Source organism: Syzygium oleosum, unplaced genomic scaffold, assembly GCF_021117445.2.
Source record: "Syzygium oleosum isolate NSW1041296 unplaced genomic scaffold, Sole_v2.1 Sole_v2.10, whole genome shotgun sequence".
In the NCBI taxonomy this organism is placed as follows: Eukaryota; Viridiplantae; Streptophyta; class Magnoliopsida; order Myrtales; family Myrtaceae; genus Syzygium; species Syzygium oleosum.
Window position 1 is genome coordinate 11,434,792 of NW_026607494.1, and position 70,873 is coordinate 11,505,664.

The 70,873-nt window shown below is 42.2% G+C and overlaps 4 protein-coding genes and 1 pseudogene across 5 annotated transcripts; 4 read left to right on the forward strand and 1 right to left on the reverse strand.

Annotated features, from left to right (window-relative positions):
- Positions 1-3,227: 3,227 nt before the first annotated feature.
- LOC130139129 (uncharacterized) lies at positions 3,228-3,807 on the forward strand (annotated as a pseudogene).
- Positions 3,808-7,805: 3,998 nt separating this feature from the next.
- On the forward strand, positions 7,806-9,942 carry LOC115679951 (autophagy-related protein 8A). Its single transcript, XM_030603677.2, has 5 exons — positions 7,806-7,966; positions 8,805-8,860; positions 8,943-8,995; positions 9,472-9,590; positions 9,675-9,942. The coding sequence occupies exons 1-5, from the start codon at positions 7,930-7,932 to the stop codon at positions 9,767-9,769; spliced, it is 360 nt and encodes a 119-aa protein (XP_030459537.1). The 5' UTR covers positions 7,806-7,929; the 3' UTR covers positions 9,770-9,942.
- Positions 9,943-12,890: 2,948 nt separating this feature from the next.
- On the forward strand, positions 12,891-16,729 carry LOC115679950 (2-alkenal reductase (NADP(+)-dependent)-like). The gene is made up of 6 exons (XM_030603676.2): positions 12,891-13,558; positions 13,683-13,866; positions 14,103-14,269; positions 15,119-15,201; positions 15,303-15,429; positions 16,263-16,729. The coding sequence occupies exons 1-6, from the start codon at positions 13,295-13,297 to the stop codon at positions 16,524-16,526; spliced, it is 1,089 nt and encodes a 362-aa protein (XP_030459536.1). The 5' UTR covers positions 12,891-13,294; the 3' UTR covers positions 16,527-16,729.
- A 115-nt stretch (positions 16,730-16,844) lies between these two features.
- On the reverse strand, positions 16,845-19,989 carry LOC115679952 (transcription factor MYB97-like). Its single transcript, XM_030603678.2, has 3 exons — positions 19,681-19,989; positions 17,320-17,872; positions 16,845-17,233 (listed from the first exon to the last, which is right to left on the reverse strand). The coding sequence occupies exons 1-3, from the start codon at positions 19,987-19,989 to the stop codon at positions 17,121-17,123; spliced, it is 975 nt and encodes a 324-aa protein (XP_030459538.2). The 3' UTR covers positions 16,845-17,120.
- A 5,007-nt stretch (positions 19,990-24,996) lies between these two features.
- On the forward strand, positions 24,997-34,289 carry LOC115679979 (ATP-dependent helicase rhp16). 2 transcript variants are annotated; one of them, XM_030603721.2, is made up of 16 exons: positions 24,997-25,157; positions 25,460-25,576; positions 25,943-26,982; positions 27,337-27,459; positions 27,542-27,615; positions 29,287-29,350; positions 29,454-29,600; positions 29,697-29,782; positions 30,577-30,646; positions 31,151-31,276; positions 32,038-32,268; positions 33,302-33,406; positions 33,482-33,634; positions 33,737-33,825; positions 33,912-33,992; positions 34,071-34,289. In XM_030603721.2, the coding sequence occupies exons 1-16, from the start codon at positions 25,100-25,102 to the stop codon at positions 34,141-34,143; spliced, it is 2,637 nt and encodes an 878-aa protein (XP_030459581.1). In that variant the 5' UTR covers positions 24,997-25,099; the 3' UTR covers positions 34,144-34,289. The 2 variants fall into 2 exon arrangements, 1 of the variants encoding a protein (XP_030459581.1); XR_008817316.1 differs by lacking the exons at positions 33,302-33,406; positions 33,912-33,992; positions 34,071-34,289 and having other exon boundaries at positions 33,451-33,634; positions 33,737-33,821.
- Positions 34,290-70,873: the final 36,584 nt, after the last annotated feature.

The window sequence follows — 70,873 nt, forward strand, 5'->3', positions numbered from 1 at the left end:
TAGCCATACTTTACCTATCAGCCACTCCCGTCACCGGTTACCTCATTTTCTTATAAACTCCGTCTAAATTGTAACATTCCATTTCAATCGTTCTACATTTACGAAGCCTTCATACATAAACTACTGAAATAGAACTTAAAAAAAACAACACCATCATGGGCATAACACCAAATCATCACATAACCTTGAATGAAGCATCATTCAAGTGCAATGAAGCATCATGGGGGGAAAATTACCAAAAAAGTCCTAAACCTTTTGCAATTGTGCCAATTCAGTCCTAAACCTTTTTTTTTTGTCAATTCAGTCCTAAACCTTTTGCAATTGTGCCAATTTAGTCCATCCGGCCACTTTTTGCCGACCAGCGCTGATGTGGCCGTCGGTCGGCTAATGTAGCACCGGCCGGCGTCCACGTGGTAATTTTTAATAATTTTTTTTATTATTTTTCGAATTTTTTTTTCTCTTTCTTTTTTTTTTGCCTATCTTCTTTCCTGATCTCCGGTCCGGCGACCGGCGAGAGGCTGAGGCCGGCGAGGTCCACCTCGCCGGCCATGGGCGAGGTTGGCCCTCGCCGTCGCCGGGCGAGGTGGACCTTGCCGGCACTGGCGAGGCCGCCCACGCCAGATCTGGGCAAGGCCTCGCTCGGCGACGGTGAGGCTGGCCCGACGACGGCGAGGCCGGCCGGCGCGGCGAGGTCTCGCCCGGATCTGGGCGGCCTCGCCGTCGCCGGCGAGGCCTCGCCGGTCATGGCAAGGTCGGCCTCGCCGTCGCCGGGCGAGGTCGACCTCGCCCGGCCATGGCGAGGTCGACCTCGCCCGGCCATGGCGAGGTCGACCCTAGCCGGCGATGGCAAGGCCTCGCCTAGATGCGGGCGAGGTCGACCTCGCCGGATCCGGGCGAGGCCTTACCCGGCGACGGCGAGACCGACCTCGCCCTGGCTATGGCGAGGTCGACCTCGCCCGGCGACGGCGAGACCGACCTCGCCCGGCGACGGCTAGACCGACCTCGCCCGGCAACGGCGAGGTCTCGCCAGATCTGGGCGGCCTCGCCGTCGCCGGGCGAGGCGTCGCCCGGTCATGGCGAGGTCAGCCTCGCCCAGATCTGGCGAGGCCTCACCGTCGCTGGGTGAGGTCCACCTCGCCGGCCTCAGCCTCTCGCCGGACCGGCGACCGGGGAAGAAAACAGGCGAAAAAAAAAAGAAAGAGAAAAAAATAAAAAAAATTCGAAAAATAATAAACAAATTATTTAAAATTGCCACGTGGACGCCGGCCGGCGCCACGTCAGCCGGCCACGTCAGCGCCGACTGGCCAAAAGTGGCCGGATGGACTAAATTAGCACAATTGCAAAAGTTTTAGGACTGAATTGGCCAAAAAAAGGTTTAGGACTGAATTGGCACAATTGCAAAAGGTTTAGGACTTTTTTTGTAATTTTCCCCATCATGGGCATTTAGGAAGAGCGTTAGACACCCACGCTCGAGTTCCCAAGCACGATCCTCCCCAAATCAAATGCAAGCCCTAATTTTATTCCCATTTTTCAATCGGAAATCGGCTTGAAAAGACTGAGTCACGGGGAAAATCACTGAAATCAAACCCCAAACCACACAAATCCAGCAATATTGTTTCTTCTATCGTAATACATGTTGAAGAGATTGGACGATTCAGAGACTTTCGCCTACGCAGCACACGGCTAGTCGTAGATCCGACAGGTCCCGTGGAAATGAAAGGCGAGACACGGAAAATGCAATGCAAAAAACATAGCATTACCTTGATGCAAAAGAGGAAACGAGAGCTGAGATGAGACCGCGAGAGGGACGCGTCGAGCTCGAGTGAAAAGGATGCGCCACCGTCTAAGGGTCGATCGAGAGGGACGAGAGGGAAAGAGGCAGATGCGGCGAGGCGTGATTGGAAGCCAAGAGGGAACGACTGAAGACAGTGAAGAGCGAGGCCGTGTCGTGAAACTGAAATCGCATAAGCTGAAATGAAGATAGGATAGGGGCCGAGCATTTGTAAATTAGGTTTACACTTTAAGAATTATTAAAATAATAAAACTATATATAAATTGATCCGATCCAGGCAGTCCTATTGGTCTAATTCCTACCCTGAAACCGGGAACCGGACCAGCAATCTTGGAAACCGCCTAGAACATGCCGGTCTAGGCAATTCCCAGTTCGGTTAGATCCCATTGCACACCCCTAATTGGGGGTTCCTTCAAGCGGAAGAGTTCGAGAGTTTAGGGAAGTAAAGCGAAATACCTAAAACATTTCGGGTTCAACATGTAAAGATGGTGATAGTTCAGGGGAGCAAAGCGAGATTTGCCCCAAAAAAAGAGAATAGCTTATCTCCTTTCATCAACGATGCGTTTAGTAACCATTCTGTTCTCGGAAATAATTTTTGCTCAGAAATAAATTTTTTTATTCTATTCCCAGAAACAATTTCTAAGCATTTGAAAGCGTTTGGTAACTGTCCAAAATTTCTATTCCTAGAACAGAAAAAAGAATAGAAATGCGTTTGTTAACAGCACAAATTTTTTTATTAATAATATTTTGAATTTTTTAATATTTATTTATTTCTTTCTTTTTTCCTTTTTATCTTTTTCCCCTTCCTTGGGCCATGGCCAGGGCCAACAAGGGCGTCGTGGCCCTCGTTGCTGCCCTCGCTGAATCTAGCGAGGCCTAGGCGGCAAGGGTCCAACCCTCACCGGCCATGGCCCTGGCCTATGGCCGGCGGCGGACGACCGGCCACAGGCCATGAAAAATGAAGAAGACCAATCAAGAAGAAGAAGAAAAAAAAAATTCCTTTCCATTTCTAATTCTTGTTCCCAGAATCAAGAATCAAAATTTTTTTTTATTCTTGATTATATTCTAAAACTGATTTTAGGAATAAATTTGTGCCCCGGAAATAAAAAAATTTACCAAATAAATTTTCGTTCTTTTTTTTATTTCGAGGAACAAAATAATAGAATTAGGTAATCTTTAGCAGGTAATCAAATACAACCCCCCCCCCCCCCAAGTGACACGCGGCGCCCCCACAGACCTCTAGGACGTCGGGAGCGTCAGGACTCCCGAAGAAAGGTCAAAGAACAAAAAACTCCCACAAAACAAAACCTCCCGCGCTTCGCCCCCCCCCCCCTTTCGAAAACCAAAAAGGCCTCCTCCCCCCTCTCTCTTTCCCGCCCCTCCCCCCCCCTCTCCTTTTTAACCCTAACCTCCGCCTCTCTCTCTCTCTCTCTACCCCTGCTCCCCCCCTCCGCCTCTCTCTCTCTCTCTAGACGCCATGAATCGCAGGACGCGCAGGCTCGTCGGCCGCAGATCCGAGCCCCACCACCTCAAGTACCTGAAGCCCGGCGCCCTCGCTCAGCTCCGGGACTCCCGCATCAGCAGCGCCCGCCTCCTCCACCGCGCCCACTCCCTCGTCCAGATCCGCCCCCGCCCCCGACGCCGGCGCAGCCGGGCCAGGACGGCCGGCCCCCTGCCGCCGCCGCTGCCGACGGCCCGCCCTGCTTCGCCGGGAGGGTCTACGGGCCGCGCTGCCCGCAGAGGAAGAGGCTCGTGGCCGCCGAGTGCGTTTGGTTCGTCGGATCCGGCCCCGGGAGCCCCGCTCGGAGCGAGCCGGATCCGGGGGTTGATTTTTTCGGCGGCGGCGGCGATGGCGTCGCCGCTCATTGAACAGCACAGATCAGCTTCTCTTTTTTCTTTTTCGTTTAGATTCGCCTTGTTGTAGAGCGATGAATTATCGGTAGATGTACTCCTCTCTTGAACAGAAAAAAAAAAAAAGAAATCGAATAACGGCCTCCATTTGTGGCTTTTTGTGCCGATTCAAAGCGTTTTGGCTTGTTATTGATTGGCAATTTTTTGGCTGACGATCCGTGAGTACGTTCGCTTTCAATTGATTATTGACAGGCTCAGAAGCTCTTCAATCTGGTTCAGATACCCTGCTGCATCCCGCCTGGGAGCAACTCTTGTCGATTGTGCTCAGGAGCACCAGCAAATCCAGCAAATATCGCAGCTGCCGGTAATTTGATTTGGCTGCGATTTGAACTCGGGACCCCGAGTGCTCTTGGTTTCCACCATCCCCTTGTTTCTGTTACCTGGTATTGGTGCCGGCAGGGATGAATCGATGCGTGGTTGCTTACCCTGCAGTGGTTTCGTAAATTGTAATCGAAAAGTGAATTGAGAAGTTATTTTGATTTCAATGACGATTGGAGAATGCTAAATTATAAGGATTTTGGTAAATAGTGCTTTTAAGGCACTTGATAAGATAAGGTCCAATAAGATTTAAGTGTAATTACATAAAGACGGGATTTCTAATATCTTATTTAGTATTTGGTAAATATATGGATATCCAAGCCGAATAGAACGCCGAATGACTCGCTCCCACCTCACTCTCCTTGTCGTCCTCTACCTCCTCCTCTCTGCTCATGCCGAATTAAATGTTGAGCATTCAGATCCCTGAGCTCTCGTGGATGTCCAAGCTACCTTGGCATCACCATTGTGCAAATCTTCAGCAACAACCAATACCTCCTCCATCTTCATCGCCGTCTTGCAATCTTCAATAACCACCGGTCCGGTCTCCACCCCGACCCTTGCGGCTGACACCAAGGTCAGAGCCACAATTGTGAAGCGGATGAAGGTGCGATTGCTCGTGCTACAAAGATGCACGAGACAAAGGAAGACGATGGCTATTGCTCCAAAACTTGCCATGGAGGGGGACGACGGCTGGTGCTCCAGATTTGGCCATGGAGCTCCTTCGTGGCTAAGGTCGAGTGGAGCTCATTCATGGAGGAGCTCTAGATTTTGCCCTAGAGCTCCTCTATGGCGCAGATCAAGTCTAGCTCGTCACCACAACGAGCCTCGTCGGTGGCAAAGAGATAAAGCTAGGTGGGAGGCTTGGGTTAACGGTGGTGGCGAGGACATGGACGAGAGTTGAGGGTGAGATATATTTTTATCAACCTACCTCATATGGGATTACTTTATTATATCCACCCTTTTTCTATCTTAGACAACAATCAAACAATATGACTTTGGAATAGATAAAGATGATCTCTTACCTTACATAGATATTTCATTTAATGGTTTTTGGCTCACTCCTTTAATTTGTAGGAGTATTGGCATATATAGAGAGGGCATATCAATACGTATTTGTACTGGGATTGAAGATAGTGTATATTAATCGAATTTTCGTACCAAACGATGGAAAATATATCCTAGTTCATTTTCAAGTTTTAGCTTAACACCGAAAAATATTGTTTCTTGGATAACATTTTCCAGGAATATCATATTTTTCGCGAAACAAATGGAGATTAAAGGCCCGTGCATTTTTCAAAAGCCTTTCTCCAAAAGCTAAACCAAATGCACCCAAAACTTGAGAAACTCAAAGCTTCCTTCACTGCTTTTATTGTGTGAAAAGCTTTTGGTTCTCTCCGAAGTATCAATTAGTTAAGCCTTTGATGAAAAGCTTTGCATTGTATATATGGGAAGAAGTGCCGGCTTCAAATGTAAATTCTTTGCATCCCGTTATCTTTGGTGTCTCACTCTTTTACTTAATGTTCCTTTAATTTTACATTTTGGTCAATGGCATCTATTAGACTTGGATCATTTTATCTAAGTGTGCAGGGGTTTGGTTGAGCCGATTGTCATTTGAATAATGAAAAGATCGCTAGGACACAAATTTTTTTTATAAACTACATGGCAAACTCTGAAGGAGTTGTTTAAGTATGTTCGCATTCAATGTTTGACATGTCATTGAGAAAGCTGATTTGGTAAACCTAGTCACTAACCCTAAAATTACTCTCGTTTTAAGTGTCAATATCGACTTATCCATATAAGGGCCCATTTGGTTTAATTTTATAAATGAGCCTTGCGAGAATGCAAATACCTTTAGGTTAAAACTCCTTGGGGAAATGCAAATGGCGTTTGATAAAAAATTCTTTGTGAAGCTATTTTGGTCCAAATAGTATTTGGCTATTTTTTTTTTTGTAAAGGGCTTTAGGATTTTCTTTTTCATTAAAGAAAAAAGGGTTACCCTTTGCCGGAACCGGCGAAGGGCTACTGCCGTCGGCGAGCTAGATTTGGCACCGGCAGCCATTGCCCGAGGTCGGGCGATCGTCGGCGAGCCAGATTTGGCGCCGGCGTTCGTTGCTTGAGGTCGGGCGACCCCCGGTGAGGGTCGCATGACCAAGGCGGCCCTCGTTGGTGGTCGCTCGACCCAGGCCGTCGTTGCCTGAGGCCGCGCGACCTAGGTCGACGGCACCTGGTGGGCGGTCGCGCGACCTAGGCCGATGGCACTCGGGCGGTCGTGCGACCTCAAGCGGCCGTCGCCTGGGGTCACCGAGGACCGCCGTCGCTTGGGGTCGCTAAGGATGTGCGATGCGAGGTCGCACGAACGTGGTCGGCTAGATCCGGTCTCCCTCGCGTCGGCCAGATCTGGGTCACTTGACCCTCCATCTTGACCTTGACCCACAGCAGCTCCGTCGAAGATAGCGCCTCCAGTGAAGATAGCGGCTCGACGGCATGTGCGACAACGAGCTTGAGGAAGAAGATGAACAATGTTTTTTTAGGGCAAAAGTGACATACATAATTATCAGTGAAGACAATATTGGACAGAAAAAAAATTCGTTAAATCGCTACTGTAGCATTCCGAGAATGCGAAAAGCCCAAAGCAAGTAGAGATGTGCTTTGGGCTTTCGGCGTTTTCAATGCTAGCATTTGGCTAATGGGGTCCCAAAAATGCTTGCCAAATACCTTATATTTTTCTCAAGGGGTTTTAGGGGCTCAAAACCCCTTGGAAAAGCTAAACCAAACGGGGCCTAACTATGCTACTGTTTAAGTTAGAGTGTGCTTTCTATTTGGTGGACGGTTTTTCCTACCCGAATCTTGAAACACAAGCAAGATAAGAAAGGCAGGCGCATTGGGAAAGCTCGAAGCTTCCTTCTCTGGTTTTATTTTGTGAAAAGCTTTTGCTTCTCTCTGAAGCATTACTTAGTTAAGCTTTTGATGAAATGCTTTGCATTAGTATATATGGGAAGAAGTGCCGGCTTCAAATGTAAATTCTTTGCATCCCCTTATCTTTAATGTCTCACTCTTTTACTTGATATACCTTTAATATTACATTCTGGTCAATGGCATCAATGGGACTTGGATAATTTTGTCCGCCCCCCCACCAACTCTCTCTTCTAAATGTGCAGAGGTTTGAGATGATTGTCATTTGAATAATAAAAGGATTGTTAGAACACAAATTTTTTTTTATCAAACTACGTGGCAAACTCTGAATGAGTTTCGACCCCAAAAAATAAAAAAGCTTTCAATGAGTTGTTTAAGTATATTCACATTTGATGCTCGTCATGTCATTGAGAAAGCTGATTTGATAAACTTAATTATTAACCCTATAATTACTCTTGTTTTTAGTGCCAATCTCGACTCATCGGATTTATCCATATAACCGCGCTACTGTTTAAGTAAGAACATGCCTTCTATGCGATGGATTGTTTTTTCCTAACCCGAATCTTGAAACACGAGCAAGATATGCAAAGGCAGGTGAGTTGGGAAGTTGCCCCGTATCTTCAATTTCGAATGTATTTGAGTTCAAAAGAGAATTCATCGTTAATTCCCCGTTGTTACGGATGAGGCCAAGGATCGGTATGAAAATGTCCCCAAATTTATCGAACAAGAAAAGGGAGAGAAAAAAGAAAAAGAAAAGAGAGAGAAAGAAAATATTGAGTGCGGGACTGCCTATCGTACAGATTTACGCCTCCGCTTGCGTGGAGCCCAATCCGTCCTTTCCTTCATCTCTCTCTCTCTCTCTCCTTATTTCTATATCTCCCTCTGGATCGCCTCGCAGCCGACAAGCCAAGGAAAAAAAAAAAAAAACCCTAGAAAGTCCTGCTGCTTCGTCGATCGTTTCGAGATTTTTCTCCTTCGTTCGGAGGGTTTTCGCCATGGCCAGAAGCTCGTTCAAGATGGAGCATCCCCTCGGTCAGTCCTCCTCCCCTCCGATCTCCGCTCGATCGCTCGTCCCTCTTCGTGTCCGTGCGTGCGCGTGTTGCTTCTTTTCGCGATCGTCGGGAGCGATCTTCGTGGGAATTCCCGATCGGAATCGATGCGGACCCGTCTCGATCGTCCGCTGTAGGGCGGATCGGTGTGCGGACGATATTGATGGATTTTGGGTTTGTCCGATTTTGTTGATTCTTTGCTTTTTGGTACGAGACGAGATGTGATTGGACGAGGGCTTTGGTTTTTCTTTGCTTTTGGGGATTCGGATCTGCGTAGAGAAGGAACGGATCCTTAGGGCTATGGCTGTGCTTGGTCGGATTTGTCTGGTTTTGTTGTTGCTTGACGGAGAGATCTGTCTTTTTGCGCGATGTATGATTCGACCGGTTCTACTCTAATAATCTGGAGACGGAGAAAAGAGGAGGAATTTACTTGAATTGAAATTCTTGGGGTCCTTGCTTGGAGAAGGGAAAAGAGGTGAAAGTTGACGATGGGGTTACAGATTATGAGTGGTGGAGAAGTTGTAGCATCTTGATGTTTGTCAACTGGTTTGAGTGAAATTCAGTCTCTCTTTGTATGGCTGATTGTCATGAAATGCAAAATTATTTTGCGCCCCCTTTTCCTCGGGATTTACTTTGGTTGGGTTTTGATTTTTTTTCGTTGAGACTGTGTCTAGTGGTGGCGTTGTGAATGTAATTGTTTTGATCATGCTTCGTTTCCTGATGTTTTATGCTTGTTTAGCTTGTGGAAAGAAGTTGCTCGGTTTTTACTTTTTTCTGCACTTGTTCTTCTCACACCTTCTGACCTTGCGCGTATGTGACAGAGAGGAGACAAGCGGAATCTGCACGGATCAGGGAGAAGTATCCCGATAGAATTCCGGTATGGTCGAAAATTTGTCCTGCTCATTTTTGTGTCCTTCCCCTTGGTTCTCAATTGCAACTCTCTGAAATGTGCGGTGCAGGTGATTGTCGAGAGGGCTGAGAAGACTGAGGTACCCGACATTGATAAGAAAAAGTCAGTTTCCATCATTGAAAATTTTGTAACTTTTCATGTTTAAATTCATTCATTGGCCGTTGTTTCTTGTGAATACTAATCCATCCAGTGATGAGCATTTTTCCCTTGGATAGATTTGTGACTTCAGCAATTTGAAGGTTTTGTTGATCAGTTGCTCTGCTAAAACGTAGGAAAGAAAGATGTCTAGATTGTGGTAGTTCTCACTGTTAAAATGCTGCGCCTGTATTATGGAAGGCAAGGAGAGTTATTTGACTAATTTGGCCTACTGAGTAAGGAAACCTGAGTGAAAATTCTAAATCACAATGCATGTAATGGATCTTTCATCTTTCAAAGGTCATTTATTTAGTTGAAGGCTTGCATAAGGCTTTATCACGTGTACGTTCACTCTGAGTATGTTTTGCAGTTTGCACTCATCCATGAAATGGTATTCTTCATGATTGTTGTTTAGGTCTGATCTTTTGTCGTGCCAAATTCAGGTATCTGGTTCCTGCTGACCTTACTGTTGGCCAGTTTGTGTACGTCGTTCGAAAGAGGATCAAGCTAAGTCCAGAGAAAGCTATTTTCGTCTTTGTTAAGAACATTTTGCCACCCACTGGTGAGAAAAGATCTTTAATTAGGGTCCTACAGTCGTCATGGACTACTGACTTTACTGATTTGCGATGTCTCTGTGTTGTCGTAGCTGCTATGATGTCTGCAATTTATGAGGAAAACAAGGATGAAGATGGCTTTCTCTACATGACCTACAGCGGCGAGAATACTTTTGGTTCTCTCTGAAGCGTCACTTAGTTAAACCTTCGATGAAAAGCTTTGCATTGTTTATATGGGAAGAAGTGCCAGCTTCAAATGTAAATTCTTTTGCATCCCCTTATCTTTGATTGTCTCCCTCTTTTACTTGATGTTCCTATAATTTTACATTCTGGTCAGTGGCATCTACGAGACTTGGATAATTTTGTCCCTCTCTCTCTCTCTCTCTTTTAAATGTGCAGAAGTTTGCTTGAGATGATTGCCATTTGAATAATGAACGGATAGCTAGAACACCAACTTTATTTATAATACGACGTGGCGAATTTTGAATGAGTTGTTTAAATATATTTGCGTTAGATGTTTGTCATGTGATTGAGAAAGCTGATTTGGTAAACTTACTCACCAACCCTAGAATTATTATTGTTTTTGGTGTCAATCTTGACGCGTTGGACTTTCCCATTTAACTCCGCTACTGGTTAAGTTAGAATTTGCCTTCTATGTGGGAAATGTTTTTCCTACACTGAATCCTGAAACATGAGCAAGATGTGGAAAGGCAGACGAGTTAGGTTGCGCATTGCATCGCAATCATTCTGTGTGTGGGAACAGATTTTGTTCAGAAATAATTATTTTTGATTTCGTACCCAGGAAAAATTTTTAAGCATTTGAAAACGTTTGGTAATTACACAAAATTTCTATTCTAAGAATAGAAAAAGAACAGAAATGCGTTTGGTAACTACACAATTTTTTTTTTATTAATAATATTTTGATTTTTTTTATATTTCTTTCTCTTTTTTTTCTTGGCCATGGCCAGTTGCCGGCGCCGATGACCGGCCACAAGCTAGGGCCGGTGAGGGCATCGCGGCCCTCGCCGTCGACCACGTCGGTTACGACGGCGAGGTCGGCCTCGCCTTGGTTGGGCGAGGCTCGACCTCGCCCAGATCTGGCGACGGCAAGGTCGGCCTCGCCAGATCTGGGCGAGGTCAAGCCTCGTTGTCGCAGCCGCGAGCTGCGCTTGCCCAGGCAGCAAGGGGGACCCTCGTCGCGACTCTCGCCACTGGCGAGAGTCACGACGCCCTCGCCGACCCTGGCCTGTGGCCGGTGGCAGCGGCCGGAGGCGGGCGGGCGGGCAGCAGGCCGGGAAGAAGAAGAACAAATCAAGAAAAAAGAAGAAAATCAAGAAGAATTAGAAATGGAAAAATTGTTCCAGAATCAAGAAATTACTTTTTTTTGTTTCTTGATTCTGTTCTAAAACTGATTCTGGGAACAATTTTTTGCAAAAATTGTGTCCGGGCACAAAAAATTTAACAAACGGATTTCTGTTCCCAAACTGATTTTGGGAATAAAACAACATAAATTTTCATTATTTAACAAATTGCCAAACAGGCCCTTAGCTTCCTCTCTGTTGTTATTGTGCGACAGCATTGTTCATGATTGTAGGGATGATTGATTCCTGGGTGGGTAGGTTTCGGATGTGGAATATGAACCTACCTTGCTAGAACCGGCTCCCACTATTTGGAACTCGAAACAGACATTGGAAATTAACCTATTTGTCTAGTTAGGTTTTCAGGGTCTATTCGGAAATAGGTGTCTTTTTTCTTTTGTTTTATTTTTTAAAGAAATCAAAACAAATAGCAATTATAGCAAAATAGTATGAGCAACAAAATGGCTCAACGGCCCTTACAAAAAAAAAAAAACAAAATGGCTCAATGTAAAACATCGATATAAAACAAATAGAATTATAAAGCAATAGGAAATTTAAGCTCATTTAGGAATAATAAATCTTTTTCCAACTTCGAAAATCAGTTCTAACTAGTCCACGAGTGGGCTGGTGGGTTCAACACCGAGAATTTGGAACTTACCCACACATTATCGATACCAAAAGTTTGGAACTGAGAACTGTACATGTTTTTATGGGCTGTCCGGTCCAGTTTCAGAATAGAACTGGACCTGTTTCACAACTCTACATGATTTGGTGGGGACAACAAAAAGAGGCAATTCGTAAATCCATCATATCTTTGATTGCCCGTTTACGCCAAATCACCTATACCTGAAATTATTTGCGGGGAAGTAAGAGACCATATATAATGGTGTAATTCAAAAAGTAACACACTCCCCATCATCTCGAAGGAAGTAGTAGAAAAAAAGAAGAAGGAAGTAGCAGGGTGGATGCCATGGAATCGCTAGTCTCAACGCCGTTCATGTCAAAGCATGGTTTGGTGGGGTTGATGTTGGACCAATGCATATAGCCGGGTCCCCCCTTTGAGCACTAAACAGCGAGCGTCGGTCGTCACGGGGGTCCGATGTTGCGTTCCACCGTAAGGACGAAAATGACAGAATGGCCTGAAGACGACTACACCTTTGTCGCATTCGTTCTTATAGGCAAGTCCGGTACACAGTGACGATGACAGTCTTTCGTGTATAATCCCCCTCTCCATTCAAATGACGTCTCTTCAGAGATCCTCATCTTCATTCGCACTTCATGTGTTTCTCGCAACTCAACTGATGAGTCTTTGCCTTTGAATTCTCTCTATCCCTCGTGAGTGAGCACAGCAAAATGAACGAAAAGCGTCCCGTTTCTCTCGTCCATGATGATTGCACTGGGGCTTCAGTGCGTGCAAGCTGTCGCCGTGCGGGGTTGCATCATCATGTCTACCGACAGAACAGTCCTGGCGTCCTGAAGAAGTCGTCGATCATAGTCATGATAGTAGTTGATCTGTCCTAAGTTTGGTCCTACCACTTTTTATTTTTGACCCCAAGTTTCAACGAATTGTGTTACATGCCTACTCTGCTCGATGCGTCATCCTCTCCAATAGGTGTGGCCTAATTTTTCTAGCTTCTCTGCTCTACCTAATTTTTCTAGCTTCTCTTCTCAGCGTGCTCTTTTGGCGATCGGACGGTCGCAAAGTCTTAGCCCTCGAAAGTGTAGATAATCCGGACCGTCGCCATTTGATCCAACGTCCAGTTCTTCTTAAGCACCAGCTTCGCGAACTCTCCCAAGTTCGACGTATAAATCGCGGGAGTTACGTGTTGCTTCATTTCATTATACCGCTTGCTTCTTCATCGACGCCGATTCATGTAACTCGAAGTCACTCGAGGTCCTGGTCGGTGGGATCCTGGAGGCGACCTCCATCGTATGCGCGCGGCCACATAAAATATCAGGTACACCGATTTGATGAATGCAGCATGCTGTGTACGTATTTGGATGAATGAATACGTGGTTATGCATATATGAGTGCAAAAGAATCGTATGCTTTCGAAAGTGGCCCGTCAAAGTATTTACGAGTGAACTAACTGTGCAAGTGCTGTATACAAAGCAATGCAATAGCCGACAAATGTTGCTTTCTTTCCTCGATGGAGATGAGACTTTGCTTTTCCAGAGGTTGTCTGCATCATTAGCTGGTAGTCGACTAATTTCTCAAATTCAAGCGACACATAGTGCTTGCGTGTTAGAGAGAGAGAGAGAGAGAGAGAGAGAGAGAGGTTGGGACTGACCGAGCTTAGAGTCACTTCCACTCCCAGCAAGGTGTGAGAGCGTGAGGAAGTAGAAAGCTCCATATGAGCAGCGGTTCGGAGGAAAGGAACACAGCGAAGATGACCATGGAGAGCAAAGAGTGGCACATATCAGCGTACGCACCGGAAGGAATCCCGACTTCCGATCACCTGCAACTGCGTGCCGCGAAAATCCCGGTCGCCGCCGGCTCGATCCCCGACCGCTTTGTCGCCGTCGAGATGCTCTTCGTCTCCGTCGATCCCTTCCTGCGCTCCCGGATGACCGGCCGCGAAGACGGCCTCTACTCCCCTCAATTCGATCTCAACCAGGTTCTCTATAAGCTGAATCATTTAGAGTTATACGTACCGTATTTATACAAAAATGACCAAACAGCAGTAGGTTAATAACCAGATATCTGTGAAGATATGCGCTTATGTCTTTGGGAAGTGTCAGGTGGTCACAGCGTTTGGGATTGGAAGAGTGGTGGAGTCAACGGACGATAAGTATGCCAAGGGAGAGATTGTGATTGGTCCATTCTTACCGGTGGCAGAGTACTGCGTGGTGCCTTCTGACTTCATTATAAGGAAGATCGAGCCTAATGGAGACGTTGAGTTGCCAGATTATCTCAGCTGCTTAGGTTTATACTGTCCTCTCATTCACGTTCACGCCTCTTCATTTTGCCTACAAGTTTTCCTTCGTGTAGTTATGTAAAACGAAATGAGAATGCTGTTCTTGTTCATCGTTGTTAATGAAACACAAGGGCGCTCGCCGAAGCTTATTCTGTCAATGTTTATAACAGAACAAGCTGAGAACTTCCGCTGCCGCCGTGTATGTCTGAACGAACAATTGATTTCGCCTTCGTCATTGTTGCAGGGATACCCGGGTTCGCAGCATGGCTGGGGATAGAGGTGCTAGGAGAGCCGAAGGCGGGGTCGAACGTGTTCATCTCCGCCGCGGCCGGCGGCGTGGGGATGTACGCGGGGCAGTTGGCCAAGCTCAGAGGGTGTAGAGTAGTAGGGAGCACTGGATCTGATGAAAAGGTAACGCTTGCTGATGAATCCTATTAGTGTGAGTATAAAGACCTAATTATCTGCATAATTCATGTGCTTTATGCAATGAAATTTGCTACTTTGTTAAAAAAAAAAACGGATTTTCTTTGCGAGTTGGTAGATTTCTAAAAATTAATGTTGGTGATATCGAAAAATTTGGTGGTAAAATTTTTTATTCGATTATCTGAGTTTCACCAAAATGCCAACCAACTCTTTTTGACGGTTTGCAAAATAATCATTTTTCATTTGTTACCTATTTGTATATGTCTTTCTTACCAATCCTTTATGTTTACTAACTCCTCTGTGAATTTCTCGATCTTTATTTGAATGAATTACCAATGCTTTTCCGAATTGAAATATCAACTCTTTAGAAATGTTTGTAAATTAAAAAAGAACTAAACAAATGTCGCCAACTAATTCAAACGGGGTGGGTAACTCAGACCTAGCCAACAACTTATTTGGAGAAAAGTCAATAAATCAGTAAAACTAAAGATAGCAATTTCATATAATAGTTGGCAAATTTAAGGCATAGTTAAAAAATAACTTGAATAATAGTTAGTAGTCTACTATTATGCGTAATTTAATGGAAAGAAAAGTTAGCAAGTTGCATTAGTTTAGGTTAATGATCTCTAAAGGAGAGTTGGTAAATGTGAGGAGTTGTCAATCATGATAAATAAAGTCGATTAAAAAAAATTGAAAATGGTCGGTGAGGATCAAGCTAGCTACATGTCTTCTATTTTTAATTTCCAATGTACCAAAGCATAGCTAAAATAATTTTGGCTGGTGGTATACACATATCTTTTTAATATCCTTATTAATACTGTAATTTTTATTTTATAGGTAACCCTGGTGAAGGAGGAATTTGGTTACGATGAAGCATTCAACTACAAGAAAGAAACCGATCTTGACGCTGCTTTAAGCAAGTAATTACAAATGAAATCATGTTCTCACTCATTAATCTCATCTTTTAATCAGCACAATTGTACTTGTGTAAGCTAATTACTTGGAATTTCGGATCTGGTAGATACTTCCCCGACGGCATCGACATGTACCTCGACAACGTCGGTGGTAAGATGCTCGAGGCCGTGCTGAACCATGTCAATCAAGGTGCTCGTATCTCGCTCTGTGGCATGATTTCCGAGTACAATAAGGTATGTTCAAATTGCACAATGTCGTTATGCAACATCGTCGTGTTCCTAAGAAACGATTTAGCATCTACAGAACCATAACCATGCATCATCCGTGTTTAAACTAATGTAAGCAAGCCGATTGGTGAGCTATCTCGACGCATCTCGGCTTTCGAAAGATGGGTAGCTTGATCCCGGCGATCGGAATGTGCTCAGACTTCCGGCGAATCTTTGTAGAAACTAGAACGTGAGAGAGGAACCTGAGAAGTGGCTCACCCAACCTGCTAAAGATGATGACTTAACCGTGCACGATGGCGCTAGGTGCAGCACTTTGTCTGTCGAGTGGAAAGAGCTGTGGCGGTCCAATCATCTGCAGCAGCCTTTTCATTTTCCAGAAGAGATTCTTGAGACAAAAACCATTCAAAACTCGTTAATAATTCATGGTCGATCGTCCATCTAAAATTTTTCTAAATCTGTCAAAATGTGTCATAAATCCATTTATTAAAATATATATGATGAATTGAATTATTATATAGAATAGTTATATCATAAATGTGTTTAAACATAATATGAATGTTAAGTGGATCATAAATGGATTTATAATTTATTTAGATCCAATCCACTTTTATGATTCTCTCTTCATTATCTCTCGCTTTCACTTATTCTACATTTTCACTTCAGTTTGAGTATGAATTTTCCTAGGTTGGGTTAAATATGAAAGTGTTTTAGTAATATGGGTCGGATATGGATCAATCAATAGGTTGATAAGTCAATTTAGATCTGACCATTTATGACACAATCCAAACCTGATCTGCCTACCCAATTGAAAGTTCTAATCTGAATTAAATGCAAAGCAGGTGTGGACAGAGAGGGAAGGGGTCAGGAATCTGCTGAACATGGTGGGGAAGGAGGTGAGGATGGAAGGGTTCATGGTGGGCTCGCCTTCGCACCTGGCGAGGTTCGGGGACTTCGCGCAGCAGATGGAGGGTCACATGAGGCAGGGCAAGATCAGGTCCAAGCACAGGATCTATCATGGAGTCGAGAGCTTCCTGGAGAGCTTGCAGTCTGTGTTCTCCAGCTCTAACTTGGGAAAGGTCATCATTCAAGTCAAACCCCAGTGATAAATGTCACAAGATTGAACCCGATGAGTTTGCTGTTTTCTTGTATTCGAGACCGACTCGTCTGATTCATATTTTTCGCTGTATTTGGAACCGAACCTCTTGATAAAGTAGACAAGTTTATCTTGAGAGCTTGTAGTGTGTTCCAAGTCCTCCAACTATTGCTTCAAAACTTACGAGATCATCATGCAAAGTGTTTTACACAAGATGTCCTTTACTTTTCTTGTAATTTCTTGGTCACCCGCCAACCCATGTTCTTCGAAATTAATCTGAATTACAGAATCAAGGAAGCTTGGATGACGCGGAATAACGAAGTTGATAATACCGGAATATCGTTAACATTAACGCTCAATTTCTCAGTTAGTAGAGCAGAGCTAAACAAAGTCCTTTTCATAAGCTACGTAAAGATCACAGCACGGTCTTATATCAAGTGATCTTACGTATATATATACTAGAATGTTGTTCCATTTATTACTGCTTCTTAGGTCCGAGCAGGTAGCTCTCCAGCAGGCGCCGAGAGAGAGGATGTCGGTAATGTGGCGGCCCAACATACCACAGGCGATAGTTGTCCGATCGACATGGTGCAGACTTCTGCCATCACCAGTCTGGAGATGGCATTGTCGAAGTGAAGCTAGCGAGGAGACTTGACAGGTCGTCGTCCATGCACTCGACCTCGTCTATCGGCTCCTTGGCTGGTTCCACTTCCACACCTATTGCTTAATGAGAGAGATTTAGACCACCATTTCAATGAGAATGAAAAAGAAATATCAAGCATGCAATATGTGCGGTAACTCACTGAATGAGGAGGAAGCCGCCGTCTCAGCACCATCGCCGCCCAGACTCTCGTTCTTCTTCTTCTCCTTCTCCTTCAGAGCTAGGGTTTCGGCTTCCACCAACAAATCCTCCAACAGGCCACTCTTCCTCTCCTTGGACTGCGTTGCAAAGAAGCTGCACCCGCCGCCGGAGCCCTGAACCATTGCCCCCAGCGGCGTCGTTTGGATTGAAGGGAGTTCCACATCTGCCGCCGCTGCCCCAGATGGCAGCTGATACTCAGCGCAAAACGCGCTCAGATTGCGGCGGAGCTCGACGATGGTCGACTGCACATGAAGCTGATGGCGTGGGCACTGACAGGGTCCGGGCCAGTTCAACTGCTGCGACGACGAGGCCCCGAAGAAGCAGCAAGGGTGAGGCTGGGAATCATCATCGGCGAGGCTGGGGTTGGACGGACCGGATTCAGTGATCGGGGGCCGGCGGGGCCGGCGGAGGTAAACAGGATAATCCGCCCTCTGGAGCCTCTTCACTCTAGTGTTCCAGAAGTTCTTTATCTCGTTGTCCGTTCTTCCCGGCAACTGTAGGCAGATGCAATGGATGACTCAAGTCAACCCCATTAAAAAATTTCAAGTCAAAATTAGACTCAACTAATTGACCGAGCGTCATGTTTATGAACTTTTAATTTATTTAATATAATTTATAAATTTTATCTTAATATATAATATAATCCCGAATTTTATAATTTATTCAATCTAGTTTCTAAAATTCTGATATATGTTCAATCTAATCCCTTAATTATAAGACAATATTGAACATTTTTGATATAGTTCAGAGACTAAATAAAACATATACAAAAAATTTAGGAATTACATTGAACAAATTGAAAGTTCAAGGATTATATTGCACATTAGCCCAAAGTTCATGAACCACGTTGAAAAAATTAAAAGTCCAGGGATCACATTGCACGTTAAGTCAAAGTTCACGGACTATTTGTGTAATTTTTCCTAAATTTTTTTTCCGTAAAAGCTGGTGGTTTTTTTTTTTTGTATTTATAAAATTGGCTAGATGATAGGCTTTTTGACTAAATGCAAAGGATGGAGACATGCTTGGTGGATGGAAAAGGTTTCGATAGTCAGGATGATGACGTCAATAAAGTAAGTTATACGCTAATCTCGGTAATTTTATATTGTGGACCCTATGGAGCTTATTTTATATTTAAGTTTGACATATTGTCTCTTTTCTTTTCTTCTTTTGTGGGGGTAAAACCATTTTACTTGTCGAGTGAGATGCATGTGATCTCATTTAGTGTAACGCCTCCATACGTAATAACTAACAAATGCATAAGGCATGTGTTTCACCGGGAAAAAAGAAAATTGCACCCGACATGCGTAATAAGTAATGAAAAGAAATGAATAAATTTCGCAAAGTCAAAAGGCCGGAGAGCACGCCATGCAAGAAAAATCAAACGGAAACGAGGACAACCACAAAAGGGAAAATGACACAAACAGTCCATGAACTTTGGTTAAATATACAATTTGGTCCATGAACTTTTAACTTGTTCAATATAATCCATAAATTTTAACCTAATGTTCAATATGGTTCATCACTTTTGGTATTTGTTCAATTTAGTCCCTAAACTATATGAACATATTCAGTATAGTTTATGAACTTGAATTAATGGAAGGACTATACTGAGCATTTTTATATAGTTCATGGACTACTTTGAACAAATTAAAACTTCAGGAACCAAATTATACATTGGGCCAAAGTTCAGGAACTGTTTGTGTCATTATCACCCCACAAAACCATTTGCTCATCATCACTTATATCGATAAATTAGAGAAAATGTTTTCTTGAAATAATTATTTATATGGCTCAGAAAAATTAACCAATCGAAAGATAATTTATGTTTAGACAATTTTCTTTTGATGGTCAAAATATTTTTCGTTAATACATTTCTGCAGGCGGTACAAACGGTACAAACGATCAAATTTGAGAATGTGTTTTAAAATCGATGATTTTTCCCGAAGTGAACATAGAAAACATAAGATTAAAAAGGACAATCAACTAAAATCCAGTCAAATGGAAGCCTACTCAACCTAGCAAGGCAAAAGAAAAGAGGGAGGAAAAAAAGGCAGACCTCAGGAAAAAAATGATAAACAATTGATCGCATGCCACGTTTTTTTTGCTAAATCTGATCGCATGCCACGTTCTCGTTGAAGATCGATGTACTTCTCTAAAGAACACTACAGCAAGATTCGCGCATCAGCCTCGAAGCAACACTAGTAAAGACAGACCAAATCCACCGTTGAATCGCGCAAAGTGTCTGAAAATCACGGCACCCATGAACGAACTTTGCGATGAAGAAGGGAGGGAGAAGACTGACCAGAGAGGCCATGTGTGCCCACTTGTTGCCGTGCTCGGCGTGGAGCTGGACGACGAGGCTCGCCTCCTCCGGCGAGAAGGCGCCCTTCTTGAGGTCCGGTTTCAGGTGGTTGGCCCACCTCAGCCGGCAGCTCTTGCCGCACCTCAGCAGCGGCGTGCGCCTGTGCACCGCGTTCCAGTTCCCTTCCCCGTGCCGCCGCACGTACTCCGTCAGTATCTTGTCCTCCTGCGGACTCCACATCCCCTTCTTCAAAATCTTCCGCGGCCGCCCCTCTCCTCCTCCTCCTCCCCTGCCACCACCGCCGTTCATCGCTTCGGAACCTTTGATCAGTCTATCCCCGCCTGCAGTTCTCGAGCCTCTTACGCTTTCGGGTACGCGAATGCGGTGCTGCACATTGCTGGTGAAGAAGCGTTCAGGTCTCAGGTAGTGGACATTGCTGATGTTTTCCGGTCTGAGCAAAGACTGTCGTCCCTCCTCGACTAATTAGGCGAGAGACGTGAAGGAGAAGAGAGAAAGAGAGAGATGGGGGCAAAGATGGCGGTGCTTGTCTTCTTCTTCTTCTTCATTGTTTGCAAGGTGTCTCCAGAGAGAGAGAGAGAGAGAGAGAGATGGGACGTAGCACCGGCTTGCATGCAACGTGGTTCGTCCACTTTGTTCCTTTCTCCTCCACCTTTGATGTGTACGCTCCACGTATCCCCTACGTATCACGAGGGGCACTTTGGGTACTGCTGTCGAATATGTAAATTCGATTCTATCAACGATGCAAGAAAGTAATGAAAATTCGCGCAATACAAGAATTTACGTGATTCAGCAGGGGAGATGTTCCGCCTACCTACGTCCACGGGGAGAAGAGATCCGTTTCACTAATAACGTAGAAAAGTGTACAACCACTTTTTCTCACCCCCTGCCTCTATTCTAGAGACCTGTTTCGCCTTAAATATATATAGCGAAATCCTACATGGCACAAATTACAAAATTGCCCACATAGCCTAAAATATTTAGCTTTCCCATATAAATCATTCTATGACTGAACATAAAACACTTCTGGCGGCCCGGGGGTGCTGCCCCCTCGACCCTCGCCGGGGCCGCCTCCCGGACCCCCGCCCGCTCACCGGGGAGAGGGACCCCCATGCTGTCCAGTTGTCAGGGAGCCTTTCGGAACCGCCTCATAATCTCTTGGATAGCAGAATACATGACATCAACCTCAACAACTGCGCAATTCAGATTTTCGTATAGTTTAGTCGATAATAATGAACATTAGTCACTCACCTAAGTGCGTGTATGTGACTGAATTGGGAAGGAAAAGAGATCTTGTGCGAATGGTGAACATTCAATTCGGGGACTTAAGAGCCGTGGTGGATGAAGTATTTTTTGGTTATAGAATCAAACACATTTTTCTCTATGATCGGGGGATATTGGGCCGGATTACAAATACAACATTTTCACTCTTTTGATGTGACGTTATCAGACGGACTCGTCGTTGAACGAATATCCGTCAGTAACTACGTATCAATCATAAAGTCGTTTTGTCGGTCCTTGCATATCCCCGAATCATCGATAGACCCGTTGCGGTAAGTTTGTCGAAGAACTAAAAGCGCCCTACGAAATGAACTTTGTTTCCCTGTTTATTTCTATAACTTTGTCATTAATGCTTCTCCATCTTTTCTTGTTTCTTTTTGTGTAATTTGACATTGCTTTCTTTTTGTGAAATGCGTAATAATTTAGCGTTTGTTATACGTGAGGAAAAATATCAAAAAAATTCTAAACAATTGTACTAATTCAGTCTTTAATGGCACACTAGTTAAAAAAAAAGTGTATGTAGTTGGTCCAGTTAGTCCGATTCGGTCTGGTTCACTTTGGAATTGGGAAATTGACTGTCTGAACACTATTTCCACTTTTAGGAACCGAAAACCAACCAGACATTCTTGGGAACCGAACCAAACCGGCCAGTTCCCAGTTCGGGAGGTCCATTTTGCACTTAACAAAGACACTCTTCAATTATGAATGAGTCAAATGAGGATTTGACAGCCGATTGGGGCATCTTAGGGTGCGCATGACAATCATTCTGTGCCCGGGAACTATTTCTATTCAGAAATGATTCTTTTTTATTCTGTGCCCGGAAACAATTTTTGAGCATTTAAGGCATTTAGTAACTGTCTAAAATTTCTATTCCTGGAATAGAAAAGAACAGAAATACGTTTGGTAACTACATAAAATTTCTTTTTATTAATAATATTTTAAATTATTTAATATTTTTTTTCTTTTTTTTTTCTTTGTACCCTTCCCTTCTTTGGCCATGACCGGTCGTCGGCGCCGGCGACCGGCCACAGGCCAGGGCGTCGTGGCCCTCGCTGTTGCCCTGGCCGCCTGCCTCACCGCCGGCCTCGCCCAGATCGGGCGAGGCCGAGCCTCGCCGCTCGGCCGCGACGGCGAGGTCGGCTGCCGCCGTGGGTCGCGACGGCTCGCCTCGCCTTGCCCGGATCCGGGCGAGGCCGAGCCTCGCCGTCGCGACCCACGGCGAAGCCGACCTCACCGTCGCGACCGACGGCGAGGCTCGGCCTCGCCCAGATCGGGCGAGGCCGACCTCGCCATGATCGACGGCGAGCCGCCTCACCCAGGCGGCGAGCGTCTAGCCCTCGCCCTCGCCTCCGCCGGCGACCGGCCACAGCCCAGGGAAGAACAACACAGAGAAGAAAAGAAAAAAAAGAAAAAGAAGAAAAAGAACTCATTCTCAAAATTGTGCCGAGAAACAAGAAGTAAACTTTTTTTTACTTATTGTTTCTCTTCCAAAACTGTTTCTGGGCACAAATTTTTACAAAAATGTGCCCGGGAACAAAAAGTTTATCAAACGCATTTCTGTTCCTAAACTATTTCTGGAAACAAAAGAACAGAAATTTTCACTGTTTGGCATGTTACCAAACGGGCCCTTAATTACCCTTAGTCTGGGCTTTACCGAATTTCCCAGGCCCATTGATTGGGCCCGGTTTCGCTTGACCTCACGGTACTTTTCTTGGCTAGATTTTGAAAGCATCAATTGTCAATGTCATGAATATGGTCTGCATTGACTATCACGGCAATCTCTCTTTCAGGCGCTCTGCGAGATTCATTCTTTCAACAAGACAATTCTTCTCATGAAGTTTAAGCCCTCTATTAGAGAAGCTGATCATTTCTTAGCCTTCCAAAACATCTGCAGATCATTGACGCAAGGAAGAGACCCGAAACAAAGACAACAGAAAGGGCCAGAACTAACTACTGTTAGGCACTCAGAACTCGTTCTGCTGCAACTTTCACTGACCAAAACTTGGTCAGCACCTAGCGAAGGAAATAGAAAAGTCTCGGAAACTATGGGAATCTGAAGTCGCAAAAGATACAGCGGGGAGGATATTACCCGGATAAAAGTGCTGATTCAGGCGAGGGAATCGAGACTCAGAGGAAGATGCTGCAACACGGGACTGGCCCGGCTTCTTAAAAACGATGCGATGTGCTGCGATATGAGTGATCCTCTGAAGTAAACCGCGCGTGGCGATAGAACTAGTAACTTCGGTAAGAGGAGATATTGACGCGGCTCAATCAAATCACGGCGGCTAGTATCTCGCCCCCCTCTAACCGCGTGATCAGATTGAGCCACACCAACATCTTCACCGAATCTCCCGACGCCCCGAATCACCGCAACCCATCGACGCTCTTGCACCTCAGAGAGAGAGAGAGAGAGAGAGAGAGAGAGAGAGAGAGAGAGAGAGAGATTTATGACAAGTTTAGAGGTGTTTGGGGAAAGTAAGCGTGGTTGGCTGATAGCATCCACAAATGCATTTGCTGGCTATAAGGAAGCAAAGGGAGCGAAAGCAGACACGGAGACCATACGTTGTCAGACGTGATTGCCTATCCCCACTACATATAGTCCAGAAGATTCTCTTCATGTAGGGACAAAGGGACGATTTTGACTTTCTTGCAAATTGAGGTCTTTTCTTGTTTTCTCTAATATGATCTTGCATAGGTACAAATTGATTGGGCCGAATACTAATGGAAAAGCCCATAGTGCCCATTGCCATATAAATAGGCCCACCAAGAAGTCGTTCCCTGAACTCTGTAAATGTGGGCCGAACACTAAGGCCCAAACACATGCATATGGTCTTTCACTATGCATATGTAGGCCAGGCACTGTGAACGTCCTCTCTTTTTTTTTGGTTTACAAGTTCAAAGCGCTTGAAAATCATTCTTGGTATTGTCGATTAAGTTGTGAAAATACGTAATAAGGAAGGCAAATGAGGGATCTGAAAAAATTTGAACTCGAGATTCCTTACTCTAATATCGTGTAAAATTTTGTGGACCACTTCCAAATGTTATAAAAGTTTAAGTTCTCAGGTGAAAATATGGTTTAATATTTAAATATATTAAAATTGTTCTATAGAACCTATATCTAATATATTAGAGCGCAAGATTAGTGAACGGCTTTGAAACTATATTGACACGACGGCATAAAAGCAAATGAGAATATGTGCCATGAGAGTTAGACAATCATTGAAAAGGCTTTCTGTTTATTCCAATTCCGTTATTTTCTTTCGTGCTAACCAAACAAGGCTCTTTTTTTATTATTATTATTTCTTTTCAATTTTATTACCTTTTTATCCCCTTCCATCATTCCTTAATGAATTTTTTTTACTAAATAATAAAATACACTACTACCTAAAATATGTGCTAAATATAAATATTAAACACTCTACCGTAGAATAGAAGAAAAAAAATTTCAAAAATGAGGAATTCTTGTCAATTGGAATTTCAATTTTTTATACTAGAATTCGAATGTCATTCGCATTTAATTATCAATTTAATTTAATTATTTTAGTATTTGAGAAAATGCTAAAAATATAATAAATCTTAACCACCTTTATTCCACGTCGTCCCGAGATATTTTTGTTTAGTTTATTTATATATCTGATTTTATCCTGTTTTGAGTTAGTAAAGGTTTTTTTGGTTTTTCTTGTGGGTCAAAGAGTTAGTAAAGGGTAGACGGGGGATAAGATAAAAATTTTATATTATCTTTTGACCATAATCGGCGCGGCGCTGGACGAGGGAGTGGGAGGGGGGGCCGCCAAATCAAGTAAAGCGGGTAGGGCCGTACGCGCTGACGTGGCGCGAAGATTTTCCCGCCGTCGCGTCTGCTCTGGCCATTGTCTTCTCCAACACGTATATAAAAGGAAATTCCAAGAATCACGCTGCTGCTGCTCCCCGTGGGTCTGTCCGTCGCTTGCTCTTTCTTCTCCTTCTTCCCACTCCTTCCCTTTCTCTGCGGAGCTTCTTCTTCCCCCCCAAACGCAACTGCCGACCGAACCAGCACTCCACTCCCCACACCTTTCTCCTTTCTTCTTCTTCCTCCTCCCCAAAACCCTAGAAACCCCGATCCTCTCTCTGCCCCTCTCCGATGAGGCTCCGGTCGCGCGAGGTCGTCCGGTCGAGCCCCTCCTCCGATTGCCCTAACGGTAACGCCTCCGCTTCCCCCGTTCCCTCCCCCTCTTTTCCTTTTCTCCTCCCTCCGTTTCGGAGGCTCCGATCGCCACAGCGTTCGGGTTCCTCCGTCGCGGCTTTCGCTTCGGCCCTTGCGGTGGGGGCGCGGGATCGGCGGTCGGATTGTGTTCTTGATTGTTGGAATGGTGTCGTCCCCCCCTTTTATTATTATTTTTTTTTCTTGGAGTCCGGTTGGTGGATTTTTTGGGCGAGTTTGCTCGGCTGGGTTCTTGATTTTGTTTGTTTGGTTTGTCGTGTCGGCGTTTGTTTGAGGCAGGTACCGAGCGGGGAAGCGACGGGCAAGAGGGCAGTGAAAGCGTGATTTGCGTGGACGAAGTTGATTATGATCCGTTTTCGGATTCCGAGACGAGCGGCGGCGGCGGCGGCAGCGATGGTAATGTGGGCTCTTTCCTACCGTCGCGTGCTTTTCTTGCCAATGTATGCAAACGTCGTGATTCGTGTCACTTCGTGAAGTGTCGTACTGCTTTGATGGCATTTGGGCTTCGTCAGAGTTTTGTAAAGATGTACTTTTTATTTTATTTTATATATCTCTCTTCTAAGCACGGGAGTGTGATTACTGTTTATGCTTGAGTTATCTAGCCTCCATCACGAACGACTGAAGTTAATTAGGTAATGGCATGTGAATAAGCTGTGTTGCTAGCGAGCTTTCTCCGAAACAAATTGGGCAATTTTTAAGGATTGGCGCTGTTGTAACAAAATTTGACACAGTACTACGGTAATGGAAATGGTCTCATTGTAGGTGAAGTGGCGGATTCTGGCAAGCTTTTGGCCAAAAGGGCACGAGTTCAACCTGAAAGGGAAGTGGAGGATGCGAGCCACGATGTAGAGGAAGACATCCTGGAGGGAGGGGAAAGTGATGGCGATAGACAGATCAATGAAATCGCTCTGCAGCTGGCTAATATGAGAAATATCGGCGCTAGAGGCTCAAGGAGGAAGAGAAAAGGCCGAAAGAAGAGAGAAGGGCCGCCGTTAGTGTGGGAAATTTGGGAAGAAGAACATGAGAAATGGATCGATGAGAACTTTAAAGAAGATATTGATCTGGAAAATCAGAATGAAGTAGTAACAGAGACAGTGGAGGCATCCTCAGATTTGATCATAGAATTACTGAGGTATCAGAAAGAATGGCTGGCTTGGGCTCTAAAACAGGAAGAGTCTGCAACGAAAGGAGGAATTCTTGCCGATGAGATGGGAATGGGGAAGACTCTTCAGGCAATTGCTCTCGTCCTAGCCAAACGCGAAATCATCCATAGCATAGGCACTGGATTGGACTGGTGCTTACCTTCACCAGGTTCATCGACCAGTTTGCCTGAAATTAGAGGAACCCTAGTCATATGTCCTGTGGTTGCTGTGACTCAATGGGTTAGTGAGATCAATCGCTTCACTGCCGCAGGAAGCACTAAGATCCTAGTATATCATGGAGCAAATAGAGGAAGGACCGCTGAGCAGTTCAAGAACTATGATTTCGTTATAACCACATATTCACTTGTTGAAGGCGAGTACAGGAAATTTGTGATGCCACCCAAGAAGAAGTGCGTGTATTGTGGGAAGTTGCTTTACAAGGAGAAAATGACGGTTCACCTCAGGTACTTTTGTGGTCCTCACGCTATCAAGACAATGAAGCAGTCTAAGCAAGAAAAGAAGAAAGGCAGACAGGCAACGCAGCAGAGAGATACAGAATCTACCGTAGACAGCATTAGTGATTTGGAGGATGATCAAAGCCATCGTGTGGGGAAGTCGCTTCTACACTCAGTGAAGTGGGAACGCATTATTTTGGATGAGGTGAGTGAATGGGAGCTTCTTGCTGTGATATGAGTGCTAACATAGTTCAATGCTTTGTAACCGATAGAAAGATCTCGATATGTCCATGCCGGCAACACGTGATTCGTTTTTTTTGTTTGGCTGGGTGAAGCCATGCATGAATGCGTTAATTTGCACTTGGCAGGACAAATTTCTGTCAGATTAGGCCTTTCAATTGAAGGTTTGATTACTTTTTGGGAACCGTATATGCATGTTCTTTTCCACAATCTATTAAAAAAACTTCTATCCGGGATCTCTTAGTATGATTTGCTTCATGATCTTTGAACATTTATCTGCATGTACATTTACCACTTATGCCTATTTTGTGCAATGTAGGCTCACTTTGTCAAAGATAGGCGATGTAATACTGCTAAAGCAGTTCTCGCACTAGAGTCTTCATACAGATGGGCCTTAAGTGGAACACCTCTTCAAAATCGTGTTGGGGAGCTCTACTCTCTTGTAAGTTTCTATTTGATAGGAGTGGTTAATTGTTATTCACCTTCTGTAGTCAATCACATTGTCCTGCAATAAATCTTTTCAGGTCCGTTTTCTTCGAATTGTGCCGTATTCATTCTACTTATGTCAAGATTGCGATTGCAGAACACTTGATTATAGGTATGTAAAGTTTCAATCACAAGATAATCGGGTTATATTTCTACATGGGTGGTTTCTGGTATAACAGGCAATCTCAGCCTGTAGGACCGTAGTTGTTCATGTTGACACAAGATGGTTAGAGGCAACTACACGTGCAAAAAGACCGGTTTAGCGACTTGGCATACCAAATAATGTGGCAATCTTCGCATAGATATTTAAAAAAGCAGTGCATGTGGCATTCTTCGCAAGAATACATAGTGTCACTTTATTAATTTACTTTGTAAACAAGTCTTTGTTCACCTACAATTCTATGAACGGTAAAGTACAAGTTAGCTACATCCATTTAATCTTTGCTGCTCGGTATTGCGGGTTTAAAGAGTCATAGCCATGTTCTTCTAGGCAATACGTCTTCATTAATTTTATCCTTAAGTGAAGGCTGCAACCTCCTAATCTCAAGTCACAATTCAGCCTGCTGCTGAAGTGTTTGTACCTCAGGCTTCAGTTTCATCAGTCTTCTGCCAAAACATTTGTACCTCAGGCTTCGGTCTCATCTTTCTGACACACTAACATCTGCAGTGCAGTGGCTAAGCCTTCATGATAACTTTTTGATGTGGATGTGACTTTATACTTTCATCTGCATGTTATTTTTTCTTTGCTTGAATGTGATTTGCCTGTGTATAAGTTATCTAGACTCTAGGTTAAGAGTGTGACGTGATTCGGATCTCATGTTGCTACATAGTTCTCACAGGGTGTCTTGATCTTGATGCAACTATTGCTGGAATCCATTTAGAGAACAAGTCCATACTTGTCTCTTGCCCTGTGAGATACATGTTTAAGGGCTGTTATCTCATATCATTATTCATTGAAGCGTGCACAAGATTTGTTCCTGATATATCCCTAACCTTCAAAATGTTGGTCCACTGGTCTACAGTTGGTAATAGATATGTAGATGCTGTTGATTTGTATGTTGTATTTGACATGATTTGGTGGGTTGCACCCTCTTGGGTACCGTGGTGGATAATGTCCCTAAATTGATGATCATCCTGCCAGGGGGAAAAATGCAAAGAAAAGAGAAACTGAAGAATCTTTTTATTTCTGATTGAGTGGCAATGACATATTTAAAGTGGTGAACTATCAAGCATCATGCCTGTTAAAGAAATTTTTTTTTTTGGGATGTTAGATTCTTCTCCTAGATGATAGAGTAGATATTACTTTCTTGATGTAAAGACCTTGAAAGTTTGGATAGTGGGGCCATTGTGGAGCTTGTAGCTCCTATATCTCATTTATATTGCTGATGAGCATCTTGTTGCTTTTAAGAATGAAGCATCAAATAGGTATAATTGAACGAAGAGTTCTATATGGGATATGTTTTGCAGAGTAAAGATATAGGTATATTGTGAAGAACGTCACAAATACTATAGACTGAGGGTGTAGACAATAGATAGATGCATCTTTTACTCAGATGATCTTTCTAATTTTTATTTCCTTTTTTTTTATGTGAGGAATTCCTCTTCAATTTTATTTGTCATCTGGGTTGGCTTCACTTTCAATTTTAATGCAATCTCACTCTTTGTTCTCTGCATTAACTTTGTCGATTGGTCTTAGAGCTTCACCTGCTGATTGCATGCGCTCAGTTCAGTTAATGTATTTTTCCTTTGTTACCTATTTTGTAAGTCTCTTGTTCATTTGCAGTTCCTCAAAACAATGTCCTGACTGCTCTCACAGTTCTGTACGGCACTTTTGTTGGTGGAATCGAGTGAGTTGCATTTTCAATGGTCCTCTGGCCTTCTTTTTTTGGCAAATCATATGGAATGTTTTTCATTTGAACTTTGATATGGAGTATATGTTGTTCTATCTAGTATATAGCGAATCCTATACAAGCACATGGAAATGCTGTTGGCAGAAGGCGAGCAATGATATTACTAAAACACAAAATTTTGAAAAACATATTGCTGAGACGCACAAAAAAGGGAAGAGCTGCCGATCTTGCACTTCCACCTAGAATTGTGAGTTCTCTTGCATATGTGTACAATTGCAATTCGGCATGTCCAAGGTTTTAACATAAAATCCACCGCTTCCTCCTCTGTTCACTTTCCCTGCAGATTACTTTGAGGCGGGATACACTGGACATTAGAGAAGAAGACTATTACACATCATTGTACAATGAGAGCCAATCTCAGTTTAATACGTGAGATTCTCTTTGTTTCTCAAGTTTAGTCATTGAAGAGAATTTTAATTTAGGTTCTATCCTTTTTGAAAATTCTTCTACAAACCTTTTTTGAGGCTTAAAATTTTATGCGTCTGTCTACTGCGCATGGATATGCTATCAGGTTTCTTTTAGTTCTTTGAACCTTCAATGACTTTGCACTGTTTTTGATCTAGCCACTTTGTTTCATTCTTTCATCTTGAAGACTGTGATAGCCTTAGTTGCTTGACATGGGTTATCTGCTGAAGCCAAGAAAATTTTATTTAATGGTGAAAGAAGATATTACCCATCCTTTAATGCTTGCTTATGTTGGCGACTGGATGCATGGTTTTGTCAAACATTTCAGGGGTGCATACAGCTAGCTTGCATGACCACGTATTATATTCCATGAGGGATGAAACATAAGTCTTGACTGTTGCGAGCAGTGGACTATATATCATCATACAAATAATAGGTTTCATGGCCTTTTCCTGCTTTTGCATCTTCTTTGGGTGATTGTGCCAGTTTCTGGACATGCTTTGGGGACTTTTCTTCTTTTGCTGTTATAAGGGAAGATGTATTATTTCTCTGGGTGCTGATGTAGTCCCTTAACTCCTGATGTTGATTGTATTAGAAACAAGGATGTAGTTTTTACATCGGTTGTTAAGAGAGTCCTTTCTTCATTTCATTGCGCTTGACTTTAATTTTCTCTTATATCTCTGTTATGTTCTATTGAGTATTATGGAATCTGTTTCTGGGTGAACCTCTCTTGACAGTATTTTTTTTTTGCCTTGTAGATATGTTGAGGCAGGAACTCTGATGAATAATTATGCGCATATTTTTGACCTTCTCACGCGCCTCCGCCAGGTAGTAAAATCTTCGATGTTGGTCATTCGATGTTGGTCATTCAGATTTTGAGGGTGCTGTGTCAAAGTCATCTCTTATATGCATGCACCTGCTTTCGTGGCGAGAATGTGATTGTTGAACTTTGTAGATTTATTTTTTGGAGATTTATTTTTCTGTAAATTTCAGTGCTTCCATGATGACATCACCTGAGGAGCATTTAGATACCCTTCATACACCTATAGGCTTCCCTGTGGATCATGGATTTGTATACTAGAGACAGTAATGCTATGAGCACAGGCCAAGCCAGAGCTTTGGATTGTTTATATGTAAAACCTTGATTAGATGGGACTTCATACTTGGGATTATATTGTTGATCATGTCATAATGAAATTGCACATCTTCCTCTCCCTTTTATTCTCCCAAGAACTCGGGAAAAATTTATTGGAACTGAAATACTTGAAGGACTAGACTTGATTTATATTTATATGTGTTAACTCTAATTGTTATTGTTGGTTAATTTTGCAGGCAGTTGATCATCCTTACCTTGTTGTTTATTCGAAGAGTGCTGCTTCAAGAAGTGGAAGTATGGTTGAGCCTGTTACTGGTGTACAGCCATGTGGTGTTTGTGATGAACCTGCAGAAGATCCTGTGGTAAATCATTTTTCCTGGAGCCTCCAGCCAGATTAAAAGAAAACTAATTTGTGGTTTGAAAGTACATGAGGAACTTCACTTTTCCAGTCTCAGGCCGTCTCTACTTCATTTACATTATTTTCTTCACAGTTTGAATGGTTTGTGCTATCCACGTGTTAACGTTCTTGCAATAACCTGTCATTGTTTCCACTTTTAGGAGTTTATTTGTTGGTTTTGAGCTCTGCATGATCCGATATAGTATGCGAAAAATGTGATAAGTGGAGGGCTAATATTTGAGTCTCAGCTTTGCGACTGTCCTTTAGGCGGGATCAGCAAGGTTTAGACATAATGAGTGCAAGATCTCTGCAGGATGCTGTCATAATTGTGGATTGAAATGTAGAGATATGGATGTTGCAAAAGAGAGCTTTGCAACACCAAGCCCTATTTGGGACGTGGTTGGAGTTCGTCCCATATCTCAAGTTAGATGTGCGTATTTGGTTCAGTAGATGTGGTTGAAAACTGATAGCATTTTCACTCTTGGCACTTTGTCATTCGTGATGCCATTGTTTAGAAAAGGATGCCGGAAACTGTATGTGTGTGTGTGCGCACGCGCGCACGGTGTGTGCGCAGAGTGTGTGCATGCTCGCGCGCATGAAGGTCTTTTGTTTTCTTTAAAACTGATGCTATTTCCTGCTGAGTTTCTCTTTTGCAGTCTGAAAATCAAGCTTTCCCAGGTCAAGTTCATCGATTTCGTTACTAATTGATTCAATTTTCTATTTCAGGTTACCTCTTGCGTACACGTATTTTGTAAGGCTTGCTTGATTGAAGTTTCTACTTCATCGGGACAACTCTCCTGTCCTACATGTTCTAAGCCGCTTACTGTTGATTTGTCTTCAAAGTCGGATGCTGGAAATAATTCTTCAAAATCAACTATCAAAGGGTTTAAATCCACCAGTATTCTTAACAGGATACAACTGAATGATTTTCAGACAAGTACAAAAATTGAAGCTTTGGTATGTAGTGCTTCACCTTTCGCTTTTATTTCTTCATACATCTCTTTTGCTGGGAGCCTTTTTACAATGAATTAAGATAGTAGCTAGTTCCTACAGAGGCATAGTTAGCGGAGCTACTCTAAATTCCTAGGAGATTTAAATTGATGTACAGCTCTCTTATGGCCTGATTAATGTGGATTTAATTGTTTTTAATTTTTAAGCACATGAAATTGCATTTACAAGTAGGCTTTTGAGGGCCACTTTTAAGATGAATTGCCATTCTTCAAGTAACCTGCTCTTGATGAAGTATTGCTCGATAGTCTGAGTTATTGTGAAAGCCAGCTCTTGTACTTTGAAGCAGTTGAAATTTTAGTAATGGTGACTGAGCAATTTAATGCATTGGAAAAAATTGTCTTTTATTGTTCTACCACTCTGACTATAGTTTTATTGCCTAGACTCTCTCTAACGTGGTCAGAGCCTCAATTACATGCTGTGATGTGCATGTGCACTCCAGAAACTCCACATTTTATTTTAACAGTACTTTTAGTTGTCACATGTCTGTTTTTGAGTTTGATAAGCTATAGCTGACAGCCATAGGCTGATGATGGTTGTCATATTTTTTAGGTAACACATTAATGCTTGCTAGATATCCTGATGACTAGTTATTTTAAAATAAATTCGAATTGCTTCAAGGACACTAAGAATCCAAGGAACTATGTGCCTTGAATTGAGGGTATAATACAGAATCCCATGGCATTGCTGTAATCTGATGAAATTAACTTTTGTTCCAAACTAGTGTTCACGACCAGTGGTCATATATTATAGTGGCTTGGACTGTGGAATTAATGGTTTCATTGAGGCTAACTGGAAAAGGTGTTGGGTTTCTCTGGCACATATTTGATAAATGTTTATTCTGGTTGCTGGAGCAAATTGAATGCTTTTCATATTGATCTTGTTCTTTCGTTTTATTTAATCTGAATCATCTGCTGCTTTCAAAATTTAATACGCGAGTGTTTTCATTTATTCTCTGCTTAACTATTGTGGATGATATTAGAGGGAAGAAATTAGATTCATGATTGAACGGGATGGTTCTGCCAAAGGCATTGTTTTCAGTCAGTTTGCATCGTTCCTGGATCTCATCAATTATTCCCTACAAAAGGTGAAATGAAAAATATCTTTTTTCTATTTGTTCATGATGTAAAGAAAAATGAAGATAATGGGAAGCCTTTTGCAGTCGGGCATAAATTGTGTTCAACTGGTGGGGGACATGACGATAAATGCGAGAGATGCTGCCATAAAGAAATTCACTGATGATCCCGACTGTAAGATCTTCCTTGTGAGCTTGAAAGCTGGAGGCATTGCTCTTAATCTTACAGTTGCATCGCATGTGAGTTGCATTTTCTATTACTTGGGTTATTTCCTGTATGGTATTTCTACTATCTGGTTGTAAAAAATCTCCGACTCTGATACCTATGGTCATCTCTTGTAGGTGTTTGTGATGGACCCATGGTGGAACCCTGCTGTGGAGCGGCAAGCCCAAGATAGGATCCATAGGATTGGACAGTACAAGCCAATCAGGTAGCAGTCTTTTCTACTAATATCTATTTTCCATGAACAAAGTGAATTAGGCAACTTATATCAAATCTGGGTGTCTGCTTTTCCAGAATCATGAGGTTCGTTATTGAGAACACGATCGAGGAGAGGATTCTGAAGTTGCAGGAGAAGAAGGAACTAGTCTTCGAAGGGTAAGAGCATAACACGATATCCAGCTTGCTTTTGTACACCGCGCTAAGTGAACTAAACACGCACTCTTTCCTCTTCAGGACTGTCGGAGGTTCGTCAGAGGCTTTGGGGAAGTTAACGGAGTCTGATTTGAGATTCCTGTTTGTAACCTAACGGGTTAGAGTCTCTCAGGCCTCAGATAAGGGTAAAGCTATGGCAGTTTGGGGCACTGTTCATCTCCATTGTCATTAAAGTTGTAAGTAGGTGTGCTCTAAAGTTTTGACTTTTGAACTTCAATTCTTTACTTCTCGGCCGAGTATTCTCCTTCATTTAAATGAATGGTCCTATCCATGTGACGTTGGTATGCTTCCAAACATATGGGTCAAGCTAAATCACGTTGAATTTCAACTATCCAACTTATGAGCGCGACTTATGAGTAGCTCGACTTGTTTTTTTTTTTTTGGTAAGTGAGTAGCTCGACTTGTTTGTGCCCTTTGTTTCGCGAAATCACACTGTTTTACATTTGCACCTGTTGATGTCATTGTGTTCACGAACCAGGAGTTCAACGGGAGCTCACTAGAAATACAGGGTTCCAATGGGTTTTACAACAAATATGGGCAAGTGTACGTGGTGCCCGGCACCGGGAAATTCTGGTTTGCTAGGGGATACACATTTCTAGGAACTCTGTTCCTCCATTAGGTGAACTCTAATGCCATCATAGGATGGAACGTCACCGTTTATCACTATAGAAAACAACTCGTCATGTTTTTCCTCTCTATTTGTGTTCTGATGGATGCATCATTAGTTCAGGTTAAAAAAGAGCTTGTGTCGTCTACATTGCCAAAATCTACATGTTATCCCGAGGATTTATAGAATAACCCTCTATGTTTTTCCCATCTGTTAAAGTAAGATAAAGTTCCCTGTCTACTTGGCATCAAAGGGATGAATTGAAAGCCAAATATTTGATCAGGGACTAAATTGAAGAAAGCAAATGTATATAAACTAAATTGAATAAACAGAGATCCTGTATAAAATCTGCAAATCTTGCTATTATTTAAACATGGGAAATGAATTAGTAATAAAAGAATGGAAATGGAAAGGTGAATCTCCAATTCTACCTCATAGTGAAATGCAATGTGATGAGTTTTCGATCCGCATCTTCGAACTTGGAATCTGTCGCCAAGTATTATAAACATCGTCCCTTTCTAAGGACGCAGATCAACCGTGTCCCGATGCGGTCCAATCCGCTCATCCGCACGACCATATGTGCTTTCCACATATTCATCACAGAGAAAGTCTTAAGTACAAATTCATGGAGAATGTTTCCCCCCTTCAGAAACTAGCAACGACTTCAGAGGAGGTGGGAGTACAAGATGCCAATTGATTGGCTCCATCTTCCTTACTATAGCGTGAAGCTACCCAATGGTTATACATGTTAAGCTTTCTAGGAACAGTAGAAAAGAAACTTATTGAAAATGCTCTAATTCCTTAGAAATGGCTACTAGGACAGGCTCCAACTTCCAGAACCTTTTACCCCGCCTGTGTTGACTCATAATACACAACAAGTCAGTCTCCTTTCAATGCAGATGCTGCCCCAGCAAGCTCTAAATCGGAATTCCTAGTCACTATTCCAATTTCTGCTTCAGCCGATTGACAGTATCGTCTGTTCACATCAAACTCCTTCAGCGCAGTATCAATTGGGGAGTACTGGTTAAAAAAGCTATCTCATTTCTATTCTTTCCAAATTTGTTAACAACAGAAGGCTATTCTAGTCACAACCTCTAGGTTTAAACTGGCATTTGAACGAGATCCTTCAGTCATCTCCTTTAGCCACACATCAAAAGTGGTAATCTGCTCTTTATAAATCCTGATGCCAGCAGATTCAAACCAAATAGTTCTACATCTAGCACATGATAACAACAAATGCTCTATAGTGTTATTTTCTCCATAGAAAAGACAACAAAGATCCTGATTAATCTTCCCTAGGAATAACTTCTTCTTGGCAGGAATGGCCCCAGAACTCACTTCCCACAAATGATGCTGCACTTTAGGTGGGCATTGGGCTTTCCAAATTACTTTCCACACCTAATCCTCAATTGCATGAGAACAGGAGGCTTATAATTTAACCATACCTCTTTTTTCAAGTTGTCTTGCGCAATGATAAGCAGTCAAAGTTTTGACTGTAAAATTTCCATCTCTCTCCCAGGGCCATCTTAGTCTGTCCTTGCTTTGCTCCAGTTTAACTATGATTCTTTTGAATTCAGTCCAGTTGCTCCTTTTCCACTTGATGCCTTATTGGTTCCAAACTCCATCTTTTGGAATCCTGATCAATAATGGCTTCCACCTGTAAAACAGAATTAATGTCTGCATCCAAGTTGGGTGAAGCATTAGCTCATGACTTTGAGATACCCAATTATCTCACCATTCCAAGACAAATTCTCCATTGGCCACAAGCCATGCAGCTCCTCTCTTCACTAGCTCCTTCCCTTCAACTATACGTTGCCAACCCCAAGAGTTTTTGCAACCTAATGCAGTAGGGGTGTGCAACCGGATCGGGTTTACCCGGGAACTGGACCGGCCCACCCGAAAAACAGGTCCAGGAACCGGTTCCTGTTTGAACCGGTTCGAGAAACGGTTCTATTTTTTCGGAACCGGTTGGAACCGGTCCGGTTCCCGGGTCTAAGTGAAAACCCACCCGGACCGATTTTAGAACCGGTTTTAAGTTACTGTAAAAAAACCCTAGCATTTGTTACTCTCAGTCGCTCCCTCCTCTTCCAGTTTGCGAGTCCCCTTTCTTCTGGCCCTTCTCAGTCTGCTCGCGAGAACTCGTCACTGCGACTGCTCGCCGCTCATCGCCGCGGCTGCTCGTCGCCGCAACCCAGCTTGTCGTCGCGGCTGCTCGCCGCAACCCAGCTTGTAGCATCTCGTCGCCGCGGTTGCTTGCCGCAACCCAACTTGTCGCCGCGGCTGCTCGCCGCAACCCAACTCGTCGCCACAGCTGCTTGCTGCCTGAGTTGCCGTAACGCCGCTCGTTGCCGCGTTGCCGTAACGCCGCTCGTTGCTGCGTTGCCGTAACGTCGCTCGTTGCCGCTCGTCGCCGGAACCCAGCTTGTCGCCCCTCGTCGCCGCCTCAGTCGCCACAACCCAACTCATCGCCGCTCGTCGCTGCGGCTGCTCGCCACCTCAGTCGCCGCAACCCAGCTCGTCCAACCCTTACACCGCTGCGAAGGTCAGCTCACGATCCCCCTCCCCCCCGATCCCGCTCCCACTACTACTGTTGTTTTTAGAGCGCGCGATTTCTGTGTGACGGCGAATCGATGTGGAAAAGAGACGAGAACGATCAAATCGCTTGTAACGAGGAAGTGTCGTGAAAGAGCTCGAAAAGGGAAGGGAATTGAATGTGCTGTGCACGAATCGCTTGTAACGAGGAAGTGTCGTGAAAGAGCTCGAAAAGGGAAGGGAATTGAATGTGCTGTGCACGTCGCATATTGTATTTCGATACTCTCCCCTTGCCTAAGTCCGAGTTTCAGTGACCCCAGACCTTGGATTATTTGCCGCCGCTTGAAATCTTGTGCTCTGGTTCTATTCTCGAAGTGAATCGGCAACGGTGGCTGATGTTCCCATCTTCCCCTTTGCTAAAAAAGCAGTTGAGATGACCTTAGACCAGGCCCCTTCTTTGATTAACCAAGCCTTGTGTTTGAATAGCCTGGCTGGTGAGGATGATTTGCAGAATTGGAGAGGGACAACATGGATCTTTAGATCTGTTGTCACTGCCTGTCGTGTCTTTCATCAAAGCCGCTCTTTTACTTCGAGAAGTTTCCGAGGGGATGGGTTAAGATTTTGGTGTTTAGGAAGAAGGTGCTTGTGGATTGTTTATTTTGCTCCAAATTTCTGAAACTAGAAAAAAAAAAAAATAGGTTATCGGGTAGACCCTGGAACCGGACCGGAAAAACATGGTAGGTTCCAAAACAGGGTCTAGGGAAAACAAGGTAGGTTCCAGGTTCCAAAAACTGGGAACTAGTTGTAACAGAGTAGGTTCGAGGTTCCAGGTCTGGACCCTACCCACCCTGGAACCGATCACTCCTATAATGCAGCACTTACTTTAAAGATTCAATTAAGTAGAAATATTCACTTAAAGTGATGAGTAAGTGTGAGAAATTACTTAATTCACTCGACAGAGGAAATAATTGATGGCTACTAGAATTTTGCCAAATGTATTGGTAAGAAATTAATTGTTCAGCTATCCATTAATCAAACGACATTTTATTTATATTTTGAACGCTTATGATTATCAACTTTGCTTAAATATTCAGCACATATTTTCCTTTTTATTAAAGAAGCACTTTCTTTTGTCCTTCAAAAAAGAACTGAAATTAAGGGCCTGCTTTAAAAAACGGAATAGTAAGTGCTGAAAAATGAAAAAAAATATGATGTTGTTTGATAATAGTTTAATATTGCCAAGACTGAATATTTACTTCTTAGCAAATATGAACTGATGAATAATATTGGTAGGTTTTAGGCTTCTAGAAATGCAATAGACGAGATTTTAATTCCTTTCTAAATGTCTACTCTTATTGAATAAGGAATTAAGTAACCTCAATTTTACTTGGATAATTAAGTGATTTTTTGACATAATCGAATCATTTAAGTTAAAAGTATTGTGGTTATCAAATGGGATTAGTATTATTAAGTGCCGAATGTATTAACTTTCAATCACTTATTGGAATTATTATCAGGCAACAAAAACGTTAATCCAAGTTCAGTGCGACAATAGAAACTTGTCGATTTAGGATTAAGTAACTTCTTCCCCTATTATCGTCAAATTGGCTGAAAAAGGGGGAAAAAAAAAGAACTTCCTTGCGTATTGATGTTATAGCATAAGGGGTGGCTCAATTATATACAGTTATAAGCTCTGTTAGTCATGCTCGTTCGGTCAAGATCAAGACTTTAAATGAAAGATTAATAAGGAAGACAATTAGATCTATTCGCTAATTAACTTTTTCTCATACTTCATGCCATGCTCATGCATCAAGAGCTGAGCTGATCTCCTCAAAACATGGACAACGCATCCGTCAAATCTAATGTTAAATTAATCTGAAAATCTAGAAACTTGTCGAAAACGTGAGACAACTTTATGCCCACGATCATTCTTATTTCCATTTTAAGTTTTGATCTCGTTGCGCATGTGTCTTTGTTTTTACATGCATCGACAAACCAAGTAGTTCAAGGGATGCGTTTTTCATATCTGATCCCTATATAGAGCTAAATGAGCTCCACAGTGTATGAACGATGACAAGAAGAGCCTACCCTTTTGGAAGGACATGATGAATTAAATTTGGTCATTGGGCAAAGAATGCTTCCAAAATTTGTAGTTTCTTTCCATGAGATTCAACGTTGTGTCTCATTATCTTTTTATATCATGGGTTAAGATATAAAATCATCTTTTGGTAGCACTTAGCATTGGGTCGTGAATGAGTCTTGTTGATCATGGCTCGAAATTTATCCCGATTGATTTGAAATTCGACCCATAATTGAATTGCAAAGAAACTCGGGTCATATCAGGAATATCCAAGTAGGACTCTTGCCAATGGGATCCTCTATGATGCAAAAAGGGATATAATTTTCCACAAGACCGATTTTTCTTATTTGAAGATAAAGTCTGTGTTGACAATGCTTGGTCTGGTATGCATAAGGAGTGTGCTTAATATGTGGTAAAACTTGCGAATGATGCAAAGAGCTCAAATGTGTGAGAAAACTCTTTTTTTGTGATCGATTCTTGTGGGTTTGGGCTTAATTTAGGAAATACTTACGAGTGAATATGATTGAGCAATTTTGATATGTTCTTTTCCGATTATAATGGAACTATTTCATCGATCTCTCTCCCGAGTAGGCATACCGCTAAACCTTGTAAATCCGTCGTGTTCAGGTCTCTATCTCGGCAATTTGTTTTGAACTCAAATTATTTCTTTTGTGCATGCTTCCACGTTAGACATGACAAGTCCAAAGCTTTGCACGCATCTGTTGCGGGAAAGTCATATTCAAGCAAGAAAAGCCACTTTTTCTTGGTGCATCATGTTCGGCGACTTTGGATTCGGCATAATCTCTTCATACATGAGATAAGTGACGGTTTGCAAGGGAAAGTACTTCCTATAAAAATCAAAAGGTACGACTGTATTGGCCCTCTATTCTATGCAGTATGCACCCAATTTTTATCCTCTAGATTTTTCAATTTGCGTGGTTTGGTCCTCAATTCTTCTTTTTTGTGCAAATTTTCAAGGTCAAATTTTGCTACCGAGTCCTTACACGATTATGATAATGTGGCTACTCACGCGGTGCTAAAAAAATAGAAAAACACAAAAAAAATGATAGCTAACATGACAATATTTCATCTGTTGAGATGGTCTATAGTTGTTGGACCAGAACCCGTTGCAGAAAAGCCATATCGGCCATTTTTCGGGCTTCAACGGCCTTAACCAGACTCTACTTTCCACGTACGCGTTGCCATTCGTGATTTGGTGGGCGTGCCCGGGCCGGTTCATGGGTCGAGATGGCCGCTGTTGACACCTAAATTTCGACCGACCATTTAATAATAATTTGCATAGAAAATTAGGGATTAAATTTTAACCCTTAAACAAAAATATTAAAATTGCATAGCATATAGTTTAAGTTCATATAGGTTAGTTGCATTCCACATCGGACCGGCGGTAGCGAGAAAGCTGAAAATTCATCGCGTAAACCGAGCTCGAGCACTCGGCTCACTCAAGGGATTGGGGGCCAAAATTCACAAGTCTAAAAGGCTTTGGTTGTTTTAATGTGAGCTTAGATCAGCTTGAATTAATTTAGCCTATTTGGAATTAAATAAAAATTAAAGGATAAAGCCTAAGTCTAAGCCCATTAGAACTAGGAAGCCCGGCCAATTAACCTAGGGTTGTGATATAAATATGTGATTATACCCTTCGATCAAGGGGGCTCTCATAATTTTCAAGTTCAGAAATTTCAGAGAACACACGAGTGAATCACTTGAGAGAAAAGAGAAAGAGAGAGATTATTTCTGTTCTTTCGGCAGAGGCTCAACTCACGAGAGTCAAGGTGGAGAACAAAAGGTCTCCACGTTCTGCACTCACAGAGAAGCCAAAGGGAGAAAACGCCAAAGGAAGAGAACCTCAAGTTCTCGATCTCTCTTTTTCCGCGGCCGTTCCTCACGCCACCAAGCACGGACATCCACTAGTTCATGCTGCTGCGTCCATCCGTTGCATCCCGAAACGCCATCATCAGTCCTGATGTGCAACTGCTGCTCCATGGCGTTCCTTCGTTGCTGATCTGCTGCTGCTCTTTCAAACGAGAACGCGAGCTTTGGCGCCACACTTCACCAGCCGCAGCAATCCGGTGAACTCTCATTCAAAACAAGCGCACTCTTGATACTTCCACCGAGGGACGATCCTTTTGCAGTACCGCATTCAGCTACAGCAAACTGTGATTCCCCTAACGTGACCTTCAAGCAGCATATTGAGAAGACGAGCCCACTGTGAGCCGTACCGTGTCCTCACCAAAACAGACCAGCAAAGTTTCTGTTTTTGCAGGTTGTTGATTGTCGAACCGAGCCACCACAACTTGTTGCCTTTGCCAAACATCACTGCGACACCGTTGCCGGTCTGTCCCACCGCTGCCGTCGCCGGTCCATCCACTCGCCGCGATCCCGATCCGCCGCGAATTCAAACTTGGAAAGAAATCCGCAAACCCGATCCGGCATCAAGCTCGAATTTGGAAGTTATCCGTAAATTAGGTAAGAAACTTTATCCGATATCGTTTCAGATATTTAAATTCCTAATTCGAGTGATTTTGTTGTCTTTGGTTGGTTAGTAGATATATTTGAATGATGCATGGCATATGCGCAAGATTCCAAAAAATACACTAAGTTAGGAAATTCCTAACTTAACAACGTGTCGGGACGACTATCCGATCTCAACCATGAGATACGATACTCGGTGGCACGGAAAATCTTTATCCTGTCCATAACTATTTGGATACGATAGTAGATTTTATTTTGTTCCCAAATTCAAACGAATAGCCTTCCATCAATATCCATAACCACATGGATATGATCGCCGGTTTATATCGTTTCCCTAATTCAAAGATAATAAAACAAATCTTGCGGATCGCGTGGACTGATTTTGATCGTGGTGATTATCTATCTATTTGATTTATTTCTTTTAAAAAGAAAATTCCAAAAAAAGATTAGTTAGGATTTGAATTGATTTTATTAGAAGATAATGATGCATGTTTAGGATAGGTTTAGAATAACTTTTTTTTGAATAAGTCGATAGGATAAATTTTTAATTTAAATTAGGAATTAGAGTAATTTATTTCCTAGTTTAATTTAGATATTATCATGATCTCGACGGTTCATTTTAGGGTAATTCTTTATTTCGAATTTTCATAAAAATACCAAAAAGAAGCCACTTTAGGATATATTAAATTATCTTTTTTTAGAATAGATTGCATGTTAATTTAGGAATTTTTTTTAAATTCCGAATTTCATTGAAAAAATACCAAAAATAAATCATTTGTCCGTCATTAGAATTAGGTCACGTCGTCGCATGACATATAGTTTGCATGTTAGGCTGCATTAATTGCATGTTAATTTTTGCACGTCATTACATATAGGTTAGTTTTCATTTAAATAAGTGAAAATCCTAAAAAATATTGAGTGAACTGCTTGTTAATTAGAAATCATATTAGGATTGTTGATGTGATTTTCTAGCTAACAATGCAGATGCTTACGTTGCTTTGAGGTAAGTAATTCTCCCAATCTTGCAATTTATTTAATGTTTTGATTATTGGGTGTTACTTTGGTGGTTTGCGCACCCGCATGATCACCTCACATGCCAGTGACTAAGTTAAAATGGATCCAGACCGCCTGCACAAATATTTTTTGAAAAGAAAAGGTACCGAAAGGGCGTTAGACTAGATCTAGCGTAACCAAGTCCCCGAGCTTAGAATCTCTGGTTCGTAGGAATAAAACATATCTCCCTATGTTTTATTTAGGTTTCTAATCGACCTACCATAAATAGATTAGTGGCGACTCCAAGCATGAAAATTTTTGCATGTTAAAAACTTAAACCCTGAGTTGCGAATTGGTAGGGCTTATGAGGGCCCGAGTTAAGCTTAGACTTAATAATCCATTAGCCTTAGAAATTTTAGGTCGCGACAGCCGCCCATGATCGATCATCTTTCTCACTATAATTATAGGGACGAGTTATGTAAATTTTTTTTCTTATACATGCTAGTCTCGATTCATCTCTCATATATTCCTATGGTTTTTCCTTAGGGCAGAATCAAACTTTTTAGGTTTACACGTATACATGTGACGCAGGGTAATCTATAATTGAAAAGCTTTCAAAAGTAATTCTGAAATTCAATTGATAATAGTCTCCGATCTCATTCATCATAGCATCCTTTTATAGGCGAGTAAGGAACAACCCAGTAAGGAACAACCCTCCAAGTTTGGAAAATAGAGAACTTAATAGATTCCTAGAAGGCAAATCACGATTAATAAAGATTTTGGAAATCTAAAATTATTTAACTACTCTCGAAAATATAAGAGATCATTAATTTTCTTCAATGTCTTCGAGGAATGCTTCAGCATCAGTTACGGCCAAATCGCGTCGGTTTCTGGCAATCACGTTTGTCAAGATAATCACATGCCAATCGTTCTACATCATTATCTCCTTCTTCAAAAGAGCTCGCCCTCGAGTTATTATTAGGATAAAGCGGAATGTTTGGAGAGTGATACTCGAATAAGTCCGCCACGTTGAATGTTGGAGAGATATTAAGACCACTAGGAAGATCAATAACATAGGCATTGTCATTGATCTTTTGACAATTCGGCAAGGACCAATCTTCTTGTTCTTCAGCTTATTATATGTAACAATGGGAAGTCGCTCCTTGTGTAGAAAGACTATGACTTCATCGCCTAATTCAAAAGTTTTGGAACGATGTCGCTTGTCAGCATGATCCTTATACTTGGCATTGGACTCAGTAAGTTGGCATGCAACGTCAGCTTGAACCTCCATAATTTTTGTCGCCAAATTTTCTGCTGCTACACTATAACTAGGAATCTTAGGCAGAGGGACCAGATCAAGTGTATGCTGAGGCACACGGCCATAAATAACTTCAAATGGAGACTTCCCAGTGGACCAATTAACCGTATTGTTGAAAGCAAATTCTGCCGGGGCGAGATATCGATCCCATTGTTTTGGCATGTCACTGCAAAGACAATGGATGATGTCCGCCATTGTCCGATTAACCACTTCGGTCTGCCCATCAGTCTGAGGATGGAAGGAACTACTATACTGCAAATTAGTTCCAAACAACTTCCATAGAGTCCTCCAGAAGTGACTGAGGAACTTAGTAGCTCAATTAGAAGTAATCGTCTTTGGAACACCATGCAAACGAACTACTTCGCGGAAGAAAAGGCCAGCAACATGAGAAGCATCGGATGTCTTCTTACAAGGTATAAAGTGTGACATCTTTGTAAATCGATCCACTACCACAAAGACAGAATCCATACCTCGTTGAGTTCGCGGAAGTCCCAGAACAAAATCCATGGATATATCCAACCAAGGTCCGGTTGGAATTGGCAATGGCGTATAAAGGCCAGTATTCTGTGAATGCCCTTTCGCAACCTGACAGATAGGACACTTCTACACAAAAAGCCCAACGTCCCGCTTCAATTGTGGCAAAAAATATCACTCCTCCACCAAGGTGATGGACTTATCACGACCGAGATGTCTCCCAAGACTTCCTCCATATAGTTCTCGAATAAGTTTTTCTCGAAGAGAACTTTGGGGAATACACAACCTGTTGCCATAAAATAAGAATTTATCGCATATAATCACATCACCAGCAGAACCAGCAGCTTGACACTTCGCCCAAGTGTCTTAAAAATCCTCATCGTCTGGATAAAGATTGCATAAAGACTCAAAACCCACTACTTCGTTCTTCATGGTAACCAGTAAAGCAGCTCGGCGGCTTAAAGCATCCGCCATTTTGTTCAGACGACCTGCCTTATGTTGAAGCACAAAATTAAATTGCTCCAAGAAAGAAACCCAACGCTTATGCATCTTATTTAAATGCTTTTGGCCCTTGATGTATTTGAGCGCTTGGTGATCAGTATTGAGCATAAACTCACGTTGATCGAGATAAGGCTGCCAATTCTTAATAGCTCGAACCACGGCTTAAAATTCTTGCTCATAAGTAGACCATCGGCATCGAGCTTCATTCAATTTTTCATTGAAATAAGCGACCGGTTTACCTTCTTGCGAGAGTATTGTGCCAATTCCGACTCCCGAAGCATCACAATCTAACTCAAACAATTTATCAAAATTTGGCAAAGTTAGAACATGAGCAGTAGACAATTTCTTTTTTATCAAGGCAAAGCTTGTCTCAGCCACATCATTCCAGCGAAATTGCCCCTTCTTCAAACATTCTGTGATAGGTGCTAAGATAGTACTAAAATTACGAATGATCCTGCGATAGAATGTCGCCAGTCCATGAAAACTCCGCACCTCCTCAACAGTCTTGGGTGTAGGCCACTCTTGAATCGCGGCAACCTTCACCTCATCAACTCGAAGGCCATCTGCACTAACAATGTATCCAAAAAATAGCAATTCACTTGTCATAAAATTGCATTTAGGCAAGTTGTTATAGAGTTGATTGTTCTCCAAATCCTGCAAAACATCTCGAAGGTGGTCTACATGTTGCTGCTCATCGGGGCTATAGACAAGTATATCATTGAAATAAACCACAATGAACTTTCCCAAGAAAGGTTTAAGGACTTGCGTCATCAAGCGCATAAAAGTGCTAGGAGCATTGGTAAGTCCAAAGGGCATGACTAACCACTCATAAAGTCCTTTGCTGGTTTTGAACACCGTCTTCCATTCATCCCCGGGCCTCATACGAATATGAAGGTACCCACTCCGCAAATCAATCTTCAAAAAGATCTTTGATCCAGACAACCTGCCAAGATATCATCCAAACGGGGAATAGAGAAGTGGTACCTCACAGTAATTTTATTGATTGCTCAACTATCTACGCACATCCGCATGCTCCCATCTTTCTTTGGTGTAAGTAAAGCAGGAACTGCACAAGGGCTCATGCTCTCTTGTATAAATCCCTTCCGAAGAAGTTCTTCCACCTTTTCCCGTAATATTTGGTTCTCCTTCGGGGTCTTGCGATAGTGGGGCAAATTTGGAAGACTAGCACCCGGTAAGAAATCAATTTGGTGCTGAATGTCTCGCATCGGTGGTAGCCCATCCGGTAGATCCTTAGGAATAAGACTAGAAAAAGCCTTCAGTAATGGTTAAAGTGCTTCTGGAATTTCGATGGTTTCCTGCTTAGATCCACTATCCACGATCAAGTACATACCATTCTTCTTGTGAACATTAAGTAAAACACCAGCCTTGTCCTTGTCCTGTTTTTGAGTAGTTCGCGGAACACGAGTAGCTTCATCCGAGGGACGAAGGGTAATTTTCATCCTATTCCACACAAACGAATAAACATTCTCACACGTTCGGTGAGTAATGTCAACATCATACTGCCATGGTCGTCCCAGCAAGACGTGGCATGCATCCATTTCAACAACATCACAGATTATCGTATCTTTGTACGTTTTTCCAATAGAAATAGGCAAACGATAAATCTAAGTTACCTTTAATTCCGGTCCCTTACGAATCCAGCCAATTGTATAAGGCGAGGGATGAGCTTCAGTCTTTAGTTGGAGATAATTGACAAGCGCCTGCGACACGATATTCTCGCAACTTCCGCTGTCGATGATGACGTCGCAGACCTTTCCACTGATAGTGCAACGGGTGCGGAAAATGTTATTCCGATGTGAATCTTCCTTCCGTGGGGCTAACAGCAATCGTCTAACCACGCAATTAACATGTTCTCCTTCTTTGTCGACTATCTCTTCTTCGTTTCGCCAATCCTCCTCATAAAGCTCATCTTCAGGTTCGATCAGATTCGCCATCTTCCGCCGCGGACAGTCACTCGAACGGTGCCCGGGTTCATTACATTTGAAGCACTTTCCTGGATAGGGCTTGGCATAAGGATTCGGAATAACATCACGAGCCTTTGATGCAGGGGATTCAGAGGGCTTGGGCGCCTCAACATTACTCCTCGAATTTCGATTTGTATTGTTGAATTGCTGATTAGAGGACTCAGCACCCTCCTGCGATTTTCCTTGCCCCAATTGTCCTTGAGGAGCATAATTTCCCTTTTTGCTTGAGTAATTGTTTCGCTCTGATTGCAATTCCACCTTCCTGGCCATCTCTTGCGCATCCTTGACAGAGTATAAACGATGCAACAAAACACGATCTTGAATATTCAATCGTAGACTATTGATATACCTGGCGATTTGTTGCGCTTCAGATTCGGCAAGATTATTGCGGGCCGAAAGTTGAAGGAATTCCTCCGTGTAAGCTTGAACCGTCCGACTTCCTTGTTTGCAAGCTTGAAATTGCTGGAACAAAACTTGCTCAAAGTCAGCAGGAAGGAATTGAAGCTTCAACAACTGCTTCATACGATTCCAAGTTCGGATAGGTTCTTTCCCTTGTCGACGTCGAGAAAGTTGTGTTTGCTCCCACCAGGCTGAGGTGCCGCCCTTCAATTATACGCCACGAGCTTTACTTGGCGGTCCTCTTCGATTTCCATGGCATCGAAGAACTTCTCAACCTCCCAGAGCCAACTCAGAAAGTCTTCAATGTTTAAGTTGCCATTGAAGGTAGGAAGGTCGACTTTCAATTGATACTGTTCGTGTTCTCGCCGATATCCTCCATGTTGATGACCCCCACGAACATGCTCTCCTTGGAATCCTCCATAACGGCGACCTTCACGAATAGGCATGTCCTGGAAATCCTCTTCATCTTCTTCTTCAGAATCCTCGACATAGTCTTGATGCCTTTGTCGGAGATTCGCCCTTCGCTCCATAGCTACTTCGGGAACTCGAGCGACAGGAATACACTCGGCTGGAAGATCACCAGGGTTAGGGTTAGGGTTTACAGACAACCGTTGGATGGCGGCAAGTAATTCTTGCATCGTCCGTTGGTGGTCTCGCAGAGCTTGTCGAGTTTCCTCGGCAAACTGGGTAAATTCCTCACATGTAACAGGCTCAGTGTCCTCAGCTACGGAGGTGTTTTGATTCATGTTATGAGACATCGTTGCAGGGAGAAACCTTGCTCTGATATCAAATGATGCAGGGTAAGCTATAACTGAAAAGCTTTCAAAAGTAATTCTGAAATTCAATTGATAATAGTCTTCGATCTCATTCATCGTAGCATCCTTTTATAGGCGAGTAAGGAACAACCTAGTAAGGAGCAACCCTCCAAGTTTGGAAAATAGAGAACTTAATAAATTCCTAGAAGGCAAATCACGATTAATAAGGATTTTGGAAATCTAAAATTATTTAACTACTCTAAAAAATATAAGAGATCATTAATTGTCTTCGATGTCTACGAGAAATGCTCCGGCATCAGTTACGGCCAAATCGCGTCGGTTTCTGGCGATCACGTTTGTCAAGATAATCACATGCCAATCGTTCTACATCAACATGACGAAGTTCATCTTGGGCACACTTTCTGATGATAAAACTTTACACGTTAGCCATAACATGAAGTTCCAAATTTAAATTCCCTTCGCTGATTTTATCCATCCAAGTTTTGCCCGCCAGTCAGAAAAGGGTCGGTTCCAGAAATACTTGTCCATTAGCACATTAATTATTTTTTCTTCTAAGGTGACGATATAAACTCACGTGGTTTTATACTTCGTGTATATCGAACCTGTATCACATGCGATCACTAAGCGTACGTGATGTACTAATCTTAATCTGAAACAACAGTGCGCTTTGCCGTTGCATAAGATTACTTAGTGGATGATTATCCAGTTCCGAAGTTGATTACGTGGAAAGACTAAATCCAGTACATAAAAGCACGAAGTATAAGCTGCAGGAATATTCAGACCCTTCTTTTCTGCTCTTTTTCCTAAAAAAGATTACACAATAACCTTCTTTTTTTCCTTCTGTTGTGTCGTTACATGTGTAAAAGTGCAAAAGGGGTTGTCACTATCTTCTCCGGCTAGGGTTTTAATGTGCAACTACGTCCCATGATCATTGCCCGAACGCGATTGGAGCAGTATTGGAGTCCAAGATTTGCAGAGGTTGAGGACAAAATGGAGATGCACATGTAGTTTGGAGATCTTGGAAGACTTGATTAGGGTTTGAGTTTCGACCAATGATTTAGCATCTTTCCGGATTATCAGAATCTTCCAGACATGAGTATTTATCGTATAGGAACTAGTGACGTGGTCACAATATAGCAGAAAAAGAGAGATCGAAATGAGGGGAGAGCCATAGTACAATGGGTTATCCAATGCAAATTGCTTTGGTGGTAATCAAACTTTATGAGATTTTGGATTAGCTAATCAAAATGAATCCTCGTTTTGATCTACTTCTTATGGTCGATACACCTTGATTGGATTTAATTCGATGTGTATGTGTTCGTGTTCGTATCACGTTAAGTCGCATCCCAAGAGTGGCCATTATTTGCATACATACTCAAGTTGCATGCGATTTCCAAATAGAATAAGCTGAACATAAGACGATCATGATGACAACTACATCAAAAGAACAAGTAAACAGGGATAGTTCAGAAACCAATCGTTTCGAGATAGATACTTCATTAGAAATCACTGGTACGTTTATTGAATTTATTTAACAAAAAAGAATCTTGCCGTGGTCATAACCCTTTCGTCTTGTCAATCCGATATATCAAGAAACCCAATTTTAGGAAAAAAAATAGACGTACTTGGACATCCAAGTTGCTTTCTTTGGGTGATAAACCTAGGACCATTTTTCAAAACGCAGCCTCAAGGTTTTACCCTAGCAGATACAGTGAACTTGCCCAGATGTTCTCTTTGTCGGTCCTTTTCACTGTTCTTTGGTGTTGGTGGGATCCAATTCCACTCGCATCATGCGCATCCCTACGTTGCATAGGGCTGAGATGATCCCCAAAAGAACAGGCGACAAGTGGCTTACATCTGCTTTCATAGTTCCCTTTTCATGCCCAAGTTCGAGCACGCACAAAGAAAAATCGCAGAACTAGGTTTTCGTTTTGACAAAATGACATAAACAGTCTTGACAAAATGACATAAACAGTCTATGAACTTTGACTCAATATGTAATTTGATCGATGAACTTTTAATTTATTCAATATAGTCTCTGAACTTTAACCCAATATGCAATGTGATCCCTATACTTTTAATTTGTTCAATGTTATCCCTGAATTTTGGAAAAATTTCAAATAAGGACCTGAAGTGCTCTCATTTTCTCAAATAAGGACTTGAAGTGAACTTTGTGTCAAATAAGAATCTGAAATGGACTTAAGTTCTCAAATAAGGACCTGAAGTGGTTATAACAATTTCAAATAGAGACCTCATCCCGCCGGCCGACCAAATTTTCCGGCCGACCAAGGGCATTTTCGTCCAAAAATAATTTTAACATAAATTTTAGTTAAATTAGATTTAAAATTTAAAAAAAAAGAAAAACAGGGGGCAGGGCTGGCAGCCAGCCCTCCTCGCTTGTGGCCGCCGCCCCATTGCCGGTGGGGCGGCGGGGATGGCCTGCGAGGGCCAGCAGGCCCTCGCCAGAGCGGGGAGAGGGCGACGACCCTCTCCCAAATCTGGGCGAGGGTCGCCGGACCTCGCCCCGATGTGGGCAAGGGTCGCCAGCCCTAGCCCAGGTTTGGGGGAGGGCTGCTAGACCTCGCACAGGGCCAGCGGCCCTCCCCCAGACCTGGGCGAGCGCCGGTGACCCTCGCCCAGTCCGTGGCGAGGTCCGGCGACCCTCGCCTAGATCTGGGAGAGGGTCACCGCCCTCTCCCGGCTCTGGTGAGGGCCTGCTGGCCCTTGCCTTTGGCCAGCGAGGGTCGCCGGTCCTCGCCGAAGAGCCGGCGACCCCACCGGCCATCGTCGCCGCCGCCCCACCGGCGATGGGGCGGTGACCACTGGCGGGGCTGGCCTCCACCTTTTTTTTAACTTTAGCTTTTTTTTTTCATTTTTGAGTTTGGTTTTTTGGAAAAAAACTGAAAAGGAAAAAAAGAAAAAAATCAAAAGACGAAAATGCCCTTGACTCCGGTGAGGTGAGGCCCTTTTTTGAGACTGGGATGGCCACTTCAGGTCCTTATTTGACACAAAATTCACTTCAGGCCCTTATTTGAGAAAATAAGAGCACTTCGTGTTCTTATTTGACACATGGTTCACTTCAGGCCCCTATTTGAGAAAATGAGAGCACTTTAGGTCCTTATTTGAAATTTTTCCCTGAATTTTTGGTACATATTCAATTCAGTCCTTGAACTATATGAAAATGTTCAATGTAGTCCTTTTCATTAATTCAAATTCAGGGACTATATTGAACATTTTCATATAATTCAGGAATTGAATTTTTTCATATAGTTCAGGGATTAAATTGAACATGTATTAAAAGTTTAGGGATGACATTGAACAAAATAAAAGTTCAGAGACTACATTAAACATTAGCCTAAAGTTCAAGGACTACATTAAACAAATTAAAAATTTAGAGAGCAAATTGCACATTAAATCAAAGTTCAGGGGCTGTTTGTGTCATTATTCCTTTCATTTTCTTTGCTGCCGTACCCATCTGCTGTGCTCACTCTACTTCCCAGGAGTTCTTGCTTGCTCCATAGAGCACCATTCAATCTCCGATGAGCTATGAAATAGAATGTTTAAGCTCAACTCGTTCAAAGAAGCTGCACTGTGTATGGATGGGGTCCCTTATCCTCACCAGCTAGCTTTAAAGGGTTCAAAAGTGCAAAACAGCCAAGTCATGTGGTTCATGAACAAAAGAAAAAATTTAAGTCCAAAATGGCTCCCAAATACGTATAAATCAGCCGCCTCTCTAAATGCCCCGTTCACAATGTAACATTCACTTCGACTTTATGCCGATATCAGCATCTTTTGTCTTCATTGACTTTTTTAAGCACGATATGTGCCTAATCTTTTCTCTTCTCAAGTCAATGTATTGCCCCCTATATAAGCATGAAAGGGCGAGCATGGCACATGTCAGTAAGCAGCAGCGTGTGACTTGGCTGATCAGCTGAATATCATCGTTTATTGTTTGGCTTTCGAATCGAATTCCAATGTCTGTAGTTGCTCATTCCCACATCATCGAGCTCGCGCTTGAGGCGTCCGTCATCACGAATCAAATGTCGCCTCGGTGGCTTTGTTTGTTTCCTTTAAAGATGATCGAGTGCTCTCTAAAGCCATTCCTTTCTAAAATCCGTGTGGGTTACTTCAGGATAAGCCTGTCTTTGTGTAGCCAGGCCTTGCTTTGGAGGTCCTTGGGCGAGCCGATCGCGGATGCCCACAGCACCATCCGCCGCATCTTCCATGTAGTACCTTCCACCGCCTTCACGCTGCTCTGGTCGTTGGCCTTGTTCACATTGGCGCTACTATCCTTTGCATACGTCCTAAGGTACCTATTGTTGGATGTTTGTTTGTAAAACAAACAAAATAATGCTCTTTCCTTTGTCCCACATAGGAAAGTTTTGAGAAAGTAGGTCATTTTATAACTGTAAATATCTTCTTGCTCTTTAGAGTGAAGACAATGGGATGTGTGCTAGTCCACACAATACCCGCGTGCGGGTGCGCGAATAATTGCGCGATTTTGGCCATGGTTTAATTAGCACTAATCCCTTTATATTTTATTTTATTTCGTAAGGTTATCTCATTAATCTTTATTAGTCGAAAGGTTGTTTTTTGTTTATTAAATAATTTTTGAAATTATGAAAATTCGGAATTTTATTTATATATATATTTTATTTTATTCCGAATTTTACATGTGTCTTTTCAAGACAACTTTTGGAGATTATACTTGTTCAGTTTTCAATCTTTCCCGAAGGGTTGCATTTGTTCAGTTTGCAACTTCTTCCGAAGGAATATCTTTGTTAGCTTTGCAACCTTTCGTGAAGAGTTGCCTATGTTCTTTAAGACCGATTTCTATATATGTCAGTTTTTGGCAAGAAGAAAAAATAGAAATCAATTTTTCAAGTCTTCTTTCGAAAACTACAGCCATCATTTTCAATTGTTTCCTAGAGAGACCCTGGAGAAATATTAGAATTGCTATCTAGTATTCTCATTTTGAGACTTTGTTGTATCCTGGAGGATTTTTGCCAGTGACCATTAGCAACATTGTGGGGCAAATAAATTCTTAAGGAAAGTGATATCACGCCTTAAAGTCCGACTTGATTGCTCTTTTGATTCGAAGCCATTTATTTTTACAACACCTATTCCACTTCAAGATGGTGAAGTCCGAGTTCTTGCACCACGTTGGTGTGAACTACTTGTTCGCGCCGTGGATTTCGTGGCTCCTCCTCCTCCAATCATGCCCCTTCATTGCCCAGAAAACCTCGCTGTACCATGTCCCTTGGTGGATCTTTGTAGTACCGGTGGTGGCACCCGACATTAAGATATACGGGCAATGGTTCACGAAGGGCAAGAGGTTCCTATCGACGGTAGTGAACCCGACATGTCAACTGTCAGTGATCGGGAACTTGGTGGGGGTAGTCATGGCCACGGGCCGGTTTCGGCTCGGAACCGGCCCGGTCAAACCCGGGGCCGGCCCGTTGACCGGGCCCGCGGTTCGGAACCGGAACCGGAACCGCCGATTCCGGTTCCAAATTATTTTTTTAAAAAAATAATAATAATAAAAAATTATTTATTTAATTTTTTTTTATAAAACAAATTGAACTCTAATTGCCATGCATTGTAAGTGCATTGATCTCCAATTACAATGCTTGGCTTGGGTGCATTGAACTCTAATTACAAGGCTTGGCTTGGGTTTTATAAACAACCCCTTTGATGGTCTCTTCATTCCCATTCGATGTGGGACTCTCGGCTTGCCTTGAACACCTTCAATGTGAGACTTTTGGCTCGTCTTCATGCAAATGCCAAGAGTCCCACATTGAATGGGAATGAAGAGATCATCAAAGGGGTTGTTTATAAAACCCAAGCCAAGCTATGAGCATGTGAAGTTATATGCCTTTTGTGGCTACGATCCTTTGCTAGTTAAGAGCAAAGGGTTCCATTGGACCACCTAGAACCGGACCGGACCAGTGGTCCGGTTCCTGGTTCTATGATTTGCCAGTCCGGTTCCTAATTCTAAAATTAAAGGATCGGTCTTACCGGTTCGGTTCCCGGTCGGAACCGGGAACCGATCACCTCTATAATTTTCATTTTGATTATAATTTATATTGAATAATTCATTATTTCATATTTTTATAATTCATTATTTTTTTATTTCATAATTTATTTTTTTAATTTTTAAATTACGAACCGGAACCGGAACCGCTAGGGGCGGTTCAGGTTCCGGTTCACACATGGCCACGAACCGGAACTGCCGGTTCCGAACTGGAACCCACCGGTTCCGAACCGTGGCCATGACTAGGTGGGGGCGAGGACAGCAGCCCAAATGGGGTGGAGAGAGAGCGCGATATTCATGTTCACGTTAGGGATGACGCATTATCTCGTGATATTCATTGCGCTCTGTCAAAGGCTCACGGGGAACAAGGGCCTGCCAGTGAAACTATGGACGGCTTTCTTCTTGTTCGTTGCGACCCCGAGCATGGCGAGCGTCGCTTGGGATTCCATCTCCGGAAGCTTCGACGATTCAGCCAAGATGCTCTTCTTTCTGTCACTCTTCCTCTTCATGTCCCTGGTAATTCAATCACCTCCTTTAGCTATGTCTACAGATGCTCGGTCACAGTACAGAATGAATATCAATCACTGGTTGTGAGAAAACAGAACTAATGGTTCTTGCATCATCTTCTCATATTGATGCCACAAACCTTGAAATTTTTAACTACAATAAGGCTGACTAATGGATCTTCTTGTCGGTCGCCTCCAACAGATCTTGGCCAATTATATTATTTTCTGAGTGGACGGTCTTCCCTCCTACGTAGTCCGTGTAAAGCTTACATAATTACGTATACAGTAGAAACCCATTTAAAAACTACACGGAAAACACCCATAAAAGGAGAGAGGATGTGTTTGTTTCATTGAAAATTTTATGATAAAGTAAAATATTTTTTATAAAGATTATTTTCAAAGAATATTGTTTAGTTTTGATTTGTTTGGTGTTTAGAGAGTAATTTCCTTCTTACTAGAAAGGGAAGTCATTTTATCTCATTCTAAGTTTGTTGTTTTCTGTCCACAAATTATGTTTTTCATAGATTGATATTTTTTCCATCATCCAAATACCGAAAAGTCGGAAAATAATTTCTGAAAAACAGTTTCCTTCAAACAAATGGGCTCTAAAACGCGCTTGTTAAGGGACAAAAAGTTGAGCTTTGATTTGGCTTTTTACCAAGAGTAATCACATGTTTGTCACTCCACTAGTGTTAACGGCCCCTAGCAATGTTCACTTGCATCGTCAAGCATCTTTTCATTAGTCTCGACAGGCATTGGCCAAGCATTTAAAATTTAGATTAGGCAAAGCTCGATCTAATTAAATATTTGGTCCTTTTCGCGCGTACTTTCAACTAATTTGGATGCCCTAGTCTCTTCTCTACTTTTTTGTCCCTCCCCTAACTTAGCAAAGTTAGGTATCAACATCATTTTCACTTATACCACGCAATTAATCGTAAATCGGGTCGTTTTCTTTTTTGTACTTTCGATTAGCTTTGAGCAATCAACACACGTTAATAAAAACTCGTGGGTTAATCATGCATGAGACGAGGCCGTCGCTGTTCAAGAAGTCGATGAGGAAGTACAATGTGGCGTGGTTGGCGTACTCGTTCCCGCTAACAGCACTAGCCTTGGCGTTGGTGGAGTATGCGCGGGAGGTGAAGGGTGGGTTCGCCCATGCGCTCACGCTGGTCCTGTCCTCGCTCTCCGTCGTCCTCTCTCTCTCTCGCTCATGGTTGTCACCGCTGCCAACACCAAGGTGCACTTACCAGCCGGTTTGCCGAACGACGACGTCTCGAGCCCAACGCCTTGACTTTCTTTTTTTCTAGACAACACAGTACGACTCGGAATATTGATTGACCATTAATATTATTTTGACAATATGTAAGGCTTTGCCGGAACATTCTATGGCGGGCCCTGTGTATATAAGCTAAATGAAACGTGATCCATATTAGTTCCGATGGAAAACCCTTCTTTATTTTTTTATGTTGTTGAAGTAATTAATTAAATGATGAAATTTCTAATATTAGTTACGCAGAAACTATGACATAAGCCTTTTGGTCGATCCTAGTTTATTTGCCACCGGCGGCGAATTGCCGGCATGTTGGACAGCTCATTAGTCGGCGTATCTTATATGCATTCTCTTTTTCTCGGGATTAATGTCCTAAATGCCATTTCCTAGGGCCACCCATTAATAGTGATGGAACTTTGCGCAAAGTTCCCTTATGTCATATGAATTACCACTTCTTGATCACTAGTACTACCCCAAATATCTGACTACATTTTCCAACTGAAATGAAAATTAACTACCGAAATTGCATTGTACATTCAAAATAGGCCTAAAAAGACATGATCCCAAGTGGATACTTGACGTGTCCCCCCTCTTCTAGGTCCATCACAAGGGAAACGAAAACCAAGATTTGCTTTATTCGGTGTCAAACGAGAGCTATGAAGACCCACAACAGATAGATGATGACTTATTCAATCACATAGTTTGGGCTTTTAGAATATGGCGCCCTTAGAGCTTTCTATTTGATTGTATCGAAAGGCCAAATTCATTGGGATTTCCCCATTAGGCTAGCTGATTTCGGGGCAAGCAGATCATTTATGATGAAAAGGAGCTTCAAAAGAATTAGGTACCCTTTTGTTGAAGGTCATTCGAGCTTTTTGTAGGACTATAGCTTGGGTTATTTGAGCGCCATAGAGCCTGGTACTCGAACATTGGCTTGGGGCATTTTTTTTTACCTCTTCTTACCTTGAAAAAGTAGGGGCACCTTGAATACTTGAACCGATGACCATCTTTCGGCTAACCTAGCTTACTTTGTCCCTTGGGACCAATTGTCTCGTTATGCGCCCTTGGATTGCCATTCAGCTCTTGTTGTGGTTGCTTTTGCTATTTTCTTGATCTAACCAATTGGTCAAGGAAGTTTTTATGATAGTATGCCTCTAGGAATTTCTTGTACTTTCAACTTCATAATTATATTCCAAGCTGAGCACAACATCTTTATGCATCCATTTCACATGTTAGGTGTAGCTATTGTATTCGGTGGCTCCCTATTCAGTGTTATGCATGGTACATAGCCATCAGACGCGCAACGGACCTTTTCAATCTTCTACAACCTTTTCCGGCCTTTGAATTGATGCAAAAACCATTTTTTGTTCAACCTAGCGAATTTATTAATATCTCAATTTAAAGTTTCTAGACGTCACTACTTTATGTCTTACATTAAAGAGAACACGTATATATTAATTATTTATAGATTCAAGTGGTAGAATCAAGGCCCTTAGCTATTGTCCTTGAGAAATGACCAGGTTTGGCCCATTCCTCAAAAGAAGTTTTTATGGGGTCCCTATCTACCAAAATTTTGACTTCTTGTTTCGGCGAACGAATAATCATTAAGTCCTCCTCTTTCTAGTGTTATGCATGGTTCCTTGCTAACCTTTAGTTTAATTAGGGAAACCACAGAAAATGAATTTGCTAATCAAGGTTACAGATTCGGTTCAAGAGGAAGAAACTTGAAATATCGTAGCTACTCATGGTTATTTTGGTCTATTGATCTTCCAATATGCTAGTTTCAACAATTCTAGTTTTTACACTTCTTCCTCTCTCTTAGGGTTCCCTCATCTAGGATCCTTGGGGAAGAGGATCAAGTTGGCCCTTGCAAACAGCTTGATGCACTATCTCCCTTCAATCCTTTGAGCAAAATGCGGCAATGATCTTCTAGTACCTATAAAACGTATCACTAAAATACACCTAAAGGGGGATAAGGCTAAGTGGAGAGAAAATGGTTTTCCTCAAGATGTGAAATGAAAACTATTAGCCCCACACGAGGTTTGTAAAGGAGTGATTGTCTGCATATGCTCAACAGAATGTATCGAACTCATAATTCGTTAGATACTTTTTATGAATGTTAACTAAGTATTCTAAGTAAATTGCTCCTAATTGTTCAATCATTTAATAACTAGAGTCATTCTTTTGATTGTTATAGACTGGTACCGAGATCGTGTCCTAGACAGGCATACCTCATTTTAACAGCGGGCACAGTAACAATGAAGATGGCTCATTCTTTAGTAAGATTATATGAACAAATGCTTGAACTGAAATATGTTATTGTTATGGGAGCATGTACAATTACAGGGGGGACATTTAGTATCGATTTCTATAGCACTGTTCAAGAAGTCTAATAAGTTGCACCGATTTAGTCTGCCTCTCCAGTCTCGACAAATATATAAGTTGAAGAATCTATCGTACACAACTGCTTTCTTTCTTTCTTTCCCTTTAGACAAAAAACTTTCATGAATGGTTCATGCATGTCGAATTGGGCCGGGCCAACTAGTCAAGCCCTTGGACTTGTTAGTCGTGAAGGACTGCTTCGGATTGTTATGCATCGCTCCTTTGTTTCCCTGTTCAGCCCAAAATACGAGTGCTCTCAGTTATATTTCCCTCCTCAACCGCACACTCCTATTCCATGGAGAAAATTTTGTAGTATTTCCGGAGAATTACGCAACAATACGAAACACCAAGCATTTCGAGCTTCCTTCATTTCTTCCATGGGTAAAAATTATTCTGGCAATCGGTGAGCAAACGGTCTGTCGAAACAAACCTCGCTCGTATGTTGAAACACGTTGGTTGACCGAGATCAAATGCAGATCATACACCGACCCAGTTAAATTAATTCAATTTATGGCTCGGACCCCGTTTGACTCGGACCCGAGGGGTACGAAACTGAACTGATCCATTCAATTACTCGGAACAAGAAGAAGGCTACCAACTTAAGGTGTCGGTTTGTGGTTGGACACATATTCTTCAACCTTCCACCAACCTCTACAGCTAGCAATTGGCATGGCGATAGGCCATCCTAAGCAGTGGCAGCTGATAATTTATTGATGTTTTATGGAGGGAGCAAAAAAACTTGGCTGGACATTTTTGAGACCTCACCGAATTGCAGAATTGACCTCGTAGCGAACCACGGGTCTTGGTCGGGCAAAATCGGGGGTGCCTCCACCAAAATTCACACAAAGTTGGGAGTCAAAACACCAAATCGGCTGCGTGAATCAATCAGTAGCCAATTGTTCCTCCCTTCTTTTTGATAATTGGAACGAAAAGATTCACTAGCACTAGGGACGTTTCTCAACGAAATGTATGCTATCACCGACGTAGTTGTTTGGTTGGTCGGTAATGTTTTTTTTTTTTTTCATTTCATTGAGGCAAAAGTGAAGCTTCGGAACATAACAAATCTCAAAGGGTTTGAGAGAATCGAGCAACCCAATTAAAAGAGCAAGAATCATGGGACATAGCCCACCTAGAATGCACTACAAAAAAACACTGGATTAGCAACGAAATTTGCGACGGAAAATGTGGAAAAATCCGTCGCAAATCGAATTTGCGACGGAAAAAATTCCGTCGCTACTAGGTCGTCGCAAAATTTTGCGACGGAAAATTCTCAAGTTCGTCACAAATTTACGACGAAAAAAAATTCATCGCAAAATTTGTCACAAATTTGCGACGGCACATAGTCCGTCGCAAAATTCGTCGCAAATATTCCGTCGCAAAATTCGTCGCAAATTCGTCGCAAATTTGCGACGAACTCAATCCGTCGCAATTTCGTCGCAAATTTCGTCGCAAATTTGCGATGAACTCAATCCGTCGCAAAATTCGTCGCAAAAATCCGTCGCAATTTCGTCGCAAATTTCGTCGCAAATTTGCAACGAACGTTTGTCCGTCGCAAAATTCGTCGCAAAAATCCTTCGCAATTTCGTCGCAAATTTGCGACGAACGTTTGTCCGTCGCAAAATTCGTCGCAAAAATCCGTCGCAATTTCGTCGCAAATTTGCCACGAACGTTTGTCCGTCGCAAATTCGTCGCAAATTTCGTCGCAAATTTGCGACGAACTTTGTCCGTCGCAAAATTCGTCGCAAAAATCCGTCGCAAATTTGCGACGACTCTGTCCGTTGCAAAATTCGTCGCAAAAATCCGTCGCAATTTCGTCGTAAAATTTGTCGCGAATTTCGTCAGAAAATTCGTCGCGAATTTCGTCGCAAATTAGTGACAAACTTTAATGATAGCAAAATTCGGCTTAAAATATTCGTCGCTATTTTTATATCATTTCGGCCATAAATTCTTGTCCATATCAATCAAAGGAGACAATGATATATAATTGAAACAGAAAAATGAACAAGCCATAAATTCTGATAAACCAGCCACAATGACATATAATTAAAACAAATAACAGAAGGAAAGTTGTAGAGTCTGACATGATACTATTTGATATCCAATCTTACAATACAGTCAAAACATGAACTAAGAGACGGGACAACCATAGAAGACGCAAAAAAACCATACAGAAGAAGACGCGGCTTTGGTACGATGGCAGGACACCAAAAGTAGTCACTTTTGTCGAGACCTGAGGAAATGTCGATACATAAATCAGTCCAGAATATAAAAAAAGCGTTTATGCATGGATGTAGAACTAGGTGTAAAATAACAAAAGGGTTAACAAAAATACGTTTCGGGACGAACATAAATGTTCTTACATATGAATATGAGTAAAATTATGAAAAATCAAGATTATGAAGCAAGCTTACCCCCGATTTTGAGAATTTTAACTAGAAAGGCCGGAGAAAATCTTCATCATCATCATCATCAGCAGTATTCTCGGCATCAATGTGTTGGTTATCATTGTACCCATCACATACTGGATTGGCTGGAGGTACAGGAGGATCGGCATAGCGATTGATGTTAAGGTGTTGCATAACGATTCTCATTTGTTCTTCCAAATTATGTATTCGTTCATCCTTCTTAACAAGTAAATTATTCAGACGATTCACTTCTTGGGTCAATTGCTCGTCTGGTCGTGACCTCCTTCGACCAGTCCCAGTGGATGATGAACTTCCAAGACTATTCGGCATGTACATCCTTGATAATGATCCCATCCCAAATATTTTCCCTTTTTTCGCCCCACCCGTTGCCTCCATCCATAATGCCATATTATCAACTGGTGGCCGGGACTCAGGACAATCATCACTACCACTAGCACTGCTCATTAAAAGTTCATCATATTTTTCCTACATTAACAATGTAGATGAAAATAAAATCACTATATATATATCTACCAAAAATATTGAAAGCATTCACGATTTTCATTATAGTTTACATATAAGCCAAAGTATAACCTTACATACCTTAACAGCTTTTGCTCGATCGCCAGTCCATGTCTTATCTTTCTTTTGAAATGTGCGTTCAAATGTAGCTGCAAATGTTGGTTTCGTCCCCAATTGGGATGCCTACAAAATGTAAACATGAGTAATTGAATTAAATTAACTTATAACTCATTTAACAGACTTACCAGTCGTTTGTGATGCTTCGCAATGTTGATAGAGCCCCCAGCATATGTGGCTGACCCATCACTAGAACTAGAAGATCGATTCTTCTTATTCTGCTCACAGAGTTGCCGACTCTGTTCAGATGCCCAAAATGTGTTAATTGCCTCCCAATTGTCAGCTGTAAAGAAAGACGGCTTCGCTTGCTTGCTCTTCGCTCTATTCATGACATTTCGCATAAAATCACTTATTTTCTTATCGAAAATTCTTCTCACTTCATTGTCTTCCGCTTCCTCCCACTTGAACTTCCGCTGCAATGAATAAAAACGCAAATTGAAAATTATTATGATGATTACATATCCATAACCATGCACCAGACAAATATAAACAGATTTTGTAAAGTTCATGTTGGGGAAAATATCTGGTCCTTTAGGTATCGAAAACTACAGAGTTGTTCTGGTCCCTTTACATCATTCTTGACCATCAATATACTACACCACACTTAATTGGTGAGAAAATAAAATATGTAAAACTTACCTTGAACTCATTCCACCACATTTCTTTCACTTCTTGTGGAACATTTCTGTAAGTAATATACTCTCCCATCCAAAAGTTTCTTACTATTTTGTTCAATTTCCTCACAATAGACGGAGCATCCGTGAATCTGTATTCATATGAATATTGTGCAACATGGACAATTCAATTGACATCAATATCTAAAGCCCTAAATATTACATATACTAAAATAAAAATGAAGTACTTACGAATCTCCAAATGGGCATATGAAGAATCGGTTATCTTCTTGACCTCTGTTTCCGTCAATATTCGATTGTTCCACCGAATAATGGGGTGGAACGAAAGGAGAGGGAGCTAAAGGAGATTGAACTGGAGAACGTTCAGTTCGCATGTGGCCAAGTCCCGTAACATGTTGTTGAGTGTTGGAGGAAGGGCCAACGTGTCCATATTGTGACGAACCATACTGTGGTTGAGGGTTAGATGCCGGGACAGGGGAAGAGGAAAGGGACGGGGATGAGGATGAGGAAGAGCCTTGTCTTCTAGGCATGTGACCTCCACGTTTATACTGACAAGTAGGAAGGTTATGCGAATATGTAAAGAACTATTGACACGTATTACGAACACATAATGATGTATATGACGAAGCTTACCATTTTGATGGAAAGACTGAGAAAATGTTTCCTTGAAATGAGCCAATGTCGAGTGTTTATGACGTGCAATTTCCTACAAACAAATATACTATGAATCCCATTCATTTTGATATGAAACATCAATGTATGAGCACGATTTGGGTGGCTACAGGTATTAAACATCACTATATGAATCGCATTCATTTTGATTAAATTTTTTTTGACAACGTACAAAATTTTAAATTTCACTGAAAGTGAGTGGCCATAGGTATTCTAAGTCATTTTGTACAGTTTTGTAAGAAAAAAATTATTATTATTGCAAAAAAATTTTTTGGGCCCTAAAAAAAAATTTCACTAAAAGTTAGTGGCCACCGATATTTTAAGACATTTTGTAAAGTTTTGAAATTTTAAAATTTTAAGCATTTTTAAATTATTATTTTTTAATATAAATTTTTTTTCGTGAAATAAAAAAATTTGTCCATACTAAAATTGGGTGGCCACAGGTAGTCTAAGCTATTAAGTAAAGTTTCCAAAATTTTTGTCCTTATTTATTTTAATAATTTTTAGGGCACGTTAAAAAAATTAAATATAACTAAAAGTGGGTGGCCACAGGTATTATAAGTCATTCCGTGAAGTTTTGAAAATTTTTAAATTCTAATTTTTTTGGCCATCTAAAGAAATTTACATTTCACTGCAAGTTGATGGCCACATGTTTTCTAGGCAATTAATGCAAGATTGAAATTTTATATTTTTTAATTTTTTTTTTCACCCAAAAAAAATAAAAATTTCCCTCACAATGGGTGACCACATTTATGTTAAGCCATTTTATAAGGTTATGGAAATTTTTAATTTTTTAATATATTTTTCCCCGAAACGTTAAAAAATCTAAATTTCATTGAAAATGGGTGGTCACTATTAATTTTTGCCATTTTGTGATATTCTGAAATTTTTGTTTTTTAAAAAGTTTAAAAAACTTTTACGGTCAAATTTCATATTTGTTGCCAACATATACCGTTGTTTTAATTTTCCGTAATTTTCCTTGATTTTTTATAGAATTGTTCAATTTTCAAGCATTTTCTGTGAAAATGCTTAATCAATCACCTTATCGTCATTTAACGCTTAATCATCCACATAATAGACAAATTAACCAGTCGACCATCGATCAAAGCCACATGCAATCCTGAAATCGACCCGTAACTTAGCCAACGAAAAGTGATCCTAAATAATCCTTAAATAATTCCGACTAATTACCTAATTATACTAACTAGGGTTTAGAGAGTTGCTTACTTGGTTCAAGGACAATAAAAATCGGTCGATAGAACAGTGGCGGTCCCGGCGCAAGCGTGAGCTCAAATGGTGACTAGTCACCGTGTGCTCACCACGACCGGGCGAACGACGGCGGAGCTCGGCGGCGACGGCGTGGGGGCGGCGACGGTGTCTGGGCAAAATGGGCAACGGCGTGGGGCGCGGCGCTGGCAATAAGCGGGACGGCGGCGGCGGTCGGGGCGACAGCCTCGGGCGGCGATCGGGAGGCGAGTGGCAGGCCGGGTCACGGGCGGCACTGGCTGCCGGGCGGCGGCGGCAGTGATGCTGACGACGGCGTCGGCTTGGGCGGATGGCGGCGGCTGGCCGGGCTCTTAGCGGGCGGGCGACGGCGGCGAGGCCGGGCGGCGACGTGTGGCTGGCCCGGTTGCCCGGACGCGACCTGCGGGGGCGAGCGACGAGCGGAGCTAAGGGGCGACCGGCGGGGGCGGGCGACGGGCCGGCGGGGTGGCGGCGAGGCGGGCGACGAGGCGGGGCGAGGGCGCGACGAGGCGGGGGCGGTCGGCGAGGCGGGGGCGAGGGCGCGACCGCGGGGGGCGGCGACGGGCGGGGCGGGCGGGCTGGGGCAACTTTGTGATGGGCGGGGGGGCCTGCGGGGCGACCAGCGACGGGGCCTGCGAGCCGATCGGCGACGAGCGGCGAAGGCTGGGCGGCGATGCCGACTGCTGCGACGGCGACGGGCGGGGGGGAATGCGCAGATCGGGCGGGGGGAGGGGTAATAACGATGTAAATTTGCGACGGAACGCTGACGTCCGTCGCAAATTTTCCACCGACAAAAATTCCCGACGAAAACAAAAATCCGTCGCTAATTTGCGACGGATTAATTTTTCCGTCGCAAATTTGAATGGCAAAATTTCCCTCCTAAAATTTGCGACGGACTGTGGTTGTTCGTCGTAAACTTGCGACGGATAGCTTAGTCCGTCGCAAATTTTGCGACGGACTCAACTGTCCGTCGCAAGTTTGCGACGGACTCAGCTGTCCATCGCAAATTTGCGACCGATTAATTTTCCCGTTGCAAATTTGCGACGGATTAATTTTTCCGTTGCAAATTTAAACGTCAAAATTTTAACGGGAAATTTGCGACGGACAGATTAGTCCGTCGCAAATTTACAATGGATTTTTTTTACACCGAAAATTTCGAGCGATAAAAATCTCATCGCAAAATCAACTTTCCGTCGCAAATTTGCAACGGACTTTCTATATCGGTCGCAAATTTTGCGATCGACAAAAAATTTCCAGCAGAAATAAAAATCCGTCGCAAATTTGCGACTTAAAAAAAATTCTGTTGCAAATTTGCGATGGATTAAATTATCCGTATACAATTTCGAATGGTACAAATTCTCTCGCAAAATTTGTGACGGACAGCTTGAGTCCGGCGCAAATATGCACATACTACATGAACGTTGTAAATTTGTGACTTTTTTTTTTTGGTCAAAAATTTAGCATCTCATTTATTTGGGTCCTAAATTTGCTACATCTTTTTTTCAATCCAAAATTTAGGCATCTCAAATGCTGCAATAGAAATTAGAATATTGGAAATGTTAGGGCACGTTAATAATATTAGACTTGTCGGCATTTAGGGACAAAATTTCGGACGATCAATTAAAATAAAAAGAATAATCGACAATAACAATAATAAAAAAGCACAATAACAATAATAACAAGAACAATAATGATAACAACCAAAATAGCACTTGTAGCATTAATAATTACACATATGTAGTGTTTTGTGACAAAAATTTTAATCTTCGTCTTCGTCTTCGTCCTCGTCCTCGTCCTCGTCTTCGTCATCTGTTTGAAAATCAGATTCTGAACATTCTTGTACATTTAACTCGGAAATTTCAGTTGGATCCACATCTATCATTGCTCCACACGGATCTCGTAAAGTTGGTATGTTATATTCCTCAATTTCAACCGTGTTAGACACTTCCTCCTGTTGGTAGGCTCTATCCTTCCAGTGTTCCTCGATTTTCCTCCGTGCTTTGATTTTACATACAGCCCACCAATCAGCTTTGTCACGTTTCAAACTAGGATATAATGCATAACATACTTGAATTGCTTGTTGTGCCAAGACAAATGGTTCATACTTAATATACATTTTCTTGTGATTTATTTCAACCAAATTGAACTTCGTATGCACCTTCATTCCTTTGACAGGGTCGAACCACGTGCACTTAAATAACACAACCCGCATCATTAATGGTCCATGGTACTCTATCTCTATGATTTCATCCAACAAGCCATAAAAATAATCTTTCGAACTGTCACCATTGGATGACCGAACAGACACATCACTATTCATTGTGGATTTTCCCATTCCATATTCTTGAGTATGAAAATTATATCCATTTATAAAATATGCTGGCCAACTTCGAACTCTTAACTGTGGACCCCATGACAGATAATGTAGCAATCCTTGCCCTCCAAAGTGTTCATAATTACTGTGAACCTAAGGTTACACATGCAAAGTTAATAATATATATTTAACTAAATGATGTATATAATTTTAATAACTTGATTTTGATCCATAGGCAACTTACATATGTCTTGAACCATGCTGCAAATTGTTCATCGCACAAACGGTCAAACTCATTTGGTTGTAGTCCAAACATTGAAGTTTGGAAAATCCTAATATTAAAAACCATATCATTATTAGCAAATATTTGACACGCAAAACATATATTTACAAATTTACACTTACTTGAAGTATGGCTCGACTTCTGGACAGTTCAGTAAAATATAAGTATGGGTTGCATGAAGTTCTTCGCCTGATAAGTAACGAAACTGACATGCGCCGTTTGGTCGACCCAGATAATTGAAAATAGAGAATGCTGTGCAATTGGGATCAATGGGGCCCTCATCATTTCTGCCTGCTCTCCGCCTCTTGCATTGAACGTGCGGCTCAAAATAGTATGATGCAAATGTCGTCACTTCTTCCACAATATATGCATTACAAATTGAAGCTTCAACATGTGCCTTATTCTTCACTTTTTTCTTCAAATGATATAAGAATCTAGTTGAAATAGAAAGAAGCTTATTGGGACATATTATATGATAAACTCATTTGAACTGTATTTTAAAGAAAACATTACCTCTCAAATGGATACATCCATCGAAATTGGACGGGACCTGCAACTTTGGCCTCATAAGGCAAGTGAACTAAGAGATGCTCCATCGAATAAAAAAACGCCGGAGGAAATATCCTTTCTAAGTTGCAAAGAATAATTGAAATATTTCTCTCTAGTTTTTCCATGTGCGATGCTTTTAACACTGTCGAGCAAATATCATGGAGGAACTTGCTTAATTCTGTAATGGCGCCCCATACAAAGTTCGGTAAAACTTCCTTCAAAGCTATTGGAATTAGTCTTTTCATCAGGATGTGACAATCATGACTCTTCAAATCTGTCAACTTGCATTCCTTCAAATCAACACATCTCTCCCGAGGTTCGAAGCATATTCATCAGGAAACCGCACAGATTTCAACCATTGACAAATAACTCGCCTCTGCTCCTTATCCAATGTATAAACTGCTTTCGATTTTGGTCCCCTGCTGCTTGCATCCACAGCTAGTATTGGCCGATCGCAAATATCTCTCATATCTTTTCTTGCGTTCAAGTTGTCTTTTGTTTTTCCGGCGACATCCATCACAGTATTTATGACATTGTCGAAAACATTCTTTTCTATGTCATGACGTCAAGATTATGATGAATAAGATGGGCCTTCCAATATGGTAGATCCCAAAATATACTGCATTTTGTCCACTTATGTGTACTTCCGTACGCAAAAATCGTGCCGTGCGGGTTTTCAACAACAGTTGGAAAGTCCCGCACACGCTCCCAAATTTGATTGCCAGTCAACCTCTGTGACATCCTCAAATTCGACCCTATTCGGAATGTAATGAAATGATGATTTTAATCGATGCACTATTAGTAATTCTCGCTCTGAATTGATCACTCATGAGAGACTAACCGATTGGGAAAGGCTGTTAAGGAATTAAGTACGCACGACCTGAGAACTCGATCAGGGATTGACAATTCGACCATAAGGATTGACGAGGGACAATTTTGAGCCATTATAGACCGATCAAGGGATGGTTATAGAATGATTTGCCAATAGCATACAATCGGATCGCGGGTGATTCCGCTTGACCGTTGTATGTATTGCGAACGATCCTAAACCCATTGACTGATGATCGCGTACTTTGGAACTAGCGATTGATCCCTCGCAATTACATGATAATGGAGATCATCTATGGTTCGAGAAAACTTAAACGTGGTTTGATACCGAATCAACCACGGGTCGAATTCACGTAACTCCTAAAAGCCGCCCGTTAGTTTGAGATAAACTAAAGTCGCAATTGATTGATTTTTACCACAAATTAGAATCCGAATTTGGATGTCGAATCTTTGAGGATTTCAAAACTAAATTATTGGACACCGCCTCATTGATTTGCTCGTTTATCGGTTTACTCGAAATTCTCGGAAAAGGATTTAGCGGGTCGAGAATTTGAGCCCACGAGGAAGTGGGCCGGGTGAAGGCACATTGGGCCTCAAGCCCAATGTGATTCGGCCACATGGGCCCAAGGCAAACCCAAGTGGCCCAATTTAGCCCATTGAACCCAATTTCAAGCCCGATTTCAATTCAAGCCCAAGTTTGAGCCCATTAGCATTTTCAAGCCCATTCATAATCCGTTTGAGCCCAAATTTGATTATACGAGCCCGTACGAAATTCTAGCTCGTATACGCGTATAAGTATTTTTATACTTTGTGAAATTACCAAAATACCCTTCTAGCTTTTATGACAAAGAAACAAAGGCATTTAAGAGAGAGAAGACTTTTGTGCATTTTTGAATGATGAAAGAAGACTTTGAAGGCTTGTCTTAAATGAGAGAAATATCTCTCTTTCCCCACTCTCTCTCTCATTTCACGACCACCCCCTCCTCTCTCTTTTCTATCTCTCCATTTTCCTCTCAATTTTCACTCTTCTTCCCCCTTTTCTCCCTTTCTCGGCCAAACCAGCAGAACAGCCTTTGGGCTGCTGTTCTTGCTGCTTTACACCACCACTGAACCACCAGCAGCTCACCGTGTTCGCCTGGAGCCGCACGCCGCCCGTTCAAGCCTTTTTCCGCCGCCGGTTCAAGGACGCCGAGCCAAAAACAGCCGCCCCAAAGCTGCTGTCCAGCCGAGACCCAGTCGTCTTTCCGTGTCAATTCCGGACCGTGCAAAGCGTAGCCCTCGCCGCCGCCGACGCACCGGTGTCTCCGGAATTTTAAGCGGGTGAGTTTTCGCACTAATCCTTTGATTAGTATGTTAAACTTGCTTAGGATTGATTAGTTTAAGTTAATTGTGCTTAGTACTAATTGATTAGGGATTAGTGATAATCTATTGGATTAATTATATTATTATTTTATTAATTTTCGGAAATTAAATAATAATATTTTATTAATTTCGGAATTAAAAATATTATTATTTTATTAATATTTTTGTGGAAATTCCGAAATTAAATTGTGTTTATTTTAGGCTTAAATTGTGATGCCTAAGCTAGAATTTGCCTTATATATTGGTTTGTATGCCAAATTGAATTGTTTGGTTAATTTTAAGTATAGCATGTCGGGTACTTAATTAATAAACCCTGAGGTGTCGGGTTTATTTGTTAAGTTTTATGTGAGAAATATGTTGTGGATACTTGAATATAGAAGCATGCCAAGTTTGGGAATTTATTGATATGTGCATAATCACGTGTGAATATTTTAGTACATTTTTTATGTGTGTAAGTTGGATATTTCAACGTATTAGCACGGATTATGTTTGCATCGGCCATCGAAAATTATAATGATGGAACCTGAGTGTTGTTATGTGTGCATGATCACCTAAAGGTTCCTTTCGTGCCCGGTTATATCGGAAAACCGTATACCGGATGACCGCCAACCTAGGGTTTGGCCGTGGCCCTAACGGGTGTCCCCAATTTGGTAATTGGAAGCCATCGCTGGTAGCAGGGGAGACGTAGTCATTCGCGAATCGGATTCGGAATGAACCCATTTATGGGATATGCCGTCATTGTGGTCGGGTGAGACGATGCCGTGCCCGATAGGGCGGGACGATGCCCGGTTATGCCGGAAGACTGCCAACCTGAGGCGAATATCGCGGGTTGTGCCGTAGCCCCTGGTGTGGCTGTAGTAATTGGAATACGCGTGAAAAATTATGGTAGCATTGCGCTTGATTATGGAATGAAATTGTTAGGCACGGTATAGGACGGGCCGAAGCGGTTTCACTTTATAATCAGGACACGTGTGAATGCATTGTACTTGGGAAAATTGATGTGTATTCTGATTGTATTATATGCTTATTGCATTATTATGACATACGGTGAATCATAATGTACAGGGCGTGTGCATGTGCCCGGGGCAAGGTAAGGTTGCCTGTGATTGTGTTGTGAAGTACCTGTATGTTCTATATTGAGTTGTTTGCCACCGATGTATCATTGCATGTGTTAGGTACATCCGAGATGAGTTGACCTCCTAGTCGAGGCTTAGGTCGTGAACTCGCTGAGATTTATCTCATTCGTTGTTGTTAACCACTTTTCAGGTCATCCGAAATGAGTACACGTACCGTTCCTTGGGAACCGGCTTTTTGAGGGAGAACACCTTTTGAGGTTATCCTCGTAGATAGAGGAGCTAGGTTAACCCCTACTTGTTCTGGTTGTAATCGGGAAGGTTCGCGTGGCGGACTTGTAATATATTAACCCGATGTATTGCTGATGATGTTGTTTAAATTAAGGTGTGTTTTCCTTACTATCCCGTTTATTGATTGTTGTTGGGTGAATTAAGTTCGCTTCCGCATGCGTTTAATAGATAATGATTCGAT

Excerpts from the sequence above, each read along its gene's own strand:
- LOC115679951 (XM_030603677.2), top strand. The coding sequence starts at position 7,930 with ATGGCCAGAAGCTCGTTCAAGATGGAGCATCCCCTCG. Across the intron at positions 7,967-8,804 it reads CAAGATGGAGCATCCCCTCG|AGAGGAGACAAGCGGAATCT; the intron begins GTCAGTCCTCCT and ends CGTATGTGACAG. Across the intron at positions 9,591-9,674 it reads GAACATTTTGCCACCCACTG|CTGCTATGATGTCTGCAATT; the intron begins GTGAGAAAAGAT and ends GTGTTGTCGTAG.
- LOC115679952 (XM_030603678.2), bottom strand. The coding sequence starts at position 19,989 with ATGAACGGCGGTGGTGGCAGGGGAGGAGGAGGAGGAGAGGGGCGGCCG. Across the intron at positions 17,873-19,680 it reads GGGCACACATGGCCTCTCTG|TTGCCGGGAAGAACGGACAA; the intron begins GTCAGTCTTCTC and ends ATCTGCCTACAG. Across the intron at positions 17,234-17,319 it reads GGCGGCTTCCTCCTCATTCA|GTGTGGAAGTGGAACCAGCC; the intron begins GTGAGTTACCGC and ends ATTAAGCAATAG.
- LOC115679950 (XM_030603676.2), top strand. The coding sequence starts at position 13,295 with ATGAGCAGCGGTTCGGAGGAAAGGAACACAGCGAAGATGACCATGGAG. Across the intron at positions 13,559-13,682 it reads CTCAATTCGATCTCAACCAG|GTGGTCACAGCGTTTGGGAT; the intron begins GTTCTCTATAAG and ends GGGAAGTGTCAG. Across the intron at positions 15,202-15,302 it reads CTTGACGCTGCTTTAAGCAA|ATACTTCCCCGACGGCATCG; the intron begins GTAATTACAAAT and ends CGGATCTGGTAG.
- LOC115679979 (XM_030603721.2), top strand. The coding sequence starts at position 25,100 with ATGAGGCTCCGGTCGCGCGAGGTCGTCCGGTCGAGCCCCTCCTCCGAT. Across the intron at positions 25,158-25,459 it reads CTCCTCCGATTGCCCTAACG|GTACCGAGCGGGGAAGCGAC; the intron begins GTAACGCCTCCG and ends TGTTTGAGGCAG. Across the intron at positions 27,616-29,286 it reads TGCAGAACACTTGATTATAG|TTCCTCAAAACAATGTCCTG; the intron begins GTATGTAAAGTT and ends GTTCATTTGCAG.